This window comes from Esox lucius, chromosome 16 (assembly GCF_011004845.1).
Source record: "Esox lucius isolate fEsoLuc1 chromosome 16, fEsoLuc1.pri, whole genome shotgun sequence".
NCBI classification, from domain to species: domain Eukaryota; kingdom Metazoa; phylum Chordata; class Actinopteri; order Esociformes; family Esocidae; genus Esox; species Esox lucius.
Genome location: NC_047584.1, coordinates 26,169,265 through 26,240,921, shown reverse-complemented (window position 1 = coordinate 26,240,921; position 71,657 = coordinate 26,169,265). Strand labels below are relative to the sequence as shown.

General features: G+C 41.5%; 4 protein-coding genes and 1 long non-coding RNA gene across 6 annotated transcripts; 2 read left to right on the top strand and 3 right to left on the bottom strand.

The window, feature by feature from the left end:
- Positions 1-20,025: 20,025 nt before the first annotated feature.
- On the bottom strand, positions 20,026-30,013 carry LOC105030605 (immunoglobulin superfamily member 3). Its single transcript, XM_020054587.2, has 10 exons — positions 29,824-30,013; positions 27,699-28,073; positions 26,193-26,609; positions 23,986-24,393; positions 23,360-23,749; positions 22,505-22,876; positions 21,743-22,156; positions 21,259-21,648; positions 20,726-21,148; positions 20,026-20,633 (listed from the first exon to the last, which is right to left on the bottom strand). Exons 1-10 carry the CDS (start codon positions 29,891-29,893, stop codon positions 20,407-20,409), a joined length of 3,486 nt encoding a protein of 1,161 aa, XP_019910146.2. The 5' UTR covers positions 29,894-30,013; the 3' UTR covers positions 20,026-20,406.
- Positions 30,014-30,982: 969 nt separating this feature from the next.
- On the top strand, positions 30,983-35,139 carry klhl6 (kelch-like family member 6). Its single transcript, XM_010904560.4, has 8 exons — positions 30,983-31,432; positions 31,620-31,785; positions 32,298-32,549; positions 32,627-32,824; positions 32,921-33,158; positions 33,383-33,585; positions 33,737-33,950; positions 34,214-35,139. Exons 1-8 carry the CDS (start codon positions 31,155-31,157, stop codon positions 34,504-34,506), a joined length of 1,842 nt encoding a protein of 613 aa, XP_010902862.2. The 5' UTR covers positions 30,983-31,154; the 3' UTR covers positions 34,507-35,139.
- A 16-nt stretch (positions 35,140-35,155) lies between these two features.
- Positions 35,156-40,118, bottom strand: LOC105030606 (T-cell surface antigen CD2-like). Of its 2 annotated transcripts, XM_020054862.3 has the most exons (5): positions 39,426-40,118; positions 37,445-37,726; positions 37,091-37,336; positions 36,499-36,630; positions 35,160-35,823 (listed from the first exon to the last, which is right to left on the bottom strand). In XM_020054862.3, the coding sequence occupies exons 1-5, from the start codon at positions 39,676-39,678 to the stop codon at positions 35,600-35,602; spliced, it is 1,137 nt and encodes a 378-aa protein (XP_019910421.2). In that variant the 5' UTR covers positions 39,679-40,118; the 3' UTR covers positions 35,160-35,599. The 2 variants fall into 2 exon arrangements, with proteins under 2 accessions (XP_019910422.2, XP_019910421.2); XM_020054863.3 differs by lacking the exon at positions 36,499-36,630 and having other exon boundaries at positions 35,156-35,823.
- Positions 40,119-48,063: 7,945 nt separating this feature from the next.
- On the bottom strand, positions 48,064-54,783 carry LOC109616742. Its single transcript, XR_002197988.2, has 3 exons — positions 54,699-54,783; positions 49,856-49,972; positions 48,064-48,100 (listed from the first exon to the last, which is right to left on the bottom strand). It is a non-coding gene; the product is annotated as an uncharacterized LOC109616742 (long non-coding RNA).
- Positions 54,784-54,929: 146 nt separating this feature from the next.
- Positions 54,930-58,556, top strand: LOC105030603. Its single transcript, XM_034286976.1, has 5 exons — positions 54,930-56,226; positions 56,562-56,660; positions 56,965-56,979; positions 57,241-57,267; positions 57,550-58,556. The coding sequence occupies exons 1-5, from the start codon at positions 55,866-55,868 to the stop codon at positions 58,248-58,250; spliced, it is 1,203 nt and encodes a 400-aa protein (XP_034142867.1). The 5' UTR covers positions 54,930-55,865; the 3' UTR covers positions 58,251-58,556.
- The last annotated feature ends 13,101 nt before the right edge of the window (positions 58,557-71,657 follow it).

Genomic DNA, 71,657 nt, shown 5'->3' with positions numbered 1-71,657 from the left:
CACGACTAAACACTGTCATTTAGAAAGATCAATCCTCAATGACAATGAAAGGCATTTCTTCTCTCTTTTCCCCCTTCCAACACCCTGGTGACAACACGCATCTCTGGTGCTATCCAAGTGGAGATGTCAGCCACCACCTCAAGCTTAACCTTGAAAAGACTGAGCTGCTCTTCTTCTGGCATGTCCTCTCCAGGATATGTCCATCATGGTGGACATAACTGCACAGTGTAACACTCCCAGAGGGCTAAGGAGCTTGACGTGACCCGAAACGACATCCTAACACCCTTGATGCTAATATCAAAGCAGCTCCTGCACGTTAGTCCTCTACAAGATTCGTAGAGTACAACCTTACCTTCTCCTACAAGGCTATGGTGCCTACAGAGCAACAAGAGGAGCTTCTCCCATCTTCAGACAATGCACAAACCCAACATCCCTCCCTGGGCTCTTAATTCTACCACCTCTCAGAGACTTGTTCGCATTAACAACAGTTATCGGGATGACATTTCTATTTCAATTGCATGTAGATACACCTTTCCATTAACATTTGCAAGGGGAACTTTGGTGATTGGTACAACACGTGGGCAAGGAGCACCGTGACCTTGCCAGAATCTGATATAGATGCGGTAAAGAGGTTAATGGAATGCCACACAAACATTGAAAATGTCATAGAAATGCGCTGGGGAAAAATGCCATTATTACCTCAAAGCAAAGGAAGCCCTCATTTAGGCTACTGCTCGTGTTTGTTTTTACCATATGTTGATATAAAAATGGAAGTATGATGTTGACGCTTGCAAAGATGTCAATCCCCATGTAGCTACATGGCGACACTACAGTCCACAGTGTTACAGCTGGAAACTTTGTTTTCTTTATACCACCTACCTGCTCTCTCCCAGTTCTGCAAACTGTCATTTGCTTATCGGAGGTTTGGATGAGGAAGTCTTATCATAACATTCCACATCTAGCTATGAAAGGTGTTTATTATGCACCAATGAGCAGTATGTCTGATATTTTACAGTCACAAATAGCCTACCTGCATTACCTGTCCAACACAGCTAATTATCACTGGATAAGGCAGCTAACGTAGGGACTACACATTAGAATTATCTATCTTGCTAATTCTGGTGAAATAACAAAATGTGTAAAAATATCTAGAAGAGTTTTACAAAGATAAAACATGGGCAGAGCTTTGCTAGGCCTCCACTGACTTCACTTCATTTCTCTTACTGGTACGTGTGTGTGTGTGTGTGCGTGTGTGTGCATGTAAGTGCGTGCATGCCTGTGTGTATGTAAAGAGAGAGTGGAATCTTTTTTTTATTTTTTTTATTCTTTCTAAACTCCCCCTATAAAACTTGCTTCCTCAGTTTAAACCAAGCAAGGCTGTTGGCAAAACGTTTTTAATTGATTTAAGTAGCTGACGGAAATGCCGCTTCCCATTAAAACATGCTTGACACACAAAAATCTAAACAACCCATTTCCATTTCAAAGGCACAGCCTCTCTCTTGCCATGTGTATTAACTTAAAAGTCAGTTTTGATGACACTCGCCATTTCTTGATAAATGTAAATGTATGGTTTTTCTCTCATTGATGTTTGCCCATTGCATAGGAAGGTAATTTAAGAGGAATACATTTTGTGGGTTGGAGATAATATTCAATGGGGGAGGGGATATGAATGCATCTATATTAGTAGTTGTAAAAAACAGTTTTTCTGCATTTTAGTTCATGCTAATACTGTATCCTTTCACTGTATCATGTTAGTATTTAATATTAATTAGAATCCCCATTAGCCCCGGCCCAGGCAAAAATTACTCTTCCTGGGCTCCAAACACATTTACAACACAGGACATAGTATGTTGATATACATGATAATACAATCTAGTCTTATTGCGTTTTTATTATAAACCCAATAATAAAATACATAATAATAAAGTTCATAATGCATTCCAAAAAAAGATGTCACTTCATAATCCCCATTGTACAGCGAGGTGTCATTTATTTATAAATCTGCTTTTATTGCTAGCTTTAGTGATCAGGGGTGGCAAGCAGTTCCATGTGGTCATGGCTGAATTTATAGCTGACTACAGGGAACTCTTTTCCAACCCACTATCTCTCTTGCTACCAACACAAACAGCAGGCCATCATAAATACCACCACTCAGGAACCATATTACGACGTTGACGACATTCAATTGCTCCTTCATTAAGTTTATTCTCAACACGTTCTGTCATGCCGTCATGTCAGACATTTTCCGGCGCTGTGCGAGCTTGTACTCCATCTCCGCTCCCTGAATCACCAGCTGTTAGTCAGCATGCAGCTCAGTTACTGCACGTAGCTTCGTTAGGCGAGGCATGTCGGCTACGTTACGTCCACAACATTAGATATGACACACACTGTGGGTTCTAACAGTGACATATGACAACATGGATGCATGCATGTGGATTTCTTTACTGAGATTACTATCAGTGTTGAACTGCTGTGGGAGTAGCAGTGGCACAGAGTTCTGTAGGGGTTACGGTTTACACTATATTACGTTTTTCGGCAATGCGGACCAGGGCAGCGGACGGACGTGAACCACAAGCTCCGGCACCAACCATTATGGGTTTAATTCCAGTACTAGGTATTTTTTTTCTTTCCTTAAAGTGTCAAACTTAGTTCTGACATTAACTTATTATTATTATTTACTTATAAATGCAAATTCATTATTTAAAAATCATACAATGTGATTATCTGGATTTTCTTTTAGATTCCGTCTCACAGTTGAAGTGTACCTATGCTAAATGACAGACCTCTACTTGCTTTGTAAGTAGGAAAACCTGAAAAATCGGCAGTGTGGATTGACACACACACACACACACACACACACACACACACATATTCACACACATTCACACACACACACAGACACTCACATTCACACACATTCACACACACACACACACACTCAAGGTCACATACATTACAGCAAGACATGTCTGTGTGGTGAATCATAAAAAACATTATTACAATACGCAGCCTCTCTGTATCTTGCACTGTTTGTACCGGCATCTGTTTTTAGAAGCCTTGCCATCTCAATAGCTGCTGTTCACTACAGAAGAGACGAGAGTCCTACAGACATGAAGCAGATTGGACCAGGCTGCCTGTGTCCTGGTCCCCTCGCCTGCTTGGCCTTGCTGCTGAGCACCGCTGTGGGACAGTGATTCCGGGTGACAGGCCTTACTGCCTGAATGTCAACCGGCCGCCAGCCGTGGCAGACACAAGAACTGAGACCATACACACCAGCGGAGAGGGAGAGAGAGAGGGAGAGAGAGGGAGGAGAGGGAAAGAGATGGAGGGGGAGGGGGAGACGGAAAGAGAGAGAGAGAGAGAGAGAGAGAGAGAGAGAGAGAAAAGGAGGGAGGGGAAGAGAGATGAAGAGAGGCAGATAAAGGGGGATAATACACAGGGGCTGAAAGAGAGCGAGAGCAACAGAAGATGGCAGGTCCTGTCAATCTCGGAATGTATCATCTCTCCTCTGTGTGTATTTAAATCTACTGTGCTTGAGCTCCTAAACTGATACGACAGTTATGTTGAGAGGGTGACTCAGGAGTCCCTCTGAAAATTAGTGAGATTATAATAGATGGAAAATAGTCTGTTAGTAGGACTTAAGACAGTGCTAATAGTTATTTTTTTATTATTTCGATATCCGCAAGGAGGTGGTTGCTATGGCAACACAGCAACTACCCTTGACAAAATATGTATATTTAGAAAGTGTAAGACGAAAACCAATCCCTGCAAGATTCGGTACATAGAATATGCTTGGAATTTTGTAATGGATTGCGTGTGTATTCTGCTCTGTGGCTCAATTTGTGAAGCGTGGTGTCCGCAATGACAGGGTTTAACTAAACCTTTATTGTTAAGGCTGGGCTAGATTCTGAGCTGCCCTCCTGAATGGCTTAAATGTTCTGTGTTCTTGCTTTGGCAGAAGCTGGCCCAGCTGAGAGTGAATAGTTCCTTTTCTTAGGGGATTCCATGTTGTTTCATTACAGACGGATGCATCCTTTTTACAAAACAGAAAAGTCCTTTATGTTGCAATATCTGCAAAATATTATATTGTCTTTGAAAGAAAGAGATGCTATTTACAATTGGGAGAGCATGCAGTCTGATTAAAAATGTGTAATGCTCACAAGGATCATGACATTACTACGCTTCTTCTTTTAACAGGTCATAGGTTCATTCTTGAAAATGACCTTTGTAATAGCTCTTACCCCTAAACAAACATTTCTCCAATTCCAACAGTCCTTAAGCTCTTCGTAACAGGCAGCGACCATTGGGCTTCCCTCCTGCTCCCACGGCAGTGTTCTGGTCACAACTGTTCCCTTACAGAGATCTGCGAGAGAACTTTCCATGCAGTGTGTCTGGCATTGAGATCACAGTGAGCATCTGCAGCCCGTCTCATCATAGGTAGAATACAACTTTCCATGGCGTGATTCCATCTGCTGTGACGGATCTCGATGATCAAATAAAATTCACCACAGGAAAATGTATCGATGCAATCGTTCTGCGCGCGGCCCACTGCCACATTTCCACCACATTAACATGCATCTTGCTATACTAGAACAGTATGTGAACATAACAGCATTTCAGTCAATTTGCAGGTGATACGTGAGGCATAATAGACGCCGATTAATGTGGTGGCAGGTGGAAGTCTTGACTCGGGAGGGCATCTGTATCTAGGCTACATGGAAGAGCTGTTGAGGATGGGAGACCAATTGGTGAATGCATTTCCCAATGCTAAAGACACTTAAACTGTCCTAGCGCTCCGTTTACTTTAGCTTTAGGTTTTTGTTTTTACTAAGCGAACGATAAGGAAGCGAGCCAAAAATAATGAATGCTTGCATTCAACATGTCAAACTGTAGCACTGGAGCGCATTGAAGCTGTAGGTGTGACCAAACAATAATTACACAAGATCACCTAATTGTCAGTCTCAGAACATTTTTATTGGATTTTTGGGTTGACTCATTGTATTTCATACTTCAGCACTGTGTGTTTCCCACAGGCTTAAAAGTTCTGAAATGCGGTTCTGAATTCCAAATGTAGGATTGTTTTTACAAAATATTGATACATGAGGCTGGAGTGAGTTCAAGTTTCCTGTTTGGTATTAATCAACAGGTGATTGACAGGCCTGACTGAAAAGGATGAAGTATGTGTCCATGTGTGAGCTTCATATCAAGAGTAGTGACATCCAGTGTTTGTCAGCTCATTAGCAACAAGACATTGTGAGACAGCAATTTAGTGAGCATCTCTTTCACACACACACATACACACACACACACACACACACACAGCAAGGATGATGGGAGCTGATGAGTGTGTTGGAGCGTCTGTCCAGCTGAGCTGCCTGGTGACAGGGAGGAGGGGGTGACAGCAGCTAAACTGCTGTAATGAAGAAATCAGCTCACTGCCTGAATCGCAGGCAGCTGCCAACACTCACACATCACTGATGTGTGAACCAAGGCTGCAGACAACACAACTACTAGAAGGCTGAGACAGTGAACAGAATGTTTGCAGTGCTGGGGAATGCTGCTTGGCGAGATAGGATGTTAAACCGAACGCTTGCAGCGATTCTGAATGTAGCTTGGAGAGAGGCTGTTATGATTATAGATATAAAGCATAGATGGGAATTATAATTCTATCTTATGTCCCTGTGGTCCGCCATATTACCTGGGAACAGTTCCGAAGAATAAAGCCACTTAAACATTAGTCATGGTGGTGTTCTGTGCTGCAGCAACAAGATACAAGCGAGGACAGAATCACTTGTTGAAAATCAATATGATGAAATAGCTAATTGATATAGCATGTGTTTTAATCAATGAACAAGAAATCTAATCATAGCTGAGTGCGAAATCAGAATTCTGTTATTTTTTTTAAATTAACAGGCTAAGCTAGCTTGCTACAGTAAATTATGAATCAATGTTGCTTTTGTTATGTGCCATAACAAACGTTTTTGTGAAATAACGTTATTCATTATCAGATGGCCACAAAGAAACGTATCCTAGCTACTCATATTTCTGCCCTCAAATCACTGCGCTACTGTTAGTGTACCAAATTCAGTTAGCTAGCTAGCTCAGTTTATCGTACTGTAACTAAAAAGGTCATTTACTCTATTAAATTAAATTATAATTTTTGTATAAATAATCATAGGTAGCTGTTATCACAGGTAGTTGTAATTAAAGAAATACACATTTGCACTGTATTAAAAGCACTATTCTGTGTTTTTACTTTAGATACCATATACCAATTTAGTAAATTTAAATTTCAGAATGATTTATTGTAATATTTTCAGAAAATTACAGTCATTATATGCATAATGCTATGCATGACAGTGGTTATTTTTATAACATAAAGGAAATGTAACCATTATGGAAACAAAAAATGCCACTTCTGCCATGCACTTCTACTGTCGCTGGTTTAGAACAGGTCCCAGGTAAGATGGCTGCCAAATTGTTCCATTCTGATGTATAGGAGGTCTATGAAATCGGCCCATCTAGTGTTTTATTATCTATGGTTATGATGTTGAAGTGACTGGGTGTTGTGTCTCTTTTGCTTATTTGTTTCTTTGCTTATCTGTATTCTTATGGTGACTTAAGAACCCAGCAGTCAGGATCAGTGAGCCCAAGCACCTGGCAGAAAAAATCAGAAAAAATAGTTAATTGGGTATTACATCTCATCGCTGCTGTTTTCAAGTACTCTATCCATCATCAGTAACAATGGTAGGTCTGAGGGCTTTTAAAAAACATTTCTCTCTCTAGAACTTTACAGGAAATGGCAAAGGTCCCAAATACCCCTAGAACTACCCCTCACTACCTCAGGGTCCAACCTGACATCCCAAACAGCCCCCTCTACCCCCTCCTCCAGTCAACCCACCCCTACACTTTTCAGCTCCTTCCCAGCCCAGTCAAAGCTCTTCTCTGTTCGTCTACTCTAATGGTGAAACAAGCTTCCCCTTGATGACAGCAAAGTCCCTGTCCAGCGTAAAAAAAATCTTAAACCAGCTTCAAATCTGAAAGACAACTGAGTCATATTACTGCACTTTCTCTACCAGCATTGCTTTTGCTGATTACCTTCTCTATTGAGAACAAATGTGTTTAAAGTACATTGACTGTGATATGTGGTTGTCTCAGTCGTTCTAAGAACTCACTGCTTAATGACACTTGCTTGAGGAGAGATTTGGGGGAGAAGGCAGAAATCCACAAGAAAAAAAGGACGACACCGAGAAACACACACGAGTTGACATTGAGACAAAGCTGTGCATGAAGAGAATAGCAAATGTACAGGAGAAGCAAGCATATTGCACTATATTCAGTCACTTTACAGAGGGAGGCGAGACCAGACACTTGGAGATGTACTGTACAAGAGGAGTAGCACTGTTAAGAGCACACAAACATTTGGAAAGACGCAGAGACAAGACATTGAAAAACGTGTCTTACTCAAATGCAATGAGAAAAGAATGCAGTATAGATATTAGACAGCACTGTCAGTCTCCCCCTCTGCCTCTCTCTGCCTCTCTCTTCCTCTCCATCTCGGAATGGTGGGAGCAACAATAATGCAGTGTGGGTAATGTCACATCGACCGCAACCTTTCTTTGCCCTCCGTCTGTCTGCTCTTCTTGCAGGAGAGAATACATTTGTGGCCAAATAGATTGTGAGATTTAAGTTTAGGCTGTAAGGCGGGAGGTATTGGGTGATGAACTGATAGATTAGGGCCTGCCTTGACTGAGAGTGTGTTAATGGAATGGTGAGTGGGATACCGGTTGGACTGTATTAGCAATTGTGTTGGGAGGAAAACTTTCTTCTTCTAGTAACTTTTGTTTTTATGTAATGTTTTAGGTGAGATTTTCCATTACTCTGATCTTATAACTAAAAGGTGATGTAAGCCTTGTCAAAGCTAACATCAGATAAAACAAAATGGAAAGCAAACAAAGAACCAGTGAGCCATTATTAAATTGTTGTTATAGAAAATATAATGTAACCGTTTTGTGGATGGGACAATGACTCTAAAATACATTATATACTATGTGTTGCTTGTTTTGCCTGCAGGTCTGTCATTTGATTGTCATAACCATCATAAATCTCTTACCCTGACATTCTCTGCCTTATCTCATAGAAACCGAAGCGCAGGGAAGGTACATTCAGATTAAACAAAATCAGATGAAACAAAAGGTCAAGGAAGAGGAAAGTGCAAAGGCCAATGTGTTTGAAGATGGCTTGGAGCAAGGACATTTCTGTCCTCAAGACGTTCCTATTTGACCCAGAGCGGAAGGAGATTTTTGACCGTTTTTTGAAGTTAAGTCCAGGATCCTCCCCAAACCTCCACCACCCTGTGCTGACAGGGGTCTCCTACCAGAAGTGGAAGGACACCTGAACAAAATGCAAGGTAAAGGCTCCTGGAGAGAATCCCATTGACACTAGTCTGCTTCAAGAAGCCCCTCCGTCTTCCATCAGTCAAATCTCTCACCCTCAGCCTTCAAACAGGTCACTTTACCAAACCCTGGAAATCAGCCCTGCTTTCACAAATCCCCAAACCCAACACTAACACCCCCAACCAGAAAACTACTAGCCAATTACTTTGGACAAACACCTTGATAGAGTATTGATTGACAGGCTTCTGAAGCCACTCTAGCATGTGCAAGGCAGTGGTTTAAAAAAAACGTATCTACCGTGGACAGTGTCATGAGACTGGCAGCGGACACAGAAAGAGCTTTATCAAGAAACTCTTCACAGTTGCTGTTCTCTGACATAAAAAAAAGGCTTTTACAAGATGTGGCACAAGAGGTTGCAGGATGTCTACATGAAGCTCCCAAAGTGTGATGTGAACAGTTTTTTTTGGGGGGGGGGGTTCTGTCACAGCTTCTCCCCAAAGGGGTGCTTCCTTCCCTAAAGATTAACTAGCAGCAACTAACTTAGCGGCCATTGTTACTGTAGCTGGATTTGGTGAAAGATATTGTTGTGTGTTGCAACAGTTAGCAGCTTTCCTTAATATGAAGAAGCTATTTACATTCCAGGTTTTAAATTTAAGACGTTTCAGCGTGTGTTAGGCACTGGATATGATGGTCCATAAGATGGCACCACAACGCTGTATTGCTTTACTATTAATATGGATACTATTATCACTATTAATACTATTAATCCATTAATATTGCAAAAAAAGTAAATGTTTATATGTCCACAACCCTCCTAGTAGAAACTGTACTGTCCACCCACAACAACATCCTCTAAAAATGTTTCACTTCTCTATGATAAAACAACAAGCATTCCATTGGTTTTACTGCAACACCACAAAGCATTCAGGAAAAGCAGAGACATTCTCATCAACGCCAACCTCCCAGTCTTTGATGAGCCCACGAACATACAGTACTTCCATCGACCTCCACTGCTGACAAACTGAACTTCATCTTCTGCTCCAACGGTCTGGCTGACATCCTTCATCAGTCACCACACCAAAAGAGTTCCCTTCCTGCCGTGGTCTGCTGTTCCCCCCCAATGAGGATCCTCATTCACATGTCCTCCATCTAATCAAGGTAAAGAGAAATGTCAAGAGAGATTTGAGTGCAGCAAGCTAAACCTAAAAAAAATTATTACTAGAATTTAGAACTTGATAAAAAATAAATGACTTTGTCTTCCACAAACGGAAACAATGTCGTACTGAAAAAAGTCAAAAACATGAAGAGACAATGCTAGCCACATCGTGCGTTTCTTGAAGTCCCTAGGTCAACTCAGAAATGAACAAAAACAAAGAAAGACCATGTAGAAACCACCAACCAATGTTCACTCCTGCCCTAATGTTCAAAATGTTGCCCCAATGTTACCCCAATGATCCAGCAACATCTACCTCACATCTACCTAAATCCTGACAAATATACTATTCTCCCGAAGTATCTGAATTGAAGAAATAAGGATCCATCGAAAAAATACAAACCAAAACATCTGGGGAGATAACACTGACAGGGCACTCACCAAGAAAAACCTTGATGCAGAAATATCTACACCTCTGCCCCCACATTTCGTCTTACTCATGGCCTATTCTCTTTAGAAATCTCCAGTTACGATCCATAATACTGGTAAAGAGCTGTAGAATGTTATACAAGCTACAAACCTGTTAGTCACCTTAACCATTTGGAAAACTACTTGAGGGCACCCTTACCCAAAGACTGAACAGCCATACTGAAGAAAGGGGCCTTCTTCAAGTTCACCCGGTTGGCTTCAAAAAGAAATAGCAACCACAGATAGCACTGCGACTTTCTGAAGACCTTATGATCATCTTTCATTCAAAGAAAGTGTTAAGCTTGTCTTTGTTCTTTGACATAGAACAAGCAGTCATAAAATGGGGCAGAAGGGCTGTGACAAGTTCCAACTTAAAAAAAACATTTCCCACTGCCTGGTCTAAGACCTGAATGCTGATTGGCGGAAAACCATGGTATCAGATTATATACCAAGGATATGACAAAAACCATACCTTCTACCGTTCTATTTGTTGATACTTAAAACCAGCAATAAGGCATTTCAGATGCTTGTGGTATATGGCCAATGCATAAGTACATCAAAAAAGTAATACTACAGCATTTAAACCATAACATACTACAGTATTTTTCTCATATGGGTGGATTCCATATTGCCAAACAGTCCAAAACCCCAGTCCAAAAGCAGGCCCACTGACAACAGTCTGACGTGGAGTTGTGATGCCCTGGTGATGTTTCTGTCGACCCAGACTCCAGCAAGGTCGTCCGTTTCGCCCCCACAATTTGTCTCTCTGCATCAGCGGGTTCGGTGTGTTGGTGCTCCGTGCAGCGTCCATCGCCTTGGCCGTTGTTTGTTGTGTCTGGTGGGTGCATGTTGCTGTCACTGCTGTTTCAACGGTGATTGAGGCCTACCATTTTGTGTGTGCGTGCGTGCGGGTGTGCGTGCGTGCGGGTGTGCGTGCGTGCGCGCGCGCGCGTGTGTGTGTGTGGACTGCTCCACCCCAGAGTGCCCCCGTTGAAAGCTCCAACAGTCACATACAACTTACAAGCATCAACAGCATGTTGTTTATGCTGTGAAGCCTGTGAGACCGACTGAGTTAGTGCTGAATTCTGTGTCATGCATGTGTAGAATGGGGACAGCTCAAGGAGGCTCAAATGTTAAGCAGAGTGGCCTGTGGAGAATAGCACAACGCGCAAAGTGGAAAAAACTGTAGAAATGTGGCACTCCACTTCAAAGGGCGCAAACATTATAAAAATAATTTTGTCTTCATCCGTAGCGACTTCAGTGCGTTGCTCAATGGCACGAAAAACTGAATTTGTTTCTGGCCCAAAAGTCCAAGAAATGGGCCATCTGCCGCCATGTCATTATAAGCATTGTACAAACGAACATGTTAATACATAAATGCAGTCCGCTGACTGGCGAATGAAAGGGGATCAGAGAGAGGTGAGAAGAAGGTGCTTGGTTGGGGTTAACAGAAATGGGCAGGGCAGGCATTGCATACCCCATATCTTGTTTTTGTGAAGAGAGTCACCTTATCCAGTTTGTCTGGTTTCAGGTGTGTTGTTTTTATTCATGCAGCTGGCACAAACTGAAATGCCACAGATACAATCAAGATCAAGTCTTATTCCCTTCCCATGTATCAACACCAAGCTATATAAATCTGTCAAAAGGAATGTTGCATTTTTCAATAAAATCTCTTATTTGGTGTTTCTCTCTCAGAGACGACTGACAGCATCTTTCGAAAATGATTACAGAAGCGTCAGTAACAACAACAACACTATACAAAAAAAAGATTGCAGATAGGGAGGCAAACATGCATACAGAAACACACACACACACATGCACACACACACATACACACACACACACACACACATGTGTACACACCAGAGCCAAAATTACAGACCTTTGACAGCACACAATGTAAAGCTAGCCTTCCGGCAATGATGCAATCGTAAGGCTTAGGAACTCAATGTCAATTCAACTGTGGGTTCCCACAGACACGCAATAGCCAACGCAATGCATTAACTGTCTTTTACTCTGGCTTAATGACGATATGACATTTTTGTCACGTGCAGTACCAGTCCACTTTAGAAGTCAGTACAATAGCAATCCGTTACATTTTACTTGTCACTCCAAAACACTATATTCAGCCCCATTGATGAAAAGTGGGCAATAGAGTTGAAAGTTCCACGTTGCTAGTTCTTAAGATCTCCCCCGACACTGGAGAGAACAGACTATTACTCCATATTGCACCATTTAAGCTGTTCTTGTTTTGGGCTTTTCAGCTTTCTCTAGCAGCAGGCAGTGTATCGGGGGATCAACGTCGGGCCTGAGAGAGACAGCCAGACAGACCTTACAGTCCTGAGTGTATAGACTGTGTGTTAGATGGGATTAATAGTGTATAAAAGAGAGACGTCAGGAGGGAGAGAGAAGTTATGAGAGTAAGAGAGAGAGGGAGAGAGAAAGAGAGAGAGAGAGAGGTCAGAAGAGAGATACGGGGACCAGAAGAGAGGGAGAAAATATAACCCAGTCAAACAGTCAATATTTAATGCTATACACTATTGACACATTTCCTTGCGAGAGTGCTTCTCGTGCGTGTGTGTTTGTGTGTTTGTGTGTGTGTGTGTTTTTGTGTGTGTACCAATGTGTGTGTTTGTATCACAAAGTGAAAGATTAATGCTCATATGCCTATTATTTCCATTCCTGGAAAATATAGGATTTTCATAGTAACAGCTCACAAAAACTGAAGACCCAGACATTCAGACAGACAGCCAGAGACAGACAGAGCAAGCCTGTGACAGCCAGAACCAGACAACCAGCCAGAGCCAAACTGCACCAGAGAGTCAGCCAGAGCCAGCCACCCAGAGCCAGACAACCAGCCAGAACCAGCCACCCAGCCAGCCAGAGCCAGCCTGCCAGAGCCAGACAGCCAACCAGAGCCAGCCGGAGCAAGACGGAGACAAACAGCCAGCCAGAGCCAGACTGCACCAGACTGCCAGCCAGAGCCAGACTGCACCAGACAGCCAGCCAGAGCCAGACTGCACCAGACTGCCAGCCAGAGCCAGACTGCACCAGACAGCCAGCCAGGAGCCAGACTGCACCAGACAGCCAGCCAGGAGCCAGACTGCACCAGACAGCCAGCCAGAGCCAGACTCGGCAGAGGGGGATGAAACACATGGTAATACCTCATCCCAGCGTGACAGAAGACCGTGAGAAGAAAACAGAGAGAATGACAAAGAATGACAGAGAAATAGAAACAGAAGGGCGAAGGGAGACGGGCGGATGAGGGGAGAAATGGGGGTAGACAGAGACACACAAAAAGGGGCACAACGCTATTTCAGTCGTTCCCCCACTGCCACTGTCATCATGGGTAAGGATTCAGTCACTCCGAATGGCTTGACACAACACTGTTTTAGAGGACTCTGTGATCACAGCATGTCATGTGCTCAGGGGGATCACAGTGGCACACGCACTCAGTCACAGACACAAACACGTGCATTAAACAAACCCCAAAACCAAAACACACACATCAGCGCACCCAGAGTACTCAGATAGACTCACACACAAACACAGAAGCAACACAGTTCTTCATGTGTCGACGGATTGTAAAGGGAACCATTTAACCAGTTACCATCCTCAGAACCTCAAGGAGATTATAATATAATCGATGTTCTGACAAACAACCTGGAGTTGTAAGATGCTAGAATTGAGAAAGTCATTACAAACCTGGGCACTATACTTCAACTTTATGATATAGACTCATCCAGACTGATAGTTTAGAGCATATAACACTACTAGCTCTTACACTAAAAGTTGTTGAATCGAATCTCCAAGGCGGCGAGGTGAAAGAATCTGTAATTCTGTCTCTAATGTCATTTTTATGTTAGGAAACATTTTCCAAGACATATGGAAAGAGACTTGAAATGCAAGGTTATTTTGTTATGCAAACTAGCAGATGTCGTTAGCTTGAGATGCCACCTTCCCAGGTAGTGCGCGCCACGTTTACGATAGAGCCTCCCCCGGAGGTTTGCAAGTGTGAAGACAATCGTGTCGGCATTCAGTTTCTGTGTGGTGTTCACGCATATCGCTTGATTTTTTTCAGATTGATGTCTATACTACTTAAATTATACTACTGTGGAAATGATTATGCCAACTAAGATCTAAATGTAAGAACTAAGTCTATCTAGCTATTCTATAGTCTCTCTCGTAATGCAAATTAGCCCTAAGCAATGCAGTTAGCCCACATTGCTCCCAGGTCATGTTTGTAACTACCATTTGTTCCGTCAACTTGAAACTGCCCAAAATAATAATAATTGAGAATCAGTCATATCCATTCAGGCCACCACGATTGTCTTTTCATGATGAAGGGGATATTGAAAACATAACAAAGCTTATTGACAGAGAATATTTTTTTAACCAATGCTAAGCAATTCATAGCAGATTTCTTTAAACGTAACATTGGTTCTACAGACACAGTCATAGTACAGTATGGAACTTTATTGAGCGCTCATTACAATCCCCAAAACAATTAGGATCAGAGAAGAAACAACTTAACTGAGAAAAACAAACATTACGAATCACCTGTGCTGACAAGTCTTCCACAGATGCACTGACTATTGTATAAGCAAAGAACAATAGGTTGAGGGAATTATTCTGCAAGGATTAGGGTTCATATACCTGAAGAACAGTGATAATTGGGTGGAGAAAACTAAAACAAATCTACTCAATTCTTCCAAACCTGAAAGGGAGAACTGCATCAAATGTAATATTTAATGAAATGTTCTTGGTTCGTGATTTTCAAACGTAATCTTATGCCCCCACAAAAAAATGAAAACCTAATATCCCACAAGAGGAACTGCGGTATGTAAATTAGGTCTTAAAAACCCCTGGCCTCAATGGTCTTCCAATAGAGTTATATAAAAATGTTGTCTACTTATCTATAAACTAAAAACTGTCTGACCTACAGAGGGTCTAATTTCTTAATGAAATGTAAAGCAAGAGCATGTAAAGACCCTGCTTATGTATCTAAATGTATTTTTAAAAAATGTGGTTTAAATCCTTATTGCTGATTGGCTGATAGCTGTGGGATATGAGACTGTATCACATCACTTTTCACTACTCTAATTGCATTGGTAATAACAGCAATAAGGCATCTTGGGGGTTTGTGATATACATCCAATATAACATGGCTAAACGCTGGCACCATAACACACCTCCCCCCGGCTGTATATATAAACCATCAGCATTCAATGTTGCAATGCAAAGATATTGTCTAAATTTAGTTCACACAGAATCATAAAGATCATACTAGACATTATTGACAAAGAATCAATTAATAAGTGCCTGCTTCAGACTCATCTACAATATGCATTTATCTAGAATAGTAAGGAATGGCTATATCTCCCTTTGAAGTTTCAAACCAGGCAGTCCTTTAGCATATCTATTTATTTAAAAAAAAAAATACTTGACTGTTTGCCACCAATCAAAAGCCAGGCATGTCACAAAATGACTAATGTAAACCATCAAATGTACACTTTTCAATTTAAGGGCAATAGGTTTGACAGCTATGCCCTAAACAATTCAACTCTGTTGGAAACATATCTTTGATGTACCAGTGCCATGACAGCTGGTTTATAAAACATAAAATTACAACCGACACATCCATCCGTGCATTTCACTTTTGAATATATAAGAGTATTCTATATATAGAGAGTATTCGCTGCGATGAGAATGCTCTGCGTTCTGTGAAATGAACAGTATGGACTTTGCAGACTTCTAATCATTGGATCATCTGTTCTGATACAGTCCATCAGTAACTGGAAGGGTTAACCTGTTGGGGCGGGTTTGTTGCAGGTCGTGGGTTTTCATGGGGACAAGAAAAGAGAGCAAAGAAAAAGAGAGGTGATAGAAATCATGTTAGAAATGAATTGCAATTTTTAAGCAGATCTAGCCCCCGAACAATAAACAATAAAAGCAAAACCCTGTCGTGAGATTAGGATACAAGGGCTTTTTCAGACAAAGCAATCTGAACAGTAGAGCCCAGGATTGCAATGTATGAGACATTTTTGTAGTGCTCCAGTATTGCTGTTAACATTGATGATGATTATGAGTTCATGTGCTGCATGGAACATCAAAAGGGATATCCCCGATTTGCTCCCACCTTGTGGAAGTTGGCTGAATTACAGCAACAGTTGCTTTCAAAGGAAATCCCCTCCCATCAGCCAGTACCTATTTTGCCTTAAGGACTCCTTACACTGTTCATTGCTTGTTTTTTTATTTCACTTGAAAGGAAACTGAGTTAACTGTGTAGAGTTTTGGCAAACAGAAAATGGGGAGGAATTATGCTTGACTCTGACTGCCATCACAAGTTTGCGGATAGATTATAATTTGTCCTAGTGAGGCCAGTTTAAGAGAGAGAGAGGGTGCCACTTTTCCATTTTACAACAGAATACAGAGCACCTTTAGTTAAACAATAGTAATTCTGTATTTTGGGACGGGCCTTTGAATGTACCCAAAATAACTTCTGGGGAGTGAATGTTGTAAATGTAACTATAATAATAATCTTTATTTACAGAGCACTTTCGAAATCATGTTATAAAGTGCTTCACAATGCAAGGACAGTAAAATACACATAAAGCAAATTACAAGATACATGATAAAAGCAAGAACACTACTTAAGAAATTAAAATACAGTTAAAATAAAAATAAAATACACTGCGGATATATTTTTGGCATATGCATATGAAGACGTGTAGCCTATTGTTGTTTTGTATGTATTTCAGTCTCTTCCTGTAGACGAGTAACAGAGGCTGCTGCCTTGGCTCTACTTAGGTATTTTTTTTTACAATTGCTAACAAGCGTTAACCTGTAATTAAGATACCCTTTCTTAACTCTTAACACAGCAACACATCTACACCACCTCTGCATTTCTAAATACGAAAACAAATTCTTCATACATTAGCTCTGTCCAAACAGGGCAAACTCGACTCAGTATCTGATCATTCTGTCAAAACACTAGCACATGTTTTCTAAAAGGAACATTATAGTCAGTCAAAGAGCAACAACATTCAAAAAACTCAGTTGATAGCATTCCAAAAATGGCATTACTTTTTATGTTTCAGTTCTACCTGCATACAACAGACAATATGAAATCCATTGTAGTTTACAATGCAGTTTCCTTTTATTGTAAACCATCTTTAAAATGTTTTGGTTCAGGGTCAAAAGTGTTTTTTTTTGGCAACATACTATCTAAAAGTGAATGTGTTGCCTTTACTTTATAAAATGTACAGTAGAAAAACATTTGTAAATGGCAGCATAGCTGTTATAAAAGCTATATTAGAAACATGAAGTTGCTGTCAGTGATCAACAAAAAATCCTACATACATGACCTTTGGTTCCAAATGTGTTAAAATAAAACATAACTTAACAGTAAATCAGCTATTTTTTCAATGTTGTAATGCTCTGTTCGTTTATAAATGCTTACCAGCTGTTTCAATATAGCTTTTGAGCTGCTGTTGTTGTAGAGCCTAGTAGAGCCTTTATACTATATTTACGGTTTTGAACATTAAGTTTTCATTTCTGGTATGTTGTGTGCAAGCATTTGTAAATTAGACAAATCCATAATTTTGGTATTGGGTAAGCTTATAATGGTCATATGAGTATGTACAGAAAATGTTAGCATTTTAGGAACATGTTAAATGACTGTATATTCTGTGAAAACAACATGAATTAGTATGGTCCGCAACAAACGGATGTTGTGCTAATTGTGTTCAGAGTTCTGAGAATGCGACTACAGATTGGTCAAAAGGATGTTAGTGATTGTAAAAAAAAAACGGTCATGAGGATCCTGATGATATTCTACAGCGTGTAAAACACCTCGTTCAGTGTTTTTAAGAAACCTAACCAAATGCTGCCGACAACGTTATTCAAAATGCAGAGACAATCCAATTATATTTATGAATTCATCTGACTTTGGCCACTTAGGAAGAAAATAAATATCTCAAAATAAAAAGTGTTCTGTTCTGTTTCACTACCTCCCCTTTCCCTGAGACCCACTGCTTGTAGCATTTGCAACTATAGCATTGTAGCATGTAAGCGCTCGATTCATTTAGAAATGTTTGCCCTTGGGCCTCTTAAATTACATGGTGTTTTAAGACACCATTTCTTGAACGGCCTTGACCACCCCAGTCTATGGTCAAGCTGCCAAGAGATGGGGTAGCCCAACACATGAGGTCGATTGTCTGGCATCGCTCCAGGAGCCAGGAGGCCATGTCAGCAGGTATTTCCTTCAAAGTAACCTGCGGTCGTCCGGTGAGTGACTGAGCGCTCGGACGCGTTTTCCCACCATGAGTTCGTGGTTGTAAGGGCCGTGTGGGAAAAAAGCAGACTGGCTCGGAGCAGGTCCACCTTTCCCCCTTACACTCTTACTCTGTTTTCACAGCTTGTATGCAACCAGTACACACTTCATTTATTCGCCAAGAACATCTCCAGTAACATCTCCCCTGTCCGAGTCATTTTCCTCAAAAGTGAGGGAGCAGGAGGCGATAGGGTCTCTTCTCATCTCTCCTACACTCCCACACAGATGGGTTGTGTTAAACATTGATAGGCTAAATTCAGAGAGGAGAGAGGGAGATGGCAGGAGAGAGATGTGGAAGCAGTCCCACGCCGATACGTTTCCTCTCCAGGTAATGTTCTCATCACCTTACCTACAGCGTTCCACCGTGCAGGAGCAGCATCTGCTGGAAGACTCCATAAATACTGAAACATGCACGCTAGCTTGCACGGGGACACACACAAACACACTCTGTGACAATCTTTTATTGACGTGCTCAGGTCAGTTTTTCAATGTGATTGGTATTGTTAAGTGCCTGGCGTACAATACGTCATGATAGTTGCAAAACCTGAGAATTTAATGAACTAAAGGGCTGCTTTGCTATTGGTGGCACTGCTCAAAGTCTCCACCAGGGGGAGTTGTTTTCCTGTGTGTGTGGTTACACTTATGCAAGTTTGAATATTTCCATTCTCTTTGTAGCGTGACTGCTGTGACCTACATAGATGACAGTCAGACCGCAGACCAGAGATTCCTCTGACACATCAGATCGATGAAGTTGGTAGGGGTGAACAAAGTCATTATGTTGCAGAACTTAGAATGAGTTTAGCAATGACTGAGGCTTCCAGAGGTTGAAATATTTTAGAGTGTACTTCGCCATTGAGGGTTTATGCCATTTTAATTGTAATCAATTGGCTGGATGGAAACATTTGTTGTTTATGCAAATCTAATACAGAGAGAGTTGATTAAACAAACCACATTTGCACCTGCGATTGAGAGATTAATTTTCACATAGACTAATGCTGACAAAGTTTTTCAATCTTATCAGCATTAGTGAAATATGAAGGAAGTCAGACAACGATGATTACAAACTACATAACACTCACAGTGTCACGATTTGAGAATCAATACTTTTTGGATCTTAACTGTCCAGACAAAATGTTCTGATATCATGAAATAGTTCTGATAGTTATTTCGCAGCCCCAACTCAAAGAAATAAACTATTCTGGTCTCGTGGCCAAATGTTGACACAAGTCAGTACAGAACATGGTGGAATATCTTTCAACAATTCATAAATATAATATTTGTGAACAACGCATTCATACAAACTTAATGATCCGTCTTATCATCAACGGTTTCAATGCATCTGCAAGCAGGTGTCACTGTGGCTCGTCACTGAACACTGACTCATCGTTTTAGGGAAACATTTAAAACCACATTTAATAACTGCATCCAAAACCCTATTTTCCATTTTTCCTTAGCCCAAGCCCCGGACAGTTCCATTCCAAATCAAATGTAATTTCTTTCTTCAAAATGTGTCCAAACCTGTCTCAAAGTTACAGAATTGTTGGTTCAAGTTCAAATTCTGAGTGGACCTAAGGGAAGATAATGTGTGCAGCTGTAATTCGCTTGTGTATACAAAGATAATGTGTGCTATGGTTAGAATAGAAAATGGGATATTACTACAAAATATTACATTATCATATTTTATACATTGCTATCCCATTCCCTTTCCTGTTCTCTCACATATCAATAAAAAAATACAAATGTATTAATTAATTTACTAAAGCCATTTTCAAAACAGCAGTTGTCGCAAAAGTCTCTATGAAGACACCAAGTCTTAACTCAAAAGAGCAAGCAGTAAGAAATTGACGCACAGTGGCTGGAAATAGTCTCTTGAAATGCAGAAAATCGTCCCTATCTCATCATCCCTCCCTGACCTACATCGCCCACTACTCATCCTGTCACCCCTCTGTCTACACATTCTCTCCATCTCTCTGTACACATCCTCTCTACTCATCCTCTAGCCCTGTCGCTACTTATCCTATAGCCTTGTCGCTACTCATCCCCTAGCCCTGTCACTACTCATCCTCTCCGCCACTACTTATCTTCTCCTTAAACTCATTCCCTCTCAACTCAACCTCAACATCTTTTACCTCTGCCCAGAGAGAGGTGGTTTGTTTCTTTTTTCCTGCTGAGCCCCGCCCTTTCAACTTAATTGACAACGCAATAATGAGAATTGCTAGGAAACAGACAAGAAGCATAAGAAATCCTAGAACAGGCATACATCTGTCTTCATGAGATGACTCTGGAAAAGGAGAGAACAAAAGAAGATGAGAAAACCTTCACATTGTGATGAACTAGTCTCATATCATGGGCTCACACGTTATGACTTAATACCTGTAAGTCCTTGTACAGTGAGGTCAGTTGTGCCTGATTGGGCTGAAGCAGTTTGTTCCCAGTTGCCATCATCACTGAGTTTGTACTGGTCCACTTGGCATTGGTAGGCTCCACTGTCACCCTGATGAGCTCTCTGCAGGCCCAGCTGAAAGGTTCTTTGAGTAGGCCTGGAGAAGATCAGCCTCCCTCGCAGGCCCTGTTGCCTGTGGTTTTCCTGGTCCTCCGGGTAATTTAGGATGCCGTCATGGCTCAGAATCACCAGGGGAACTCTGGGAGAGGAGGAGGAGCCAGGTTTCGTGTAGAACCAGGTGAGGCCATAGAGAGAGGCGGGGTCATCTGAGTTTAAAGAACAGTTCAACTGTACTTCCTTCCCCTCTTGGCCCTCAATCACCAAATCTGTCATGTTAACACTAAGGTCACTTACTGGGGAGAGATTGACAGAGAATGTACGAATTAGCACAAGATACTTTATAGAGTTGATGAATTTCCTCCTACCGCTGGTGTTGTTCTGCCTTATCATCAGGAGAACCCACCTGTATCTTTTAGACTGAGTTTAATGGCTGCAGAAGACGACATGAGCTTGTACCAATGGCCAAGAGGATGCTGTAGCCACTCCTCTACCACGCAGAAATACATCCCACTATCGCTGATACGGGCTTGTCGGATGGTCAGCTCGAAGCTCTGCCCTTTAAGTCTTCTTATACTGATTCTCTGATCTGTGCTTAGTCCCGCCCTTGGAGTTACCACAGCATCAGAGTCTGAGCTGAGAATTGTCTCATTACGCTCCCCTTTCTGGGACAACCAGGTGACAGCAAAGCGGGAGGATTCAGATGTTGCCCTGACGATTGAGCATTCCATTTGTATGTCTGTGTTGAGGCTCTGATCCAGGAGGGAGGGGCTTGAGGACAGGGTGAGTAGACTCTCTGGGGAAGGACAGAGGGAGACACTCTGTACAATCAAACAACTTTGGACTGGCAAGCTTAGTACAATATATGGTCACACGGACAGCAGGGATACCTCTGGGCTTCACAGTGAGGTCAGTTGTGCCTGATTGGGCTGAAGCAGTTCGTTCCCAATTGCCACCATTACTGAGTTTGTACTGGTCCACTTGGCATTGGTAGGCTCCACTGTCACCCTGATGAGCTCTCTGCAGGCCCAGCTGAAAGGTTCTTTGAGTAGGCCTGGAGAAGATCAGCCTCCCTCGCAGGCCCTGGTTTTCCTGGTCCTCTGGGTACTTTAAGATGCCATCATGGCCCAGAATCACCAGGGGAACTCTGGGAGAGGAGGAGGAGCTAGGCTTTGTGTAGAACCAGGTGAGGGCGTAGACAGAGGCGGGGTCAGCAACAGTGGTCAATGTGCAGGTCAGCTCCACCTCATTCCCCTCTTTGACCACCAGCTTCTTATCTATGTTATCCACACTAAAGTCACTGACTGAGAGAGACAGATAGATACAGAGAGAAGGTTAGAGATATAGAAAGAGAGAGAGGCAGTGTGGAGAGAAGGAAACAGCTTTAGGAAAAGGGAGAAAGTGGGGAAGAAGGGGTGAGTAAAGAAAAGGGAGCCTGAAAGGTAGAGAGAGTGGGAGGAGTAGCAGAGGGCGTTAGAGAGGGGGTGTAGGGGAGAGAGAGAGGGTTAGAAGGAGAGAGTGAGGGAGAGGCATGCAGAGTGGGAGGAAACCATAATAAGTTGGTACTCTCTGGAGCAGAAAGAGATAACGAACATGTGATCGGGGCTGAGACCCTAAACTCAGGTGTACCTGTAACCTTTGACCAGTCTTACCTGGAGTCTGGATGGACACAGCCAGCTGGTTGGAACTCTGTGGCTTCCTGTATCTTCCCTGCATGAACGCTGAGATCTCACATCTGTATTGACCCGCTTCCCTGCGGCTCGCTTTGACGACACGCAGTTTGTGAAGCACCTGGTTTGGACTGGTTGTCACGCTCAACTGGTAGTTGCCCGGGTCGCCACGCCAGGTGATGTCCCCGGTGTTCGACAGCGCCAGGATGTCCTCTGGAGCCGACTCCCCCTCACGCTTCAGACTCCACCTCACATTGACCGGAATGGGCCCCCGCACACGACACACCAGCTCGGCCTCACCCCCCTCCACCACCTGGGCATCACGGCTCCTCAGGTCCACCGTCACCAGAGACTCTGCCAGGCCGGGGCAATGATTAGGCATCACACATGATACAATATGGGCCTCGAGGAAAACCCAAAACAAATTGTTTCTTTTTCCATTCTTTTTTTTTTTAGTACATTTTCATAAGATGTTCTGCTTTTGATAGAAGGACTACTGATCCACAAGGCTAGATTTTGCAGGTGAAAAGGTAATGTTGTCAACAGCCGATTTAGTTAGCCAATAGCTACTATAGTATTTGAAGAAACAAAGATGCACATCTGAAATCTGAGAGATCAGTGGTCAAGACCTTTACCTTTTCATAGATTATGTAGGAACTGAAAGTCTGCCTCATGCTACTTGTCTCAGTTGATATTTACAACTTTGAAGAATAAGTCTTTGTGTAGGGTTAAAGGAAACGAAATAAATGAATGACAAACCGCTAGTTTGTCTTCACTTCTCTGTTTTGTCTGCCCAGGCTGACTTCCCTCTCTCAACCTCACAGCAAGTGCTCTTACCCACAGGAAGGATCTCCACGTGGCCGGCCTGTGATTGGCTGTGCTCTTTCTTGGCGTTGCCGTCCGTTTCTGTGGTCCACTCAGAGACGATGCACTGATACGTTCCTGCGTCCGAAGACGTGACATCACTCAGCGCCAGGATGAACGTGTCCACCGCGGGCCGCAGGGCACCAACCTTACGCTGCTTAAACTCCGCCCCCACTTCCAGCACGCCCACCCGGCTCAGGCCGATGACATCAGTGAAGGGGCTCGTTGCCGTGGAGACAGCTCTGTGTTGCCAGGTGACGGACAGCTGACCCATGACCCCACTCACTTTACAGGTGAGTCGTAGCTCACCTCCCTCGCTGATGTTTACCATTACAGTCTCCATGGCAACAGCCAAACCACTTTCTGAGAAAAGACAAGGTGCCCGAGGCATGTGATTGGTGTGATGACTATATCAATGTCATTACGGAAGTCAGACCTGAACTTTACAAACTGAACTTTGGTGTTGTTAGGCTTTGCAGCAAATAGAAACTGGTGAAACTCCTACAGGTCTCATCTGGAGCTCTGATTTGGAATGGCTTTCTACTTGATTGCTCATCTGTAGCATTAATTTCCCGATTTGCTCTGGTCTGATCGCTCACCTGTAGCTTTGATGGTGATAGGCTCAGTTGGGGAGTCCTGACTGGGTCCCTGTGTGAACACCCCATTCCCGCCACTCTCATGTGACCAGGCCCTGCAGTGGAACACTCCCTGGTCCTGGATTCGGATGGGCTTCAGGGTAAGCAGGTGGGTCTTCTCCTCATCCAGTCGGACAGCTCGTAGCTCACCTCTTCTCTGTTGCCCCTCGTACTCAGGCCCCACAGACAGGACCCCTGTGGGCCCAATCTTGGCCAGCTCCTGGTTGTCCTTAATCCAGGCAACCGAGAAGAACTGCCCCGCCATGCCTCGGGCATCCACAGTGCACCTCACGGACAGCTCCTCCCCCTCCTGGAGCTGTGCTTTGTCCACTGTCATGTGCACCCTCATAGAACCTGTGTCTGGAGCCACCTCTGAGAGAGATAAAGATGGGGAATCAGTCAGAATCTCCTATCAGACAGACAGGAAACAAATTGCTCAGAATCTCTCGCAATCAATCTCAGCGTTCACTTACAGTAAATCAGGCAAAGCGTGACGGGATATTTGCACAAAACGAAATACAATTTGAATATCATCAAAAAGTTGATTTATTTCAGTAATTCCATTCAAAAAGTGAAACTTGTTTAATGTATACATTCATTCCACACAGACTGATATATTTCAAGTGTTTATTTATTTTCAATTTTGATGATTATAACTGACAACTAATGAAAACCCCAAATTCAGTATCTCAGGAAATTTGAATATTGTGAAAAGGTTCAATATTGAAGACACCTGGTGCCACACTCTAATCAGCTAATTAACCCAAAACACCTGCAAAGGCCTTTAAATGGTCTCTCAGTCTAGTTCTGTAGGCAACACAATCATGGGGAAGACTGCTGACTTGACAGCTGTCCAAAAGACAACCATTGACACCTTGCACAAGGAGGGCAAGACACAAAAGGTCATTGCTAAGGAGGCTCTGTGTCACAGGGCTCTGTGTCCAAGCACATTATTAGAGAGGCAAAGGGAAGGAAAAGATGTGGTAGAAAAAAGTGTACAAGCAATAGGGATAACCCTATTGCACCCTGGAGAGGATTGTGACACAAAAGCCATTCAAAAATGTGGGGGAGATTCACAAAGAGTGGACTGCAGCTGGAGTCAGTGCTTCAAGAACCACCACGCACAGACGTATGCAAGACATAGGTTTCAGCTGTCGCATTCCTTGTGTCAAGCCACTCTTGAACAAGACACAGCGTCAGAAGTGTCTCGCCGGGACTAAAAGGACTGGACTGCTGCTGAGTTATGTTCTCTGATTAAAGTAAATTTAGCATTTCCTTTGTAAATCAAGGTCCCAGAGTCTGGAGGAAGAGAGGAGAGGCACAGAATCCACGTTGCTTGAAGTCCAGTGTAAAGTTTCCACAGTCAGTGATGGTTTGGGGTGCCATGCCATCTGCTGGTGTTGGTCCACTGTGTTTTCTGAGGTCCAAGGTCAACGCAGCCATCTACCAGGAATTTTTAGAGCACTTCATGCTTCCTGCTGCTGACCAACTTTATGGAGATGCAGATTTCATTTTCCAACAGGACTTGGCACCTGCACACACTGCCAAAGCTACCAGTACCTGGTTTAAGGACCATGGTATCCCTGTTCTTAATTGGCCAGCAAACTCGCCTGACCTTAACCCTATAGAAAATCTATGGGGTATTGTGAAGAGGAAGATGCGATACACCAGACCCAACAATGCAGAAGAGCTGAAGGCCACTATCAGAGCAACCTGGACTCTCATAACACCTGAGCAGAACCACAGACTGATCGACTCCATGCCACGCCGCATTGCTGCTGTAATTCAGGCAAAAGGAGCCCCAACTAAGTATTGAGTACTGTGCATGCTCATACTTTTCCTGTTTATACTTTTCAGTTGGCCAACATTTTTAAAAATCCTTTTTTTGTATTGGTCTTAAGTAAAATTCAAATTTTCTGAGATACTGAATTTGGGATTTTCATTAGTTGTCAGTTATAATCATCACAATTAAAAGAAATAAACTTTTGAAGTATATCAGTCTGTGTGTAATGAATGAATATAATATACAAGTTTAACTTTTTGAATGGAATTACTGAAATAAATCAACTTTTTGATGATATTCTAATTTCATGACCAGCACCTGTATTGGCATGTACAGTGTGTGTAAACCCGTCTGGACCAAGGCAAAACCTGGACCAAGGTGTTCTCACCAATGGCTTTGATCTTTAAAGTAGTTGCCGGTGCGTTTTTCTGGTTGATTGCATACCAGCTCCTGTCTGGGTCTTGGATCCATTCCTGGGCCTGACAGTAGATCCGTCCCACATCGGACATCTCAATCCTGGACATCCTCAGCCTGTAGGTGACATCTTCCACCTTATCCAGACCAATTAATCCTGCCTGGTACCGATGCTCAAACCCCAGACCCGGAGTCACAATCAAATATTGGTTAAGAACGATTATTGGGTGGGGTGAGGCCTCTCCATCTCCATGGAAATACCAAGTGACGGACAGGTGGGTGTGCTGATAAGTGTTGCTGGAGGCGAGGCATTGCAGAGTTATGGTGTCGCCCTCTGATAGGCTTAAGGAGGGAGGGTCATTTGAGGTCGCAGTCAGGGTGTCCTCAATCACTGTGGAAACATGTTTGATGGATGGGCATTGTAGCATGGTTCTGTACTGGTTGACTGATACATTGTGGACTTGACTGTGTCACCAAGAAAATAGGGGTTATTTTAGTTTTTTATCTGAATGCCCTGAATTTGAATTGCCTCAAACTCTGGAACACAATGTACGGTAACTCAGAGTCGGTAAAAACTACTATCAGAAGTTTTGTCACTGGCTAACCGGACTATAAGGCTGAACGTTAAAATAGCAAGTGTCAAAATTCTTTACCATGGAATATTTCAAAAGGCAAAATGTCACAAGACAAACTACCTGCCTAGAAATATTTCCTTCCCTGCGTGGGGATGATAGATATGCGACAGCCACAGAAGGCATTGTCCTCTAGGCCAACTTTTCTCACATCCAGGTCTGGAGACCACCGCGTCCATGATATAGTGCTTTTTTTTTTTTACTTCTACCAATTTGACTCAATGTTTTGAATCTTTTAAGCTATTGGCTACTATGACCCTTTTAATTAATGACTCTCGGTAACATGGATGTTGTCAGCTTCCCTCTATTATGCTAAGAATGTGTATGAAAGTTTAAAAGGGACTGTGGAATAATCTCAATTCAAATCAATTGACATCTTCTTTTCTTGAGTCGGTTATCACTTGATGATCTCTGACATTTCTTGAACTTCAAAAACATTCCAATACACGGCAGTCATTCTAAACCATAGACCTAAATTCTTTATATTTTTATGTGGTTTAACTATTTGAAATACAAATATATATTTACAATAGGTGTATTTTTAACATTATAGGAATAGGCTAAAGGCCAAATATGAAATGTTTTATCACGTAATTGTTTCCAATAGCCCCAGTGTGTCCTGAACTAGAAAATAAAATTGCTTAATGGACCATGTTTTAGAATTGTTAAAACAATTCATTGTGTTTTTAGGACAGTAGAAATGGAAACAAAAACATGTGTTTTTCATAAACAGTTAATGGTCAATATTTATTTCTACACAAACTACGGGCAAAATCCTCGGTGCAAATTTCTTTGAGAAAGGCTGACTAAAGCAAACATTATATGAGAGGATGATTTAAAGACATTACCGTTCACGGTGGTCCTGGCATGGTATGTCCCAAGATAGATTGTTTCTGAGTTTGGGGTGTGACACTCGTACTCGCCCTCATCCCCCTCCTCCAGACTCATCACTTTGAAGAGGACGGAGGTCACCGACAGGCGCTCCACACTTATCTCCCCCGCCCTGACGCGTCTGCCGTATCCACCCATCGAAAAGTCTTTGTCAATTGTGCTGATGATCTGGATTTCAAGGCCAGGCTTGTTTGGCTTGTAGATGGACAGCTGGAAGTCCTGCTGGGCCAACGGGTTAGAGAAGCCACTCACATTGCAGGAGATGGAGAGAGGGTGGCCAATCACACGATACAGAGGGCCAGACTGGAACTCCACAAGGACTATGGCACCTCCTAGATAGGGCGCATAAGAAAACACAGGAAGTATCTTATTAAAATACAGGATGTATACAGGGATTATTTTAAAACACAGGAAGCATGTTAAAAAGCAATAGGTACACCAGAAATGTTCTAAAATGCAGGAAGATATCATTCAGAATGAGAAATGTCCTGTTGGTCCAGCTGCCTACATAGCCTCACTGAAGCATGGGTTGGAATCCAGCCCACCACACTTTAAGCAAAAACTCTGTCTATTAACTTTTCCCACAATTTCTGTCATAAATAAAGCAAAATTCTGCCCAAAAACCAGTTACATGTGAGTTGTTAATCTCCAAGTGCTATGTCTGTTTGTCTTGTGTGTAGAGTTTTGACATAATAAGCAAAAAGTGTGTAAGCAATAGTCAAAAACTGTAATTAGAGGAAATTACTTTTGTCAATGCAGAAATACCTAAATGTAGAATTTTTTTTACAGTGACAGGCTTTGTTATTTGGCTCTGTTAAGCATTTGAACTTGAAAGGATACAATAACGATCGGTTTGAAATGCTGAATGAAATGCAGAATTATTTGAACATATTTTCATTAATATATACAGTATAATTAAGATATAACAGCTGGTTTTGTAAACAGTCCCCCCTGTTTACCTGTACTTTGGACAATAGTCTTCACATCGGTTTCTTACTAAGCAGGCTTGCATGTGTACATTTATGTATATATTTTGAATCCATGCAGAAGAAAACCGTCCGTGTCCATTCAAATGATGGGCTTCAGAATCAACACTTCTGACAGTGTTGTTGGGGTCCGACAACAGGAGGACCAAATCATATCAATGCAAATTAAGATGGTATAGTTTTAGTGGGCCGACCCTCTGAGATTCTGAATAAATCCATCTGAGACTTAGCCAAATCATTTAGCGTGCCAGAGTTGACTGGTGCAATAAGAACTACTGAGCTCAGCAATGGCAAATGTCATGGTAGACCAAGAAAGACATCTACAGTGGGAGATCATAGAATACCTTCAACGCTAGAGAGGACAATACCCTAACCACAGTGCTGTAGATCCAGGGCACTGCTTTCAGCGTCGTTTTTGTCATAGATTTCATATGCAGAAGAGTACAAAACTTCAGAGGACACATCGCAATATGCAAACCACTAGTTAGCCCATACAACAGAAGGCCAAGGTTACTTAAAATCACCTAACCGAAGTGGCTCGAGTAGACAATGCAGGAATTGTTTAATCAACCAGGTTTCCAAAGCGTAACAATGTGCACTTATTTCATAGTGTGAAACACATCAGTGCATTCTGTCGTTACATTGCAAACGATTGTAAATAGTTTTCCAGTGCCGGGTTATGTCAGATGAAGTGTTTTCACTGTGCCTGTTGCAACGAATGCAGAAACATTCCCAGTAGACATGGGTATTTCGTAAAGTTTCATCAGTGGACCAACCATGGAGAGAGAAGCTTTAGAAACACTGATGAAGAACTCCAATCTTATTGATAGTCCACTGCCACCATCTGACAAAAGGACACTAAAATGCAACTCAGTGATTCACACTTCGTTGATTTCAAAGTCAGAAAGAAGTGGGGCTCTGACCAACACTTTGTTTGTTTACGCAGAGAACTCTAGTCCTACACTTACTGTAAAACTACAGTGCTCTTCAATGTGCTCTAATCTTTTAAAGTAGTTTACTGTAGTTCCTTTTGCCAGCTAACCGGTACCCCTTGGCAGGGATGGAGATGTGGGCGGTAAACGGATGAAGCACGTACCCCATTGGATGAGTCCACCCAGGAGGAACAGAACACCAGGGACCCACAGGTTGTGCTGGACACCTCCCATCCTTCCCTCCTAATTGAACAAAACGCCAGTGGAAATGACTGTACAAATACAGTTATCACCTTGCTGTCTGCCCGATGTTGTCTGTCTGCTCTGCTAAGCGTTAATATATGGGGTTGTCTACTTCCTGCATACAGACTGAGAAGTGATAGATTGTGGTTTCCTGTTAACTCAGACAGACGCTATGGAGATCGACACATGGGTTTATATGGGCAGTTTGTGTATGTATGTGTGTGTGTGCCAGTGTAGGTGTGTATAACTTACAACTGGTGTTAGGGTAAGGCATTAGAGCTAGGTTAAGTTTAGTCATAAATGTTAGGTTATGGGAGTTAAGGATAGGTTAGGTCGAAGTTAAGGTTAGGATAAAGGTTAAGGTTAGGGATTTGTTTGAATTAGTAAAATGATTTTTGTAATGGCAGTCAACTTTGAATAGCTAAATAAATGTGTGTGTTTGTGTGAGAGTGAGAGAGTGACTTTACAGTGAAAATATCTCAAATCAGCCTCATTCTAAGTCATAATTTTTATTACACTTGTCTCAGCATAAAATTATACTTTTTTTCCACCAGGGATGGAAACCTAAATACCGTTAACGGTTAACCGACACTGCCACCTAGTGGACAATGAGAAACATAATGGTGACGAGGGGATGACGAATATCTTTCCCTCAACAGAGCAGCTCAACTTCAACAGAGCAGCACAGCGGGTCTTAACCTATAACTGCAACAACTAAGACAACCTGGTAATTTGTCACAAGAGTCCTGGAAGCAAAAGACAGGCCCCCGAAGAAATATAAAATACTACATAAGATTCACTGAGGGAATATGTCTTTTATACCATGAATAAGTGATGTCCGTAGCCAGGGCATGAAGTTAGAGAAAAGAGAATCTGCTTACTGCTTGCCCTGGCTGACCATTGATGAGTACAAATGATCAAACCTGTATGTGTATGTGTGTGTGTGTGTGTGCCTGTACATAGGGTAGAAGAGGTGGGAGGTTTCCAACAGTCAAGTCCCAGTGATTGACAGCCGAGAGAAAAGACTAGAAAAGTAGTGTTGCTTCATCAAGTGCCACATGAAATCCACCAATCACAGGGCTCCAGGAACGGGAAGTAGAGGGTCTGCAGGAAGAGCAGATGAACACTCTCTACTAAACTCTACACTTTGTTGAATGTGCGTTCAACGGCTGGTGTGTATATTGTCTCGAGTCTGGATGAGGTGTGTCCAGCAGTAGGAGTGTGTGCTGTTGATGGGGCTTTCAGCGTGAGGATGAGCGACTCGTTAGAGAGGACCACAGACTCCCCCCTGTCTCGCCCCTTGGAAAAAGCCCCGGGCGAGACCTCCGACCCTGGGCAGGAGGAGGGCGAGGAGGAGGGGGGCGATGGAGACGGGATGCGCTGGGAGGACGGAGGTCTGTCCGTGGAGCTGCAGAGGGGGATGGAGACACTTCGTGTGAGTGGAGAGCTGACCGATGTGACTCTGAGAGTCCAGGAACAAGACTTTCCCTGCCACAGAGCTGTGTTGGCTGCCGCCAGCTATTACTACAGGTACACACACGCATAATTTTTAACATTTTGGTACTGTCCCCTCGTGGGAATCAAACCGACAACCCCGGCATTCTGTCCAACACACTCTTACCAGCTGTGCTGCACAGGAGCCACAGAATGACCTCAGAATTATTTTTATAGCTTTGAAAAGTTACAAAGCTTAGAATGAAGACGTGTGTGTGTCCAGGGCGATGTTCTGCAGTGGTCTGAAAGAGAGCCGTGAGGACCTGGTGGAGATTAAGGGTGTGGACAGTGAGACCATGAAGACCCTGCTGGACTACACATACACCAGCCGAGCCCACATCACCCACACCAACGTCCAGAGAACACTTGAGGCCGCCAGCTTGTTCCAAGTAAAACGGTCTATTGACGCTACAGTTACACTTTGGAAACAGTATGAAGGTTGTTTTAAAGTCCAGGCACACCTCATCCCCTATGATCTGCCTGTTAGAGTTTCATCCTTCTTTCTGTTTCACAACACAACCTTAGGGAAATATTCTTTAAATAGACAGGTGTTGTGTATGGAAACCGGGTCTTCTTCCTTATAGAAACAGCCTACACAGTCATATGTTTCCTATTCATTTCTCATCAATGATACACACAGAATTTGTCTCTGAGTCAGGTGACAGTTGAGACAGAGAAGTGAAAGCAAATTTTGTTGTTTACTCTCAGGATTGGTTTTCCACTCAGGCCTGAATTAGCCTCACAGCTGGCTAACTGTGCTTATGTGTCTGTGTATCCGTGTGTGTGCGTGTGTGTGTGTGTGTGTGTGTGCGTGTGTGTGTGTGTGTGTGTGTGCGTGTGAAGTCAGATGATATTTCTAAAGAAGCTAACTGCCTGTCCTTCCTCTCGCTGCACTCAACAGTTTCCCCGTGTAGTGGAAGTCTGTGCAGAGTTCCTGGCTGACTGTCTCCAGCCGGAGAGCTGTGTGGGTGTGCTTCTCCTGGCAGAGGCCCACTCCCTGCCTGCTCTGAGGGACAGGGTCCTGGGTTACTTGGTCAGAGAGTTCTCCAGTGTGGTCCAGCAGGAGGAGTTTGTGGAGCTGCCAGTGAGGGCGCTGGAGAGCGCCCTGATGAGCGACAACCTGGGAGTCACACAGGAGGAAATTGTGTTTGAGGTGCGGAAGGGATTTTCGTTACGGCTTCATTTTAAATGAGTAGAAAAACTCCAGTATCTTTCCCTTCCGTACAATAGGCCCTGATGCGCTGGGTGCGGGCGCGGAAGGACGAGCGCAGCCACTTCCTGGCGGGCCTCCTGTCACACGTGCGCCTGCCACTGCTGGAGCCGGCTTTCTTCCTGGAAAAAGTGGAGGCCGACAAGCTGATTCGCCGCTGCGACAAGGCCTTCCCCCTGCTACAGGAGGCCCGCTCCTACCACCTGTCGGGCAACGAGGTGTGTTTCCCGCTGCGTTTCTGTGCCTCCGTGTACGGCCGTGCCCCGGTGAGTGTGCCGGTGATGAATGACGCGGCCTGCTCTGCGTGTGCTCAGGTGGTCTCGGAGCGAACCAAGCCCCGTTTGCAGCACTTCCTGTCCGAGGTGTTCATGATCATCGGAGGCTGCACTAAAGAGGAGCGGTTCGTTGCCACGGTGACCTGCTTTGACCCCCTGCGCCGCAGCAGGTTAGAGGTCGCCAAGCTGCCGTTCACGGAGATGGAGGAGGAGTCTCACAACCGGAAGTGGGTGGAGTTTGCATGTGTGACCTTCAGGAATGAGGTGTTCATTTCTGGTGAGAGACGCCGCCGGTGCCGACACAGAATGTGGCCAAAAGCTGTGTTCTTGCTCTCAATAAATATTGTAGGTTACAATATCCCTTTTGATCCTCATTATTAGTGACTCCTAATAATAACATTTACATTCTAACAATGACTTGTAAAGGACGAGCACTCACCAGGCTCATTTAGTTTGTTCAGAAACTGTAGTTTTTTTACTTTGGTTATCTTTGTGCTTCAGGAGGGAAAGAGACGCAGCATGAGGCGTGGAAGTACAACGGTGCCCTGGATAGGTGGATCCCCATTGAGCCCTTGGCAACTGGACGCTGGAGACACAAGATGGCAGTTCATGGGGGAAAAGTGTACGCACTGGGCGGGTTCGGAGGGACTCAGAGACTCACTAGTGTGGAGGCCTACGAACCCTTTCACAACCGCTGGACACAGGTTTGTCTGCCTGTCTGTCTGCCTGTCGGCCTGTCTATCTGCCTGCCTGTCTGTCTTCTCTAACAGGGCATCCTACTGTATTATATGGGGTGATTTTTCCAGTCAAAATGCAGTGGAGCTGCTTTATGATCAGCTCCTACTTGTGTTCCAGGCCCCACCCCTCCTGTTAGGTGTGAGCTCATTCTCTGCAGCAAGTTTCGACAAGTGGATCTTTGTGATTGGAGGCGGGCCAAATGGGAAGGTGGCCACTGATAGGCTGCAGTGCTGGGAGCCGGGGACCAAGAGCTGGAGCATGAGGTCTCCCATGCCCGTCGAGGCCAAGTGTACCAATGCAGTCACGTTCAGAGAACACATTTACATAGTTGGTGAGTGGAATACACCTTTAAAATGAGTCTGTATTATCAGTCACCTTTATTATCAGTCCCCATGAGAAAATAGGTAATAAATGGCTCATGGGTCAGATTTCATGTTAAGGGTTGGGTTAGTAGTTGGGTTAATGGTTAGAAGTTAGTGTTAAGGTTAGGTTTCCGTTTGGGAGAAATAAGATGTACCACAATGATAGTAAAACGTGTGTGTGTCGGTGTGTGTGTGTGTGTGTCTAACAGCTCTGCCGTGTCTATTTCCACAGGGGGGGCCATGCAGGCCCTGTACTGTTACGCCCCCCAGACAGACACCTGGTCTTTGGTGACCCAGCTGGGCGACAGGGCGAGCTGTGCCATCGCCTCCTGCAACAACAAACTCTTTATCACCGGTGGTCGTGACGACAAGAACCAGGTCATCTCCACGGTGATGTGCTGGGATCCCGTCACATCAACGATGACCGAAGAGTGTGTGTTACCACTCGGAGTATCTCACCATGGGAGCGTCACACTCCACAAGTCCTACACACACATACGAAGGATAGCAACTGGGCCGGTGTGAGGGGGGGGGGGCTGTTGATGTGAGAAGTCACATGTGGTGAAACGATATGGGTGGGAGGAGCCTGGACTGTGTGTGTGTGTGCGTGTGTGTGTGTGTGTGTGGTTGTCAGCATTTATACTTGATTGCACTTATTCTTAGTTGCCGGATATAAAAACATCTGCCAAATGAGTAAATGTAATGCTGAGATTTCTACCATACAGAGTCAGTAACACATTCGAACGGTTAGCAAACCACTAAATGGATTTTAATGTACACTCACATTAAATGTCTTTTCACGCCCCAATGCAGGAGTGTTTAATTACAAAGCCAGTTTGATCCCATCGCTCCACTGTACGTCTGTTTGAGGTTCCCACTCAAACCAGTGTGTTCACACTGGTTCACTCCCTCACATACCTCTGTCATTCACACATGTACAGTCATGTGGTTACTATGAAGAAACACCTGTAGTCTGGGTACCAGTCTCTCTAGCAACCATTCCACTCCCTTGGGTCCATGGGTCAAGTATTTTATCAATCAAATGTGGCTCATTACACAGAGTTCCAAGAGTGATATTTCAGCTAAAGATACTGGTCTACCCATTATTCTGATGTTATCTCACTCACACACACACGTGAGCACTCTCTCTTTCACTCACTCACTCACTCACTCACTCACACACACACACACACCCATGCATACACACGCACACACACACAGACAGACAATAATCTTACCACACTGTTAAAGCCCATTGTGGTCTCTTCTCCACATTTAAAGTGCATTATTGCAGAGCATGACATTTATTCATATTGCAGGTGTTGTAAAGATCTTTAACCCAATGGGGGCAATTCAATCCCTTGAGTGCAGCAGAGAGGCAGGATGTTGATTCTGACAGGCAGTTACCGAACATTCGGTTTGCACAGGAAGACCCCAGAACTGCCAGAGACCACAGAACATGTGTATAAGATACACAATGAGCAGACTCACAAGAATCTGTAGGGACCACATTACCCAAGGCAACAAATTGGAGCAACAAGCACTTTAATTTACAGGGTATGAAAGCTATTCTAGAAGGGTTGTTGTGGTTGACGATAATTCACAGGAACACACGTGTCTAGCTTTTGTGTCTCCTGGGTCCTGTCCTTCTGGGCATTGGGATGGGCTCAGCATTGTCTGGTGCTGGCTGATGAGGCCTGGGTTGAGCCTGGGGTCTGGAGTTTGGTGTTGCCCGAGGCGGAGCTCTGTTCTTGGGCCGGGTTTTGGTCTTTTCATGGTGGTGGTGTAGGGAGCCTTGGCGTGTTGGCTGAGTGAGGGGGGTCAGTCTCATCTCGTCCTCATCTACAGGGGAAACATACAAGCGGATGAGACATCTGGGTTCACTTTCACATTCAAGTTTTTAGCTCCTTGTAAAGAGCGACAGTAGAAAGTGTATAGATTTTTATCAATCAATCAAATGTATTTATAAAGCCCTTTTTACATCAGCAGTTGTCACAAGGTGCTTTTACCAAAAACCCACCTGAAACACCAAGGAATAGTCTTGGAGCACACTGGCTAGGAAAAACTCCCTAAAAGAGGCCAACATTTAGGAAGAACCCTAGAGAGGAACCTGGCTCAAAGTGTTGACCAGTCCTATTCTGTCTGTCCCAGGTGAACAGGACCACCGTATGAAACTGAACCCACAACCCCGGTGAGCCACAGAGGACCTAATCTGTACTTATTTAACCTTGGTTGAACCAGGTAAAGTAAATCATCATCCAATAAGGACCTCAAAATAAGTAATGGTTAATAGATTTCACAGCCCCACGGGACGATATGGAGGAGTGGCTGACCTTGAAGCACATTGTCATTTAACGAGTCTATGAAGCCTACTGACCAATGACTGTTTTCAGATCAATAATGTGATGTCAACATTTGGGTTGGCAAGGAGGTTTTGGAATCCGTGGTCTCACAAGGCCATAACCACTGACATAGGTAACCAGCAAATAAGGTACGGATCATATGTCTGTTCAGTACCAGCTAGCCGTCTCTTTCGTTGCCTGCATCTCCTGCAGACAATCACCAAGATGACGATGAGGATAAGTAGCAGACCACCTCCACCCGCCAGAATCGCCACCATCAGCCACAGCTCCATTTGAATCCCGGGTCCTGTAGACAAGAATCATCAGCAGAAGAATCAGAGCCAGCCGTGATTAACGGCATCGTGATCAGAAGTGCTTGTTTTCACCAACTCTGTCACACACACTAAGGGTTAACGTCGTCACTCTTCTCCTGGCTGACTGGATTACCCGCTGTACATTCGTAGTGGTCTTCAGGTTTGAGCGTTGCTATGGCTACCCTCCGAGTGGTGTCTGAGCTTCCTGCCAGTGTTTTTTCCGTTGAGGCTCCACACCCCGTTGACCCCCCACATTGTCCCCCCCCACGTCTCACCTCAGAGTGACCTCGGCATCGCTGCAGTTGTGTCTCAGACGCGAAGGTTCCGAGAACACGATACACAACCACGGATAGGATCTCACATCGGCTGCACCGTGTGTGTCTGTCTGTGTGTGTTTAACTGCATTACTAGTTGCGGGGAGTGTGTGTGTTTGCATCTGTCTGTCACACACACCTGGGCATTTAGGGTTAACGTCATCGCTCTTCTCCTGGCTAGCTTGATTTCTCGCCGTACAAGCGTAGCTGTCTTCAGGTTTGAGGGCTGCCTTGGTTACGTTCAGGATTGTGTTTGTGAGCCCAGGCTTTGTGTCCCCGTTGACACTCCACGTGACCCTCACGTCCTTGGTGTTTCCCACATCGCACTCCAGAATTACCCACGTGCCATTACAGTTGTGTGTCAGGCGGGGTTTAGACACAGGCACTGAGAACACAGAACATTAACACTGAGAAGAGCACATACTCCCCCTTATCAGTCTGTGTGTTAGTGTTTGTTGTCTCTGCTCTTTGTGTGTTCTGTGCGAATACTTACAGAGCACACACAGGTCAGTTTCTGTAGACATTATGAGTTCTCCCAAGGCGTTGAAGACGGTGGCTTTGTAGATTCCTCTGCTATCCAGTTGCAGATTCTCCAGTATCAGTGAACCATTGGATGTGATTGGGCGGTTCCGCTCAGCGCTCTTCTTGCTGTTGTAAACAATCTGGTTGTCATGGGTCCAGCGTATGTGTAATGCCTCGTCAAGAACCTCCATGTATTCAAGGTTAATGACTTTGGTGGTCCCCACAGCAGCGTAGACACACTTCCCATCGGCTCCTAAACGTAAAGTGAAATGTAAATCAGCGGACACTGTTGAATATTACTTCAATTGTTAAAAGATCAGTCAGGAGAACTGAGAAATGTCCATTTGACTTGCTAACGAAAAAGATTTTTACTATGTAGGGAAACTTGGGGGGAAAACACCCCCCTTAAGGGGAATCTGTATTTTCTGACTCAAAAAAGCAATGTTTGGTCAGATTTTTATATTAATATATTGACTATAGTCAGACAAATACATTTTGGGGAAAAAAAGTATTGGGCATAATGATTCTGTTTTATTGCAACTTAATCAATTGCCAAACTATGTAAATGGGGCATTTTACCACACTATCGAGGCAAAATGCCTTAAATCATTCTATCAATGGAATATGAAAAGAAAATAATTCTATCAACACTATTGAAAATAACTGAATCTTGATAGCAGTTTTTGTGAGTTAACAAAACCAATTTTAACCATGATATTGCACATTCCAATATCAAAAGGCAAAAAGCTATATATATATTTAACAATTTCAAATAACTTTTGAAGAAAATATGTTTTGCTAACCGTGTGAAAATATTAAGTTAAAAAACATGAAATCAATAATATTGAGCAATTCATTCAATATCAGTGCCAATTGATAGGCATATTATATTATATATTAATATATGCTCAGTAAACTGGCTATTAAACTAAAAACTACTCATAATCTTGAACAGTTGTTGTATTTCAGCACATTTTTTGTTAGAATTTTGTTCTTATTTACCAATATATTCTCAGGGGAAAATACCCCCTGGGGCATTTTGACCCAAAGGAGAGGGGGTGTTTAGCCCCAAACATGATCAAAAACAGGATTGCTGTAAAAAACAGTTTTCTCTGAACATGGATTTCTAAGCCTAAGGCCTTCCTGTTAACACTTCAAAAATCAGTTTAGAGGTCTAACTTCATCACATCACATGACGATATTTTCTAAATGACAACAAATAAGATCAACTTATGTCAAAATCATTGCTCAGATGAGATAATTCTAAAACATTTTCCACATGAAAAAGAATAGTGGCAACCAAGGAATGTGTGGAAATAAAATTTGCCCTCAGTTGGTGGTTTGGCGGAGAATTATGGGAGGGGGCATTTAACCCAGGTAGGTGTTTAACCTCAAGCTACCTTACACAGTAAAATGCAGTTTGCATACCCGCAAGAAATATAAATATTTCTTATATAATATAATATATAATTCAACATTCACCTCACTGATGATGATGACGATGATGATGATAAAGAGATGTGTCAGTGAGACATTGTCAATCTAGGTTAGACGTAGGTGGAGACCAACAGCAAAAACTGCAGTTTCCGTGAAGAGACATTCATGACGAACAGGATTTGATGATTTTATTCTAATAGTCTAATTTAATAGTGTTGAGAAGTAGGCTAAACTGAAGGCAATAAAATAAACCATCACTTTCTTGGGTTCTGGCTTGCTCTACATTTTTTTTACAGATCTTCATGAACAAATGTAATGTGTTATGGATTTCAACATTTAATAGGTGGGTCTCAGTTTTTAGTTATAGATGGCAAATGAAACATTTAAAAAATGTTGATATGCATATCCGATTAGAACTTTTATATACCCTATTAATCAACGAAGACAGACTTAATTACACACAGGTTATCTTTAAAACACGACAACAATATTCAAAATATATTTTTGTAACTCACCTGAAAACCCCAGTGTGAGGAGGATGAGAGATAGAAGTATCACCAAGGCCATTCTGAAGGAGTGACTGGTAGAAGTCTGCACCTGCTGCAGGCTGACTGAGTGGCTGGGAACAACTGTCTCATAGGGGACATTGTGTGGGTGGGTGGGTGTGTTTGATCCTGGTATTACTATAATTGTTTGCGCGTATAAGTTTGTCATAGTTGTCTTCTGGCTTCCGTTTTCTTTACCACTAGTGTTAATTGTTGAAACCATAAATAGGATGACAAGATATTTGTCGAATCGTTTTTTTAATGTTATTTATTTTATGACGAATCATCATCAGTTATCATTCTGGTATAAAAATGGGCATGCACTTTATTGCACTCATTCTTTTTTTATAGATGTTATAAAAAAACACTTTCACATTCAATATTCACCATCACATGATCAATCTAATGCAGGGATGAGTTGTAACGTTACTTCCAGTATGTTGCTTACTTTTCTAGGTCAACTTTGTGAGCTGTGCTCTGGGGTATAATACAAAATTCTGGGCCCTCTTTATTCAAGATTCAAACATTTCTCAGGGCCCCTCTACATGTTAGGGCCCTATATACTTAGTGCCCCTTTTCCCCCTGGTCCGACGCCACACTGTGAGCTGTGCAGTGCCGGCTCTATCCTTTTGGGGGCCCTAAGCAAAATGTTATTTGGGGACCCCTCTCCCGTTCGTCAAGAGCTCCCTAGCAGTCAGAGGACCAATAGCAGTTGGGGGCCCTAAGTGACCGCTTATGTCGCTTATGCCTGGAGCCGGCCTTGGAGGTGTGGTTGTATTTTTCAAGGTCAACACTTTGAGCTGTAGTTGTACTTTTCTTGTTTAACTCTCCATGAATTGTCGTTGTATATTTGTATTCCAGTCATTTAAGTCCATGAAATACCTTGGTTTGTCTTTGGTTATTTAAAAGTTTAAGGGGATTGGATGCTTTTTACAGCATGTACATTTACATTGTGTTTGCATAAAGGAAACCTCTATATCACTCGACAAAATAAAGCAAATTTAAAAAATCTTCTCTGAGCTGAGGCAAGACTTAAATAATCTGCAGTCTTTTTGTTGTTTGAATTGGAGGGTATATTGTTAACACTGGTAACATACTGGATGTAACGTTACAACCCATCCCTGCATAAGATTGATCATATAATGATTCATATTTCTTAAGTGTTTCTTAATAAAAACAAACATAGTGCAATAAAGTGCATGCCCATTTTTAAACCAGAAATAGGCTATGACATCATGATAATTGATGAGGACCATGATTATGTCAATGATGATGACACATCATTACATACATAACATAATATATACTCATCCTACTCGTGGTTTCAATAATTAACCCTAGTGTAAAGGTTATAAATAAAGTCTTGTCAGGTTATTTACAAGTAAAGTCTTGTCAGATTATGTATGTATCCATAACATGTTATTTTTGTTCATGAAGATCTCTTAAAAAGGATGAGCAAGCCAGAACCCAACAGAGTAATGGTTTATTTTATTGCCTTCAGTTTAACCTACTTCTCAACACTGTATTAACATGTGCAGCACTCTGAAGTGCGATGTGGAGCCTCAACAGAGACACAAAGCCTGGACACGCAAACTCAAACCTGTATGTAACCACAAAACTGAAACTGCTACGCTTGTACGGTGTGAAATCAAGCCAGCCAGGAGAAGAGTGAAGACGTTAACCCTAAATGCCCAGGTGTGTGTGTGTGTGTGTGTGACAGACAGATGCAAACACACACACACTCCCTTCAACTAGTAATGCAGTTAAACACACACAGACAAGCAAACACACATTACATCCGAAGTGAGATCTTATCAATGGTTGTGTATTGTGTTCTCAGAATCTTTGCGTCTGAGACACAACTGTAGCGATGCTTGGCAACACTCAAACCTGAAGACCGCTACGAATTTACAGTAATCCACTCAGCCAGGAGAAGAGTGAAGACGTTAACCCTAAATGCGTAGGCTTCATAGACATTAGTTAAATCACAGTGTGTCTCTGGGTTAGCCAGTTCTCCATTTCGGCCTTAAGGACTGTGAATTCTATTAACCATTTATTATTTTTAGCTCCTTATTGTTGGAGAACTGGTTCTAAGTATATAGGGATAAGTACATATTAGGTGTCCCCGCAACCCGATACCGGATAAGCGGATGAAGATGAGATGAGTTAGGTGCCCTGTGGATCGCCAGTGTCGTGGGTTCAGTTTCATATGGTGGTTCTGTACAAAGGAGTATGAAAATCTACTGTTGCTCTTTACAAGGAGCTAAGAAGCTTGAATGTGAAAGTGAACCTAGATATCTCATCCCTTGCTTCTCTTGTAGATGAGGACGAGATGAGACTGACCCCGCCCACTCAGCTGACACGCCAAGGCTCCCTACACCACCCTGAAAAGACCAAAACCCTGCCCCAAAACAGAGCTCCACCCCGGGAAACACCAAACTCCAGACCCCAGGCTCGACCCAGGCCTCATCAGCCAGCACCAGACAATGCTGAGCCCATCCCAATGCCCAGAAGGACAGGACCCAGGAGACACAAAAGCTAGACACGTGTGTTCCTGTGAATTATCGTCAACCACAACAACCCTTCTAGAATAGCTTTCATACCCTGTAAATTAAAGTGCTTGTTGCTCCAATTTGTTGCCTTGGGTAATGTGATCCCTACAGAATTGTGTGAGTCTACTCATTGTTTATCTTATACACATGTTCTGTGGTCTCTGGCAGTTCCTGGGGTCTTCCTGTGCAAACTGAACATTCAGTAACTGCCTTTCAGAATCAATATCCTGCATCTCTGCAGCACTCAAGGGTTTGAATTGCCCCCATTGGGTTAAAGATCTTTACAACACCTGCAATATGAATAAATGTCATGCTCTGCAATAATGCACTTTAAATGTGGAGAAGAGACCACAGTGTGGTAAGATTATTGTCTGTCTGTGTGTGTGTGTGTGTGTGCTTGTGTGTGCGAGTGCTCACGTGTGAGTGAGAAAGAAATAACGTCAGAATAATGGGTAGACCAGTATCTTTAGCTGAAATATCACTCCTGGAACTCTGTGTAATGAGCCACATTTGATTGATAAAATACTTGACCCATGGACCCAAGGGAGTGGAATGGTTGCTAGAGAGACTGGTACCCAGACTACAGGTGTTTCGTCATAGTAACCACATGACTGTACTGGTGTGAATGACAGAGGTATGTGAGGGAGTGAACCAGTGTGAACACACTGGTTTGAGTGGGAACTTCAAACAGACGTACAGTGGAGCGATGGGATCAAACTGGCTTTGTAATTAAACACTCCTGCATTGGGGCGTGAAAAGACATTTAATGTGAGTGTACATTAAAATCCATTTAGTGGTTTGCTAACCGTTCGAATGTGTTACTGACTTTGTATGGTAGAAATCTCAGCCTTACATTTACTCATTTGGCAGATGTTTTTATATTTGGCAACTAAGAATAAGTGCAATCAAGTAAAAATGCTGACAACCACACATACACACACACACACAAGATATCAGATAGTATGGCTTTAGGACCATATAGACTTTCTTATCATTAGCTGTAAAGATGTCATTCATAACAGAATGGGCGGTTAGAGATACAGTAGGATGCTAGGCTGAGCTCAGGCATTTAGTGTTTTTGAATGAAGCTACTACTTTGGCGGTTACCAAATTGTTTCAAATCTTAATCAAGGTTCAGAGCAATAGCATTTCTCCAGTAACTTACTAGAAACATCATACATTAGTTTAAAGTTTGTAATATTGCAAGGTTCTTCTTTCAGCTGTCAATGTAATTGTGTTTTAAACAACCACCACTGTGTGTTTTCCTCATGAACACGCTATGAGCATCCCAGTCAATACAGCACATGGTAGGCGGTTTGAGGTGCCCATAGCAACAGGTGCAAATGCATTCTGCAGAGCTGAAAACTCTCGTAGCCACAGTAGTGCGAGAGGCCCTGTAAGGGTGAGACCTAAGGGCCAGTGGTGATAAGAGCACGGACAGGCGGCTTAAGGAAACGGTTAAAAACAAGGAAACCACAAGAAATGGGTGGAGGCCCCAATCTGGGTGACATAACACACATTCAGGATTTGTGAAAATATGAAATAGGGAGTTGATGAGCAGAATACTTCACAGACTTTTCAATGGCAACCTTGGAAGACTATCCAAAAAATGGATTTGGTCAGGGGACCATCAGGACGTTATCACTGCACACGAGAGGTAAGATTATGTCTTTTCACACATATCCTGTATTGCTGACAAGACTTATTTCCTTACATATGAAAATGTTTGATGAAATTCAAACATATATCCCAAATATGATTCTCATATATTCACCTACTGTATTTGTATTATGTAAGAATGCTTGGTTTTGGGTGGATTACAAATAACGTTAACTGCCAGCTCACAAAGTGGTGTAAGGAGGATGTTATGAAACTGCCCAGACAAACTCTGGGACCGGAATTAAAATGTTTCTTAAAACTCAAGACAAGTCTCTCAACATGGGTTATGGGAAGAATGATATCCACATGATCCACAGTCACATGCAACAAGGTGATGATAGCAAATATGTTACATTTCTGAAATTATATTTGGGTTTCATGATCATGTCACAGTTGTAGACTTCTGTGGTTGTGTGTCAGGTGAAGTGGAAGAGGTGTTGCTTGGAATAGAAAGTTTCTTGTCTCTGATCCAATAGTTCAACCATCTCCTACCATTGTGCTCTTGATCAAGGCACCAAATAAAATAACAGCTATTTTAGGATTCTGTGTGAAACATAATGTCAGCTGAAGTGGAAGAGGTGTCAGGTCAAGTGGAATATTTAAGCATTTCTAATTTGATAACATTTGGTTAGTTTAGAATAAACTTTATTGTCATTGAGTACAAGTACAGTATAGCAAATTGCAGTTGGAACCTAACCAGAAGTGCAAATACAAGATTGCAGAATAGTCACAAGTGAAACAATTAAGACCAATGTATGTTATAGGTATGATGTATGCATGTGCAATGAAGGCAAATGCAAGTACAAATGGCAATTCTAAATGTGCAACAAAGGCAAATGAAGGTGCAAGGTTCATGTGCATCTGAAATTCAGATACAGCAGTAATGAGGCTCCTGGGGTGGACATGTTCAGTGGGGAGAACAAGTATTTGATACACCACAGGTTTTGCAGGTTTTCCTACTTACAAAGCTTGTAGAGGTCTGTAATTCTTATTATAGGTACACTTCAACTGTGAGAGACGGAATCTAAAACAAAAATCCAGAACATCACATTGTATGATTATTTTATTATTAATTTGCATTTTATTGCATGACATATAAGTACCAACCAGTAAGAATTCCAGCTCTCATAGACCTGTTGGTTTTTCTTTAAGAAGCCCTCCTGTTCTCCACTCATTACCTGTATTAACTACACCTGTTTGAACTTGTCACTTGTATAAAAGACACCTGTCCACACACTCAATCAAACAGACTCCAACCTCTCCACAATGGCCAAGACCAGAGAGCTGTGTAAGGACATCAGGGATAAAATTGTAGACCTGCACAAGGCTGGGATGGGCTACAGGACAATAGGCAAGCAGCTTGGTGAGAAGGCAACAACTGTTGGCGCAATTATTACAAAATGGAAGAAATTCAAGATGACGGTCTATCTCCCTCGGTCTGGGGCTCCATGCAAGATCTCACCTCGTAGTGTATCAATGATCATGAGGAAGGTGAGGGATCAGCCCAGAACTACACGGAAGGACCTGGTCATTGACCTGAAGAGAGCTGGGACCACAGTTAAAAGAAAACCATTAGTAACACACTACACCGTCATGGATTAAAATCCTGCAGCGCACGCAAGGTCCCCCTGCTCAAGCCAGCGCATGTCCAGGCCTGTCTGAAGTTTGCCAATGACCATCTGGATGATCCAGAGGAGGAATGGGAGAAGGTCATGTGGTCTGATGAGACAAAAATAGAGCTTTTTGGTCTAAACTCCGCTCGCCGTGTTTTGATGAAGAAGAAGGATGAGTACAACCCCAAGAACACCATCCCAACCGTGAAGCATGGAGGTGGAAACATCATTCTTTGGGGATGCTTTTCTGCAAATGGGACAAGATGACTGCACCGTATTGAGGGGAGGATGGATGGGGCCATGTATCGCGAGATCTTGGCCAACAACCTCCTTCTCTCAGTAAGAGCATTGAAGATGGGTCGTGGCTGGGTCTTCCAGCATGACAACGACCCGAAACACACAGCCAGGGCAACTAAGGAGTGGCTCCGTAAGAAGCATATCAAGGTGCTGGAGTGGCCTAGCCCGTCTCCAAACCTGAACCCAATAGAAAATCTTTGGAGGGAGCTTAAAGTCTGTATTGCCCAGCAACAGCCCCGAAACCTGACGGATCTGGAGAAGGTCTGTATGGAGGAGTGGGCTAAAATCCCTGCTGCAGTGTGTCAAACCTGCTCAAGAACTACAGGAAACGTATGATCTCTGTAATTGCAAACAAAGGTTCTGTACCAAATATTAAGTTCTGCTTTTCGGATGTATCAAATACTTATGTCATGCAATAAAATGCAAATTAATTACTTAAAAATCATACAATGTGATTTTCTGGATTTTTTTCTCTCACAGTTGAAATGTACCTATGATAAAGATTACAGACTTCTACATGCTTTGTGAGTGGGAAAATCGCCAGTGTATCAAATACTTGTTCTCCCCACTGTACGTGTAACAACTGAAAACGAAAAGCAATAGCACAGTCAAGTAGTACAAAGAGAGTAGTGCAACAAGGTCTTTGCTAGTCCATCTTCATATACTAAAGTTTCCCACAAATGCTAAAATACAGACTTTACCAATGTATTTCTGAGTAGTAAATGGTGAACGTTCCAATTAAAGGACAAAAGAAAAACATGTGATGTATTTTGATTGTTTCTTTATAGCAAAAGTGGTTAACTTAACAAAAACAATGTTTCATGATTTGTGGCACCCCCATTAGCAGCAAGAGTAAACATCTGTTATAGCCACTAATCAGTCTCTGACAGTCTCTGAATTTTACCACTTCTCTTTTCAGAACTCAACCTACTGATGAGGTTTGAGGGGTGCCTGGCATGTAGTGCCCGCTTCAGGTCCTGCCAGAGCATCTCAATTGGATTAAGGTAAGGACATAGACTTCAAAACACATATCTTCTTTGTCCTGAGCCATTCTTGGGTAGATTCGCTAGAGTGCTTCGGGTGATTTTCTTGATGGAAGTCCCATTTTTCGAATAGCTTTAGTGCGCTTGTTCTCTTTGCATTTTACCATTCTTTTATCCCAATAAAAAAATGTATTGCTTTAAAAGTGTTCATTTAGGCTTACCCAGTCTGGCATCTTAATAACAATGGCAATCAAAATTGGGCAACGTGACATTTGGCAAAACATTTTCTTAATTTAACCCGAACAAAAATATATTTGCTTACGTTTTGTCAATAAGTGGGCTTGTTCTAGATAATTGAACTGTTATCAATATGGCGGGGTGGTGTAAGACGACACAAACCACAGACTTGATTTGAAGTTGCAAGTATCCCCATGGAAGAAATGAATGGTACAACAACGCAAAAATACACTTTTCCAGGTTGCTGCAAGGTTTTATAGGGATTGTCATGTCCAATACATATTTATTCACATCAAAACAAAATCATGCATTAGCATACAGTTTTGGGTCATACAAGGTAAATAAGAGTTAAAACTAGTGCTGTCAAACGATTAAAAGAATTATTGGTGATTAATCAACATTTTTGAATGTGTTCAAATTTGGGTAAATAAACACATTTCTGTTTAAAAAGCAGTGCATTATGTTAAAGACATGTTATGTTTTATTGTAAACTATGGACATGCTTGATTTCAACTGCAGTAGCTGTCTTTTTCCAAGTTGGTCAATTAGAACAGGGTATGTCTTGGCCCTAAAATGTCTCCCCTCAAATTAGCATGACTGGCAGAATTTGTAGCCCACGTAAATTTAAATAGAAAGTTGCTTTGTCTCTGACCCAATAGTTCTACAATCTCCTACCATTGTGCTCCGGGCACCAAGTAAAATAACAGCAATTTTAGGATTCTGTATGAAACACATTTCCGCCCCCCTTATCTGGAAAGCTGCTGACATTGAATCACACCTGTGTTTTTCATGGGTTTTGGCCTTAGATTTTTAGGCTAAAATGTGATTAGAACAGGTTTCAGGTTAGGGCCTGGAAACAATTACCTTTCCTTATAGGTGTTTGGCCACAACCAAAAAGGTGTGGTTTACTTAATGATTCTCCAATTCAACCAAATGCAATTAGGTAGGTTACTTAAATAGGCAAAGGCATAAGGGCGGTAAGGTCGCTAGAGATGTTTATTCACAAATACTGAACAGGAGATATCTGTAATGTATTTACAGTGGATATAAAAAGTCTACACACCCCTGGTAAAATGGCAGGTTCTTGCGATGTAAAAGAATGGGACAAAGATAAATCATGTCAGAACATTTTCCACTTTTAATGTGACCTATATTGTGAACAATTCAAATGAAAAACAAACTGAAATCTTCAAGGGGGAAAAAGAAAAACCTCACTTTTTCTTAGTTGCATCTCAGAGCAAAAGCCATGGTCCGCAGAGAGCTTCCAAAGCATCAGAGGGATCTCATTGTTGAAAGATATCAGTCTGGAGAAGGGTACAAAATAATTTCCAAAGCATTAGATATACCATGGAACACAGTGAAGACAGTCATCATCAAGTGGAGAAAATATGGCAAAAAATTGATGAAAAGACGAGAAGAAAACTGGTCAGGGAGGCTTCCAACAGGCCTACAGCAACATTAAAGTAACTGCAGGAATTTTGGCAAATACTGGCTGTGTGTTACATGTGAGAACAATCTCCCGTATTCTTCATATGAATGGGCTATGGGGTAGGGCGGCAAGACGGAAGCCTTTTCTTACAAAGAAAAACATCCAAGCCCGGCTGAAGTTTTTAGAAACAATCATCAAATCCCCCGAAAGCACATAGGAGACACATAGGTGCTGATAACTGACTTTTTCGTCAAGTGAAAAGACGAGAGAATCGTGTAGTCAGCAAAGCGTTTCCCTATCCTGAACAAATCCTTATATCCACCAGAACTGTTTTACTTCAGGCTTCCTATTATGTAGCTACTGAAGGTTGTAGCTAGCAAAGCCTTTGTCTGTTCTGAACAGATCCTAAGGCATAATGTTTTAAGTGTCGAACGCGGGATCCACTACGCTATTGTTAGAAATCGGCCGTTTCGTATAGTGGTTGAAATTATTATTGAATACCCGGTTGTCTAGGGAGAGAGTAATTAATTTATGTATTGCAGCATTTGATAGTCTATTAGCTCATGATGTTACAGGCTCAATCTCTTCTCTTCTCACTGTAATGCCAGTTACAAGATGATATATACATTGAAGGTTGTGTCTACTTAGCAAAGATCCGGTTTCACAAGACAGTAACCCCCATGCCAAATGGTCAATGTAAACATTCCTGTGGTTATCAGAGCGCAAACCTACAGAGAGATAATCTAAACAGAGAGGTTTCTGTTGTTCTCATTATCTAGGCACATTCACTTCCAATGAAACACACATTCATATTGTAATTGTTAATACTCAGATTCCACACTATTTAACTAGGGGTACTCAGTCAGTAAGACACATTTGCTCTTCTAGGCCGGCTCCTCTTATGCGGTCTGGCAAAAAGTGCTAGATGTATGTCTGGGGCATCCATAAAGGGTACGGCTGTTCATTATGTTTGAAAGAGATGGAACATAATAAACATTACTATAGAATGACATTACAGAAGAATGACAAACTGAGTCTTGATTAATCAGTGCCATCAGGTTCATCTATCCATAAAAGTACAATTGTCATACTGATCAACTGTTCTCCCAACATACAGGCAGATTGAGATTTCTTATGAATTCATAAGAAAAATTGCATATACTAATAAATATACTGTGTAGTATGTATGACAGATTGAATAACACATAACCATGAATTTAGATAACAAGAGACAGAACATTTTGAAGTGTGAGTGATGAGAAATGGACAAATATGTAAATCAAATCAATTACAGCCTCATGAACATATATATTTGTCAGATTATTGAACAGAAATATGAATGTTTATAGCTAGATACCCATCTAGACAGCTGTAGCTTTAGCTATTCTAGTTATGATCATGTTACTGAGCTAGCTAGCGTCCAGTTTACCTAGTTTACCTTAACTGGGCAACACAACAGAGCAGTCAACCACTTTTTCTGAGGTAACATAGAGATACATTTTAACTGGGAGGAAATTGCGTATGTATTGGGCATAGTCTGGTATCATTTTCAAGGTATTGCCTTTAGAGAATGGCGTTATCACGCAGCGCAAATAAGGATAAAAAACACTGAAATTAGGCAGTCAGTTACCGTAAGCATAGGTCAGGAAAGGTTGTGGTTAAAGGTGGAGGAGATTCAGAAGCTTTGGTAATTCAATTGTGATGGATGTTTAAGGATTCCGTTAGTGAACCACCACCATCAGCGCACCTGTAAGGCAAAATCGTAAGTTGGGTTTGTTTAATAAGTTCAGTTACAGTGATATAATGTATATTGATTCAACTGTATATTCTGGGTCATGACAGAACTAGATTTGCGAGTAAAAGCGGCTGAAATGGGTTTTCTCAGAAGGGTCGCTGGCTTCTCCCTTAGAGATAGGGTAAGAAGCTCAGTCATCCGTGAGGAACTCGGGAGTAGAGCCGCTGTTCCTTTCCATCAAATGAGCCATGGTCAGGATGCCCCCAGGACGTCTCCCTAGGGAGGTGTTCCAGGCGCGTCCAACTGGGAGGAGACCTCGGGGTAGGCCCAGGACTAGGTGGAAAGACTATATTTCGACACTGGCCTGGGAACACCTCGGGATCCCCCAGTCAGAGCTGGCAAATGTGGCTAAGGAAAGGAAAGTTTGGGGTCCCCTGCTGGATCCGATACCGGATAAGCGGATGAAGATGAGATGGGATGTATTCTTGTACAGTGGTAAAGATTATCCAATGTACATTTTTATTCTTTGTATTGTTTATAGAAAGTGCCACTACCGCCTATTTGTACAGTTTTATTTTAAATGTTATTATTATAGTTTATTTCAATCGTCAGACACTATTAGAGCTGTGCGTAATCTAGTGGATATTATTCCGATTTGAACGTTTTCCTATTCACTATTCAAATAAAAGGACCCACATTTTAATTTGTTGCCTGAGCATTCTTTCGGGCCTACAATATCATCACGTTTCTTTCATTCAATAAAAATCGAATCATTAGGAGGTTTAGAACATGAAATACGATTAAAAAAACTCTTACAACAACTTTCACCGTCACTTGCAACCAATGTTTAAAGAGGCGTCACGTCAATACACTTCCGTTTTTTCCAGATTATCTCAGCATCCTAGTGGATATAATTGTCATTACACACTCTATTCAATGAGGGGAATAAGGGCAGGCAAAAGAAAATGTAGGCCAGTTTTAATTACAGCAATTTGATCGTGAAAAAGGTCAACCTTGCGGTTACAATGCACGTTAAAGGATTAAAGGTGCTCACTTTTACGACATTGAGGTTCTTTGTGTTTAGAATAAGATACAGCGGTATCACACATGTTGGCTTAGAATTTGTAATTTGACAAAATTAACAATACATTTCAGAAATGACTCATAGAACATAAAATGGGTGGTTATCCACTACAAAACGAATTAAACAGCCAATAGGCTAACCCAAAATAAAAGTTACAGGCTATTGCTATGCAGCACTAAACGAAAAATGCATTAAAATAGAACAATAATTTAAAATCAAAGTCCTCCAAGAGTCATTGACTTTCCGTAAAACATCTGAAAAGTTTTTAATTTCTTGGGCACATTCTCTTGGCCACTATTTCTTTTAACAGATCTTGCGTTTGCAAGACATCCTCGTTTGTACCTCTAAAACCCGGTACAGTCCTCACTCAAAACTATACGGAACGCTGCCAAAGCAGAGCCCCGCAACCCCACTCCGGTATGCCGCTGCAGATACTTGTTCTGTAGCGAAAATAACAGCTAAGTCCTAGGCTCACATGACTTGAACTGGGCTTGACCAATTCTCTTTGATGTTATGTCTGTACTGATATGTTTCTTGAGAGTGAAGTTGAAATGTTATGATTAGCCTAATGACAAATGATGACTTGCAACCCTCCCACGTACAGCGAGATGTTGGTACTGAGGTGAAATCCGTTTTCTATTAGAGATTCAACAGGCATTCACATTCGTTCCTTCGCTCAAAGGCCCCCTTCCACATTTATGGACCGAGGTAAAAGAGTAAACCAGGTAATCGCCGAAATGACAATAATATATTATCATTATGGACTATCATCAACATCAATCCACATGGTTAATTCAACACCACACTTCATATTGTCAAAAATATCTTTATTGATTTATCACTAGATGAATAAATCAATGGAAGCTTGTTTAAATCTGTATTTCTTCAATACCTTTTTCATTGATTGTCATAGGAACTATATTCGTCTTCTGACATTTCGGCAATTACCTGGTTCACTCTTTTACCTCGGTCCCTAAATGTGGAAGGGCGCTTGAACGGAGGAGCGAATGTGAATGTCTATTGAACATTTATTTTCTTATAATTTTTTTCTGATCGGTCTCCACCTTGCTTCGTGCATCGATTGTAAATACATAGTTAATCGGGCTAATTTGGATACCTTATGTGGGTAATTGTAGGTGTTCTTTGGGCGGAGATTGTAAGCTCGTCCACGTACGCAGAAGTATAGTATGGGTCTAAATTAATCAACTTTACGAAATATACGAATTTAATGTGTAAAAAGTTTGGTTGATATATTTGAAGATGCCACATTACTGACAAAAGGTGGTACATAGAAAAACGATCCGTAAAGAAATACATGGAGACAGAAAGTAAGAATCTATAAAAGGTCGTAAAAGGCTGTTTGTACGTTCACAGATTAACGCTTCATGCTTACGTTACATATTTGACGTATGACTTTTTACGATCGTTACAATACGTACGGTTGCCCTTGGCGTACTTTTCGTACTTTCACTATCATGCTGTTTCCTAGCTAGCCTAACAGCATTGCTAACAACGTTTGTAAAACTTGGTTAAAAGGAAATGTCGGTCCACAATTTTTTGAAAGTTATCCTAGCGTTTGGAGTTTATTGTCTTGGTGAGTAACACTTATTTCTTAATGTATTTTACTCGGAATGACCATCTCTGACCATCACGACCAGAGAATCCGAGTCATTTCAGTAAGCCGGTTCTTCGGAATCGTCTCATTCTGTTCCCTTAGAATTCTTAAAAAGAACCCAAGAACAATTAAAACAGTGCACATGAGAATGTCCTTTTGTCTAAAGATAATCTACTGGAACAATCCACGTGGATAGCTAAGAAAAATAAGGACATTTATGTGCCAAATTAATGGTTCATTAACCAATACGGTTCGGTTCACGACTTTCATAAAACAGAGTCGTTCGTTCGCAAACGAACAGTCACCGTGACCGAACTGAGCCTGTTGTAATAAAAACCATCGTTGTCAATACCTTTGCTCATATGAGAGACGTAGAGTGCTTAAATATTATGCACATGCCTTTAATGATTTTTAATGGCCCGACAACGTCTCAGTTCTAGTTTTAACAACACTCGGTTATTACTAAAGGGCGAGGACTACGAACCGATGGACCGTCTTCCGTGTTCGGTACGACTGGAAGTGAACAATAGGAGTACAGAATAACATAACCATCGTAGTGAAATACAAACACCATCTGGACTTTAGCAAACGAATAAATGAACATTTAACTACGTTGATTCTGTAAGTTCGGCGTTGAATACAAATTTCTTAGTTCTGGGCGAAGCTGCAGACAGACATACTAACAGAGTTTCAGTAAAGCTAGGTGAATGCTTCTGCGTTGTTAATGTCATATGCGTCTGTACGCAGACGTGTTCAGCATTTATAGTTGTGCGGCCTTGTTGTGTAGATGGCCATTAAACTTCTTAGCAATAGGCGGAGATGTCGCGCAAAACGTTGGTTTGTTCGCTTGTAGAACGTCAAAAATAAATATCTGTATAGTTGGTGAACAATAATCAGCCTTAAAGTGTTCGGCCACCACTAACTATGCTTTAGAGATTACTACTTTATAGCTTTGACTGACTTTTCTGTAGTCTCTGAATCACGCTGGACACACTTTTGATGTCAAATTCCGCTTTTAATTAATTAACTTAATTATGTCCCCCCTTATGGTTACAAAATACATGAACCTTTGGAAAACCAAAGAAAAACCTAATCAGTGGACCAGAGAACCTTTTTCCATGGACCTCCTCACTCTGGCCCCTCTTCCACCCTTTTCAGCTGTGTGTTTGTTCCTGGCTTTACTACAAGGTTACAATAAAACCTGACAATCTGGTCACCAGAATGTTTTTAGCTAGTAGCCAAAGGTTTTCAGGCTGTGGAAAAAATATTCTTCTCAAGTTAGTTTGTCTGTAGTCTTAGTTCTGCTTAATTGATAGAGCAATTGCTTTCAGTGATGTTCCTATAAGCAGATATCTCTTTAGAGTAAATGTGCAAGGTGTTTTTCCTCTTTCTAAAAGACTTCAACTCTGTTCACAAACTCACTTGAAAGAAACAACATTTTCAACAGCCAGAAACTGAGAGATTAGCTCAAATCATAGTGGGGACCAAATTGTCAGGTTGTACTCTCATCCTGGTAGTAAGATCATGGAGTATAGTTCCTAATTTAGTAGTAATATTGGAGTTACTAATGAAAAAGTTTTAGTTCCTGCTTGCCGTCTTTCTAGTCTAACAGCAACAATATAGATGATGCAATCAGCATCAAAATAGTTTTTAGGCTGCAACAGGTTTTGATTTTCAACCGTTGTCGGCAGGACGCATCACTTTTGTGCAAATTCCTCTTCGTTAAATGTGCATATTAAGTCAATATGAAACTGGACTGGAGGAAATCAAACGCTTATTATGGTGCAATGCAATCAACAGTCATCACAGGACATACAATAGTATTAACATACCCGCTCAAAGGCTGCCAGACCGCATGAGTTTGCATTAGGCTACAGCCAAACTTATGTTATAATAAATAAAGAATGAATAATATTTTAATAACCGTGATAATTATGGACAAAAGTTCATTTTGAACAAAAAACTGTCTGAATTAACTGGAACAAACTGTCTGGAGAATAAATGTTAGGGCAATATTTAAGAATAGCCCCAGAAGTTACTGTTTCCAGCTGATCCTCTTGGTTCTGTACCCAGGGGAGAAGACGGCTGCACAGGAATATGGGAGCCAGGGAGGAGAGATCATCCTCACCCCCAGTATCTCAGGACAGCTGGATGGAATCTTGTGGAAACACCATGGAAACAAGGTGGTGGAGTTTGACGGGGACGAACAACATGAGTATGACACATATAAAGGCAGGATTCTTCTGAACTGGCACAATGGAGAACTAACTATAAAAGGTCTCACTGATGCAGACAGTGGAACCTATCAGTTAGAGGCTGCCATCAATAAAAAGCTGCAGTACTCAAACCATGAAGTACATGTTATAGGTAAGTACAGTACTGTGTGTGTGTAATCTTACATTTTGTAGTACCGCATGTCATGTTTGAGTGTATACAGGACGGACGGCTGAGGTCACAGGGCAGCTCAAGAGGAATAATAGCCATTGTCCCCTCTAGTCCTCCAGCCTCCTGTATCAGTGAGGACATTTTAAAAAATGTCAATGACTGCAGGTCCTGATTATGCAGGAAAGTGTCTTTGACTTTAAATATCCCAAAACTTGCGCGCCTGTGGGGATCACATTACTGAGGTGTTTATTGTCTAAATATCTCTGTTTTGAGTGTACAGGACAAATAGGAAGTCTGTGACGTCTAATTTGAACTACAATACTTGTTGCCTAGTTAAGTAACGTGACAGTGTCTCCTCGATGTGAGGACTTGCAGAATGGTAAAAACACTCAGGTTGGTGCATTTGATTATCGATCATTCTCCGGCTTTTCTACTGAATGTTGCCACCCGGTATGTTTTGTGCAAGAAGATGCAAAACATAACATACAGTGTACACAGATGAGCTGTCGAAAGATTGTAATGTGATTCTAGTTGTAGTTAATGTCCTGTCAAAGACCCCTCCACCGAGTTTGACCAATCCGTGGTGTCAGCATCCCAGACTGAAGATGACATTGTTGTGACACTGGTCAACAACCTCCTAAGGTTTCCCATGTCACCCATACTAGAGACGTACATTAACACTCCCACTCTGCCCAGTAGAAGCTTATCTGTGGTAGAACCTGTGTTCCTTAAGACTAGGGCCGTGCCCAGAAGGGCCTGTCAGAAAACATTAGTGCAAAAACATTTGCTTAGGGTGTAAACTCACCCAGCTCTCCTTCAGTATGACAGTTTCACATCATTTGAGCTTCACATTACTGCTATGTTTTCTGTGTGTGCGTGTGTGTGTGTGCGTGTGTATGTGTGTGCATGTGCGCACCCGTACGTCTCCCCTCATGACTGTAGATGTCGTAGCACAGCCGTATATAACCTGTGAGGCCAGCGACAGTGGCACCACCCTGCTGTGTTCAGCTGACCTCCATCCTCTGACCCAGTTCCTCTGGAAGGGTCCTGGTGGGTCAGAGACTCCTGGGTCAGAACTGTTCATACCTGGGTCTGAGAACCAGGAGTCTGTCTACACATGTGTGGTGAAAAACCCTGTTGGTAACAAAACAGCAGAGCTCAGCCTGAAGGAGTGTCACACAGGTGAGACAACACTGCTAGTCATGTTACTGTACACTCAACTGTCACTTTCACTATCACAATGTGTTGGAGTAGGACTCACAATTTGGTTTCATTATTGATTTCCACTAACACATTTGTATGACAGTTGTTTTCAGTTATTTCCAATTAAACCCAGTTCATGGTATCCATGTCCTAATGACAAAACCCTGATATACATATACCTTAGTTATACTTGTGAGACTTGAATTCGGGATGCCTAGTCTTAATTAAGGTTCTGAGTTCAATTACAGTAATGAATTGGGTTATTACAGGATAATATATGTCTTACATCTTGTTTCACTGGTGTTTCTGTGCAGAGGAAGTCTCATCTGTCCGAGTGATGTTCTGGCTCATTCCATTGATTCTCGTTCTCATCCTCTGCATCTTACTGGCAGTCTGGTTGTGGTGCAGGAAAAGTAAGAGCATCTTATCTTCAAATATCCTATAGCATTCTGGGAGGGAAAACAGCAGAGACAGCTGCCTTCCTGCAAGGCGGTTGGCCTTTAATCTGAGATGGAAAAGAGAAGAAAAACACCCGGGAGAGAAAAGACTGAAACAAAGAACGATAAAACCCACATTTATCCTTATTATAAACCATTGCTTAAGTTCTGTCTGTTATAGATATTGTTGAAAGTATATTGGCCATCTCTCTGTCTAACTATGATGTCCTTTATTCTTTTTCTACTGTGGATGAATGGCATTTGACTAAATCTAATGTAGAGAGGCAAAAAGAAGGTACAGTAAGAATCAGCCATTTACATTGACAGATCACATGATTATACAGCATATTTGTTTCTGAATACCTTTACTAAACATAATAGATTATTTACAGTTTTGTTTCCTTTTGATTGCCACAGTAATTCCATTGACAATGTTGTCCGGATGAGAGAAATGTTTACCTGCAATCATTTTAAAATTACTTATGCAAAAAAGTTAAATGCATTTGCATGCCATAAAGTAATTAAACCAATATTTTTTGTTTTAATTTCAATGCAGATAGAAACGCCAAACATGCTCCATCAGGTCAGTAAAGTGTCACTTACATTGAGTAATAATATACAAAGTGTTCAGTTACAGTCCTGGGTATTGTCATTGTCCTGATTTATATAGGAACTATGAAGAAAATTGTTGAGCAACTTGAGAATATTGCCGAAACTAAAGGGAAGCATTGACGCACATTTTCAGACAGTCATCAAAACTCCATCCTAACACTGAGAGGGGTCATTTTCATTTAGGCTATATATCCCAACATAATCCTTAATGTGTGCTGAATATCTAACCAACGTATCTCCTTCTGTGTTTCAGGGTCAGAGTCTAAGGATGAGGAAAACACAGTACTTCTGATCTCCTCTAACACCACTCCTCCAAATAAAGAAAACACACATGCTTCTTTGGACCAAAATGTGATGGGACTAAATAGCAATGGATCTCAGGTCCCCAAAACAGCAGGGGAGGTGGAGGAAGAACTTGGGTCAGAGTTAAAAAGTGCTGTTGGAGAAGAAGAACATGTAACAGGAGCCAAAATGGACAGCTCTGTGGTTCATAGAGTTCAGGAGAACATTCAACCACTAGCCCACAAAGATCAACCAAGCAACACGAAAGTGGAGTTAGATCTACAGACATCATCCGCCCCAGGGCAGGCTCAGACACTAACACCGCCCCAAGACCTAGGCCAAACACATTCTAAACCGGAGAACCAACCAGACCCTAATGCAGAAGATACAAAAGGGGACACTCAGTCAAGCATCCAGACTAAGGAACCCATCCAGGAAACCACGTCAGGCTACCAGACACAAGAACCCAACCAGGCAGCTCCTGAAATGGGACATGGAAAGGAGGATCTGTCCAGAAGCAACTCTAACAGTTCTATTCCCTGTGCTAATGAAGACAATAGTGATTATGATGTTGAGGATAAGAAGGAGCCTGTCCAAGCAAAGGTCCAGAAGAAGCAACAACCATCTTCAGAGTCCAACACAACCCAAACAGATCCAGTCAAACTAGACTGAACAAGGCCAAGTCACAACAGTTCTTTAAAAATCTAATGGACAACTGAACACAGCTCAGTTACTAAATGTATTGTTATTGATATTTCACTACAAGGAGATGTTTGTGCTTGCCAAAAAAAAACAACCTGTAACCAGAATACTACTGTAAAAGGTTCTCAAGGGTTCTCCCTCTCCTCCACACACTAGATCAAAACAGTACCATAGACAACATTCTCACAATTTCATTTGCACAATTTTAAAATATATTTAGCATATATATATATATATATATGCAGAATATTCACTTACCTAAAGGAGTATTAGGAACACCTGTTCAATTTCTCATTAATGCAATTATCTAATCAACCAATCACATGGCAGTTGCTTCAATGCATTTAGGGGTGTGGTCAGAATGGGAAAGAAAGGTGATTTTAGCAATTTTGAGCGTGGCATGGTTGTTGGTGCCAGACGGGCCGGTCTGAGTATTTCACAATCTGCTCAGTTACTGGGATTTTCACGCACAACCATTTCTAGGGTTAACAAAGAATGGTGTGAAAAGGGAAAAACAACCAGTATGCGGCAGTCCTGTGGGCGAAAATGCCTTGTTGATGCTAGAGGTCAGAGGAGAATGGGCCGACTGATTCAAGCTGATAGAAGAGCAACTTTGACTGAAATAACCACTCGTTACAACCGAGGTATGCAGCAAAGCATTTGTGATGCCACAACACGCACAACCTTAAGGCGGATGGGCTACAACAGCAGAAGAACCCACCGGGTACCACTCATCTCCACTACAAATAGGAAAAAGAGGCTACAATTTGCACGGGCTCACCAAAATTAGTCAGTTGAAGACTAAGTTGGCTACTTCCAGCAGGATAATGCACCATGTCACAAAGCTCGAATCATTTCAAATTGGTTTCTTGAACATGACAATGAGTTCACTGTACTGAAATGGCCCCCACAGTCACCAGATCTCAACCCAATAGAGCATCTTTGGGATGTGGTGGAACGGGAGCTCCGTGCCCTGGATGTGCATCCCACAAATCTCCATCAACTGCAAGATGCTATCCTATCAATATGGGCCAACATTTCTAAAGGATGCTTTCAGCACCTTGTTGAATAAATGCCACATAGAATTAAGGCAGTTCTGAAGGTGAAAGGGGGTCAAACACAGTATTAGTATGGTGTTCCTAATAATCCTTTAGGTGAGTATATATATAGTCTGTGTATGTATTGTCACAGATGTGTATAAATGTTTGGACACTAAGAAATTGTTGTGTAGAATGGATTGCAAGCATGGTTTATCCACAGATGTGTGGACATACATCAATGTAAATATGTTAATATTTTTGTGTTCTAACACTAAATAAAATATGTGAATCATCTTTCAAGGGTTTTAATATCGCAGTTTTTCTAAACAAATATAGTCTACAGTAACTTAATGATAATTTAGTTTTAATTTACAGCTCTGGAAAAAATTAAGAGACCACTAATATTTTCTTAAATCAGCTTCTCTACATATATGGCAGCCATTCCATTTCAGTGTCTGTTAAATTCTAACACAGGCATACCTAATTTTACTTAATGAGGTACTGATTAGGTGATTACCTGAACCAAATCTAATTTCATATGGAAAAGTATAAAAACCACTGCTGTGGTCATCACTATCCTCTTGCAACATGACCAGCTGTATAGCAAAAACAGTGAAAGTAATTTGAATTTGAATGCAAAAAGAATTATTGAGCATGACAAAAGAGTTGAAAAGAAAGGCTTTGAGTGAGGATTTATTTTTTTCAATTCTGACTTTACGGGCAGAGAGATACAGTGAGCGTCAGGTTGCTTCCATCCTGAAAATTTCAAAGACTGCGGTTCATAAGAACAAGGTCAAGCAACAGACATTGAAGACAGCAAAGCTACAGACTGGCAGACGGTGAAAACGACCGAGATGACGTCAACTCATTTGAATGCCACTCGACAAACGTTGGATGACATCAAGTGACCTGCAAAAGGAATTGCAAACAGCAGCTGGGGTGAAGTGCATGGTGAGGATGGTTCGAAAGAGGCTCCTAGGGGCAGGGCAAAGCTAGTAAAAACCCCTTCATCAATGAGAAGCAAAGAAGAGCCAGGCTGAAATTTGCAAAAGACCATAAGGATTGGACCGTAGAGGAATGGAGTAAGGTCATCTTCTCTGACAAGTTAAATGTTCAGCTTTGCCCATCACCTGGTCATCTAATGGAATTAAGGGAACATGTAATCATCACAGTATAACAGCAAGTCAATTAAACATCAGGGACCACAATCTGTCCAGTTAAGAAGCATAAGCGATTGTGAATCGATGTCACCTGTTTTGGTGCAAATTAAGGTGCACTGGAGAGGCAACAGCAAGACAACCCCCAAAAAGGAATGGTTTTGCAGGTGGTGGCTTCAGGCATTTGCTCTCACCTTATCCTCACTGACTTGTCTGATTCTTCTTTAGTTTGGGATTTGATGGTCTGGGGAGGCAGTGGGTCAATGATTGTCGAGGCATATCCTGAAGTGTTGCACAGACCTCCATGTTCTAGCCAACTGTACCCTGAGTGCTGTTGAGTACCGGGATGAAATCCTTAGACCCATCGTCAGACCTTACGATGGTGCAGTGGGCCCTGGGTTTCTCCTAATGCAGGACACTGCCCAGCCTCATGTGGCCAGAGTGTGGAGGCAGTTCCTGAATGACAAAGGCATTGATGCCATTGACTGGCCCTCACGTCAGACCTGAATACAATTGAGAACCTCTGGGACATTATGTATTGGTGCATCCGACGTCGCCAAGTAGCGCCACAGACTGTCCAGGAGCTCACTGACCCCCTGATCCAGGTAGATCCTGCAGGATACCTATTTCCGGTTTCCCTTATTTCCTGTTGTTCACTATGCTAGTTGCGTTACTCCTACCGGATAGTTTTGGAAACGTTTTTGGGGAGGATGAGATGAAACTGCCAAAACTCCAGATCCTGACGCTGTACTTTGGAATTGTAAAACTACATTTGTACAAGCAAAAGATATTAGTCCACCGTTGTGTTTGTACGTTCCCAGATCCAGTTTAATGTATTACATATGACTTTTTCTCTGATTATACCAATTTACATATGGATTTTCTTGTGATCCCAACAATAGACATGGTTTGGATGTCATGGTAACATCATTGAAGTTGGTGGTGGCAGAAAACTACAGGAACAAGTGTAGGGAAACAGGCCACATCCTTGGACAAAATGAAAACAATTATTGTTGTGCCGTTGGATGTAAAAAAATATATTTTTTTATAGAATACCGTTGTTGATGCCACCCTTTGAAGTTAAATGCAGACGTTTATGATTGCAAGCATTTAAACACAGACTGGACTGATGAAATCATCCAGAATGATTGTTAGTTCAGTGCTCATTTCAGGCCAAGTTTTATCCACTGTTAATCACACAGGCAAAATCAATGATGTAGTTATAATAATAACAATAAATTAGTAACACAAAGCTGACATTCTCAGTAGGATATTTCACAAAGGTAAACACCATTGACCAATGTTAGCAACATTAGCTAGCGTGTAAGCAGAATTACCATGCAAACAAACCAAAATGCTCATACTTAGACAGTTCAGCATACATCACTCAGTATTGATGCAAGGATTTAATTAATTCATGGGATATACAGTGATATTATATTTGGGACATGACAATTTCTTTACAAAATAATTGGAGAAGGCGTACGGATGATCTGTATTGCTAAATGTGTATAGAGCACATAAGTAAAGAGCTGGATTCTCGGGCACTTAAAACCAGGGATCAAGTGCGTAATCTTGGTGATCTGATAAACTCAGGCCACATTTAACATCTAACATCATGACAGCATTCTAACATCTAATAAATATAGCCAGAATCAAAAGCTTGGTGTCCCAAAAAGACCAAGAGAAGCTCATCCATGCTTTTATCTCTAGTAGGGTTGACTACTGTAATGGCCCCTTAACTGGACTCCCGAAAAAAAACAACTGCAGCTCAGTCAGAATGCTACTGCTAGAATGTTAACCAGAACCAAAAGAACAGAGCACATCACTCCGGTTCTTAAATCTTTGCATTGGCTTCCAGTCAGTTACAGAATAGATTTCAAAGTGGTGCTTTTAGTTTGTAAATCTCTGAATGGTTTAGGACCCAAATACATTTCTGACAAGTTTGAAGAATATAAACCGAGCAGGGCTCTTAGATCCATGAAGACAAGTCAGCTAGTAGAGCCCAGAGTCCAAACTAAACATGGAGAAGCTGCGTTTAGCACTTAGCTGTACCCAACTGGAATGAACTACCAGAAGATCTTAGACGTGCCCCAAACGTACATCAATTTTTAAAGCCAGATTAAAAACGCTTCTCTTTTCACGTGCCTATGACTGAGAACTTAAACTTAACCACACTGTTTAGCCTTATAGCTTCCTATGTTTATATTGGGGTTTATAAGGGGTTTATTGTTTTGTTAAGTAACACTTTTTTAAACACACGGTTATTACACAAAGGCGGGGACTACGATTAAACGATTGACCGACTTCCGCTTTCGGTATGACTGGAAGGGAATAATAGCGTAAAAAAATATATATATAACTATCGTAGTGAAATACAAACACTATCTGGACTTCAACGAATGCATGAACATTTAAATACATTGATTCTATAAGTTTGGCGTTCAATACAAATTCCATAGTTCCGGTCGAAGCTACAGGCAGACGGCAGTAAGCAACCGAGGTAAAGTTGCTTTGATATTCGATATTGGACATTCAACGGATATTCAAACTCCGACATCAGGCCCTTTTCCCCCCGGACTCAGCCACACTATAACCCAATGTATCGAACGACGTATACAGCCGTCTGCTTATAGTTAGGGACCGTCAATAAATTACATTATTCAATAATACATTTATGTATTCAATAGCTTTTTAACCATGTGGCTTAGAAACACCAAACCACATTCACATTTTTCAGAGAGCAAACCCACATGATGCACAGCCTGTGAATTTGACCAAAACGTTTTTATTTTTATTTATAAACAATTGAAAATGTGAAAATTCAATAGCTTTTTTGTTGAATGACTTAGACACCTCAAACAACTTTCAAATTGTTCAAAGAGGACATCCACATGTCGCACAGCCATTGGAATTTCCCAAAAAAGTTTGATATTTTTTTTATAAACATTTGCACATTTTAAATTTCAATAGATTTTTGTTAAATGAATTAGAAACCTCAAACCACTTTCAAATTATTCAGAGAGGACACCCACATATTGCGCAGCCTTTACATTTTCCCCAAAACTGTTGAGTTTTTTAAGACACATTTGAAAATTGCAAAATTCTTTTTTAATGAATGACTTTTTCCCTGTTGCACAGCCTTTGAAATTTACCAGAAAATGTTTTGATTTTTTAAGAAACATTTGAATGTTGACAATTTCAAGTTATTTTTTTGTTGAATGACCTAGAAACCTGAAACTGTTGTTCAAAGAGGAAGCCAACAAAGCCTTTGGATTTAACAAAAAAACATTTTGAACTTTTTTTAATAAACATTTGAAAAAAATTTACATTTTTGGGGGGGGGAATCCAAAAGCTGTGCAACATGTGGGCGTCTGTATGTGTGTGTGTGTGTGCTTGTGTGTGTGTTTGCGCACCCGTATATGGCAGGTGAAAAGGGACTTTAATAAGCTATTGAAACGACCTAATGTGCATACCACCGCGTATGCGACCGTGTATACCTCTATACGCGTATGCAACCGTGTATTCGTGTATACGTGTATGCACCCATGTGTACGCGTTCCTATACCCGTATACACGACGCGTCAGTATACACGTTCAGTCGACTGTCATAGACGTCCTACCCAGACGACTGAACGCACGTGTATACGCGTGTAGATATTATCCCGTACAGTAGAGGGCGCAGAAACCCGGGGATCTGTACGAACAGGAAGTTGTTAAACACCTCCGAAGAAATGAGGCATATGTTCGTTTTTCTACAGGTGAGTGAAGGTAGTCATTCATCTAGCGAAAACCACCAGGCATGTTGAGGTGCTTGGTTATGCAATATAGCTAGTTACAATTGGGTTTTGTTGCCTCGGTTTGCTAGCGACATTGTCATTATTCTTTCACTCTCGAACATTCCGTCAATGTGGCCGTAAACCATCGGCCTTTGGCTGTTAGCTATAGCCTGTACGTCCTCCCTTCCCAAACCGAAGTTCATGTCCATTGCTCAATCAAGCATGTTGTTGCTTAATGTTGTGTAGCTATATAACCGCAACATCTTTTTTTAGGCTACATTTTTGGTTTACCATTATGCTGTTTTCTCTGTATGAGTTTTAACACAAGCGAGACTGGGTGGCTAGTTAAAACCACAGACAACAAATTCAAATCGCAGACATTAACATGTTTTTATCAGTATATTTACGATTTTGCATCTCTCTTACAGGTTTCCCATGAAGAATCTATTTTATTTCACCTTGTAAACGGGATATCTTTCTCTTACATTTTTCTTCACAGAAAACTGACGGGCCTGCCTGTACTTTGTAGCCTATATAGTTTATTTTTCAGTATTGTAGATCATTTAAATGTACATTCTAAATATGGAAATAAATGCTTTAACGACTACTGCTTATTATTCAATAATTGTACTATATACATATTTTAATATTTTAGTTCTGTCGTGTCTTTTGAGTTTTCATGGAATCCTTAACATGTGCATTGCAGTTTTACATTGTGATTACACAGTGCAGATCGGGAATGTCATATTTCCCTAGAGAGTAGTACAAATAATTTTGTACTCTCTACATTGTTTTATTAATTTTTTATTCTGACCATTTTCAGTTTTATAAAATCAATAACATTATTTAAATAACAACAGTAGAATTATAGTCAGCTATGACCATGTAGTCTTACCAACACCCGCGTCAATCGAATGAATCATGTAAAGGCTACTTCGTTTAAGAAGGTACTGAAAAAAAACATAAATATGCCATAGCGCAAAAAAATTAAATGCAAAGCATGTTAATTGTTTGTGTAAAATCAGACATATAGCAAGTCGTAATTTTTTCATGCCCTGGCTAAAGAAATATTATTATTATTTGGGATTGTGACTGGCTGTATAAAATAAGTCTCAAAATTGTGCTGATATAGGCCTACTGTCAAAGTTAATTGCGGCTCCAGTCATCCTTCATGTCAGTATAGGTTTCTGGCCACAATAAACTACAAAACTGTTTTGTGAAATAGCCTATAAGTAATATTTGTACGGTAAAATATATGCTGGTAAATAAATAGTTTTGTTGCATTACCGTGCCACACCACTTTGCGACAAAGCATATAGAAATATATTTAAATAAATATTCTTACGCTATTAGCTATGTCTTATGCCATTCCTAAATGAATGTCGAGTCGCAACGTGGTTTAATTGTGTTTATGGCTATCTCAAATCGATTTAACAGACTAACAGTATGATAGGATACTCTGTCAAACATTACTCCGAATTGCTTAGGTCTTGGTTTAAAAATCTAGCCTAACTTTGTGCTAGAATAATCACGGCTCCACAAATAGTAATTCCAAAGCCATTTGGTAACTATTAACACCCTCCCTATTCTTTTATAAGTGTTAAATATGCATTCTGGTATGGAAAAAATTATTTGAACATTAAATGAAATAAAAAATACATGCTAGCCTATATAACACAATTTTGAAGTATATTTTCTTCAAATAAAATCATGTTTTAGTTTAGCTTATATCACATCTCCTGCTCGACCAAATTCAGCAACATATTTTACTGTCAGAATTTGTCTAAATAGAACGGGAAACTATTTTTAGCCATCAAGTGGTTATTTGATCCAGAGTTCTTGTAGCAAGCGAATCGCTGAGCGATTTTTGACAAGTCAGCAGTCATCACCTGCATATATATTTCTCTGCCCTAGTCAACACAGGATTGTTCCCTTGAAGTATATTAAAACAGACAAAAACTGATTCAAATTCAATTATTCAAAACACAGATTTTCCTTAACTGTTGGCTTCACTGAATAAAATACTGTATAAAAACGCACTAAACTTGCAAAAAGCACCTTCCGGTGTACGGTTCAGCCTTCTTTAGAATAAAAATCCACGAGAGACCATCGCCCTCTACAGGATTAGTGAATAAATACATACACGTATACATGTGCGTTCAGTCGTCTATGTCAGTCGACTGAAGCAGTCGTCTGAGTGCGTATACTGACACTACGCATATAGGTGACTGAACAGTGCGACTGTGTTGGACGACTGAAAGTGTATACCACCGCGTATGCGATACAACCGTGTATACATGTATACGTCAGTATACGCGCTCAGACGACTGCTTCAGTCGACTGACATAGACGACTGAACACACGTGTATACGGGTATGTAATTATTGACTTATCCGGTAGAGAGCACTGGTCTTTCAAAAATCTTTTTGCATGAACAGGAAGTACAAATAAGTATCTGACTGTCTGAGGTTCATTAGCACTAGATCCGTCAAATGCCTATGTCAGGTGTGTCCAGACAGTTCCATGGAGGGCCGAGTGTCTGCAGGGTTTTGGTTTTTCCTATAAATTGGTTCCCAGTTCACCTAAACAACCAGGTGAGGGTAGAATCTAACCAATTAGTAACCTAATTAGTAAATCTAGTACAAGGTGAGAGCGAAAACCTGCAGACACTTGGCCCTCCTTGGAATTGTTTGGACACCCCTGGCTTAACAGGCGGTTCGAATGTTATCATTGGATTGAATGGGCGTTATCAGTGGTTATCAGCCTCATAGATATGGGCCAGAAGGGGCCTGCTAGCTTACTAGTAGGCTCAGAAGGCTGTTATCATCCATTCTACTGTAAAATAAGTGCTGGTAAATAAGTTTGTTGCATTACCATGACACACAACTTGGTGACAAACTAAAGGACTACTACAACTAGGCCTATATTTAAATAGTCTTAGTCACGACTCCACAAACAATAATCCAACTATAAACACCCTCCCTACGCTTTTATATTACATTTACTTTTAACAGTTAAATATGCATTCACTTTGGTAACGAATGGGAAAATATAATTTGAAGTCAGCGTATACACTCCCTACTAAGCACAGTATAACTGAAATAAAATGTGCTATGTAATACTCTTTTGAAATAAATGTTCTTAATATAATGTTTTTTTTTTAGTACTTAAACCAAGTATAAATTATTTATTATATGGCGGGTGTTATAAGACTACCCGTTCATGGCTGGCTGTTGTTATTTAAATAAAGCTATGGATTTTATTACTGAAAATGGCCAAAATAAGAAACATTTAAATAAGGTAGGGAGTACATTTTCTTAATACCACTTTTAGAGAAATATGACATTCCTGATCTGCACTGTGTAATCACAATGTAAAACTGCAATTTACATGTTAGGGATTCCATGAAAATTCAAAAGATGCAACAAAACTGAAACATTTGAATATGTATATAATACATTTATTGAATAATTACCAGATCGTCAAAGCATTTATTTCCATATTTACAATGTACATTTACATGATATCTACAATACTGGAAAAAAAAGTATATATGCTACACATAACAGGAAAGCCTATCAGTTTTCTGTGAAGAAAAATATAAGAGAAAGAAGTCCTGTTTACAGAGAAGGGTAAAATAAAATAGATTCTTCATGGGAAACCTGTAGGAGAGATGCAAAATGAAAAACATGTTAATGCCTGCGATTTGAATTCGTTGTCTGTGGTTTTAACTAGCCACCCAGTCTCGCTTGTTAATACTCATACAGATAAAGCAGCATAGCAAAGACAGTAATAAATATGGTCAAATAAAAATTTGTTGCGGTTATAGGGCTACAATGGTTTGATTGAGCAATGGACATTAACTTTGATTTGGGAAGGGAGGACGTATAGGCTAAAGCCAGTGGCCGACACAGTTTACATTGATGAAATGTTCCAGAGTGAAAAAAATAATGACAATGTCGCTAGCAAACCGAGGCAACAAAACTCACAGGTAACTAGCTGTATTGCATAACCAAGCACCCAGGTGAAAAGACTATCTTAACTCACCTGTATTTAGCCGAAAAACGCGTTCCTCCTCTCTTCGTCGGAGGTGTTTAACAACTTCCTGTTCGTACAGATCCCCGGGTTTCTGCGCCCTCTACTGTACGGGATAATATCTACACGCGTATACACGTGCGTTCAGTCGTCTGGGTAGGACGTCTATGACAGTCGACTGAACGTGTCGTGTATACGGGTATAGGAACGCGTACATATGGGTGCATACACGTATACACGAATACACGGTTGCATAAGGGTATAGAGGTAATAGCTTATTAAAGTCCCTTTTCACCTGCCATACCCGTACGTCTCCCCTCATGACTGTAGATGTCATAGCACAGCCGTCTGTAACCTGTGAGACCAGTGACAATGGCACCACCCTGCTGTGTTCAGCTGACCTCCATCCTCTGACCCAGTTCTGGAAGGGTCCCGGTGGGTCAGAGACTCCTGGGTCAGAACTGTTCATACCTGGGTCTGAGAACCAGGAGTCCGTCTACACATGTGTGGTGAAAAACCCTGTTGGTAACAAAACAGCAGAGTTCAGCCTGAAGGAGTGTCACACAGGTGAGACAACACTGCTAGTCATGTTACTGTACACTCAACTGTCACTTTCACTATCACAATGTGTTGGAGTAGGACTCACAATTTGGTTTCATTATTGATTTCTGCTAACACATTTGTATGGCAGTTGTTTTCAGTTACTGCCAATGAAACCCAGTTCATGGTATCCCTGTCCTAATGACAAAACCCTGATATACATTTATTATCCTTGTGAGACTTGAATTCAGGATGCCTAGTCTTCTTAAAGGCTCTGAGTTCCACTACAGTAATGTAATGTTTTTTAATATCCTGGTTTTGCTGAACAAATCTAGTCTAGATATACATACTATTTTGTTTTAATTTATAATAGTGCTACCAGTCAGAAAATTGGCCAGTAAGCCCAGTTCCATATTACCCCATAGGCTTCCATTGCCTGTCTGAGCTATCTCTCCCTGTGATAACCCAGTGGTTAAGTGACAAGCCAGCAAGTTATTTACCTTAAATTAGCATTTATGTGTCATTGTATTTGGTCATTCATTTGTGTTTTTGTCCCCATAGTCGTTGTATCATTTCAAATGCAAAGAGTGGAAATACAGACCAAACAAATGTAGTCCCTGTCCAAACACTTAAAGAGTTGTATATAATGAATACAATACCAAAATATCATCCATTCCCATGAGAATAATTATCTGACTAGATCTTACCATGTTAACAGTTCTCTCAGTCAGTCTGACTTGGCCCGGTTTCCTGATAACGTAGCACTTACGATGGTTTAACGACAGCAGTCCAGGCCCTCTCCCAATTACAATTGGATTTTAATATGCTTCAACAGAACATTTATGATCTAAAACTTGTTTTAAATGCTGAAAAAACAAAAGTCATGCTTTTTTCAAATTCTAAATCCAAATTAAATCTTCCTTCGATCATCACTTCTCAGGGTAAGAAGATTGAATGTGTTTCTAAATACAGATATCTCAGTATTTTAATAGATTCATCTCTTTCTTTTACTTCTCATATTCAGCAGCTGGCAAATATATTAAAACTTAAACTAGGGGTTTATTTTAGAATCCTGTCTCTCATTCGAATCTAAAAAGAACTTAGTTGCTGGTACTTTTATGTCTATTCTTGACTATGGTGATGTTTTATATATGCATGTTTCGTCTCAAAGTTTACATGCACTGGACACTGTATACCATGGAGCTCTGAGGTTCATCACTGGTCTTAAAGTTCTCACTCACCACTGTGAACTTTATGAATGTGTTGGATGGTCTTCTCTATCAACACGGAGACTTCAACACTGGTATGTTTTTATATATAAGGCTATTTTAGGTCTTCTTCCATCCTACCTTCTGACCTACATCAGTGCAAATAATATTGGGACTTACAATCTTCGTTCCCAGGATCTTTTTCTTCTGTCTGTACCAAATGTTAGAACTGAGCTGGGAAAAAAGGCGTTTAGGTTTTCTGCTCCCTCTGCATGGAACAAGTTACAGAAACATTTGAAACTTAATAAGCTTGTCCCATTGGTTGCTTTTAAGAGGATATTAATTGACTTGGAAGAAGCCACATCTGGCTGTAGTTGTTCTGCATGATATTTTAAGGATTTGTGGTTGATGGATTTGCTAATTTAGTTGTTTTATGTTCTTGTGTATTCTGTGTTGTATGTATGGTTTTACTGCTGCCTGTCTTGGCCAGGACACTCTTGAAAAAGAGATTTTGAATCTCAACAGGTATTTTCCTGGTTAAATAAAGGTTAAAAAATAAAAATATGCGTAGCCTTAAGAGGGACTTTGTTAGGACGGACCTACGCCTGTTTCCCAAACCACCACGTAGGTCGCTCTTTATTAAGTGCATCTTAAGTACTACGTTACGGCCGTTTGGAATGGAATTGGGCAATCATTGGGGCTTGGAATGGAATTATGACATGAATACGTTTTGAAATAGCCTATTGCATTTCGATAGAGCTTGCTTACTTATCAGCAGTGGCGTCGTTAGGCCTGTCTTATATGAATAGCCCCGGATATCAAATTGACCAAAAAATAATAATAATACAAAAATATCCTGTGATCTATTCATCTATAAATCCGCTCGGACATTATGACAATGTGGACGTGTAGCCCGCTAGCGTGTGAATCGAATATTTCTGCATGTACATTCAAAACGCTGTACTTTCTGTCCAGGGCGGGTCGGGTGGGTGGCCTAAGTCCCGAATGTATTGTGATCCTAGCGACGCCTCTGCTTATCATAACTATATAATATCGCTCGCGATGTATTCAACTACTACTCAGCATCAAGAAGAAAATGTAAAACTCAAAGTAGTGAAATTTATGGTGGACGAGACTGTTATTTGCAACCAATGGGGTGGACTTCAGCCAATCAAAATCATATCTCCGGAAGTCGATCACGTGACATCCAATTATCAGTTCCTCTGGTAGCTATATAGAATATATGTTACTTCAATCACATAGCAATCAACACATGATTAGTTTACTGAGAATATAAATCATTGTTAGAAAAATATATTAAATTTTTTGGGAATTCACAATGAAACAATATCTCATGCACATACACATTCAGACCCCTTTGCCATGACACTCCAAATTGAGCTCAGATGCATGCTGAGTCCTTTGATCATTCTTGAGATGTCTCTAGAACTTGATCGGAGTCCAACTGTGTCAAATTCAGGTGATTTTACCTGATTTAAAAGGAACAGATCTGTTTCATAGTCCCACACTATAGTGCATGTTAGAAGCAAAAACTTAGCAATGAAATCCTAGGAACTCTAGGTAGACCTCTGAGGTTGTGTCAAGCCATAGATCTGGA

What these genes read in the sequence shown, in the direction of transcription:
- LOC105030603 (XM_034286976.1), top strand. Translation starts at nt 55,866, where the DNA reads ATGACAGTTTCACATCATTTGAGCTTCACATTACTGCTATGTTTTCTG. An exon ending in CCTGAAGGAGTGTCACACAG is followed by an intron (nt 56,227 to 56,561) that starts GTGAGACAACAC and finishes GTTTCTGTGCAG; the next exon opens with AGGAAGTCTCATCTGTCCGA. An exon ending in CGCCAAACATGCTCCATCAG is followed by an intron (nt 57,268 to 57,549) that starts GTCAGTAAAGTG and finishes TCTGTGTTTCAG; the next exon opens with GGTCAGAGTCTAAGGATGAG.
- klhl6 (XM_010904560.4), top strand. Translation starts at nt 31,155, where the DNA reads ATGAGCGACTCGTTAGAGAGGACCACAGACTCCCCCCTGTCTCGCCCC. An exon ending in AGGCCGCCAGCTTGTTCCAA is followed by an intron (nt 31,786 to 32,297) that starts GTAAAACGGTCT and finishes TGCACTCAACAG; the next exon opens with TTTCCCCGTGTAGTGGAAGT. An exon ending in ACCACCTGTCGGGCAACGAG is followed by an intron (nt 32,825 to 32,920) that starts GTGTGTTTCCCG and finishes GCGTGTGCTCAG; the next exon opens with GTGGTCTCGGAGCGAACCAA.
- LOC105030606 (XM_020054862.3), bottom strand. Translation starts at nt 39,678, where the DNA reads ATGGTTTCAACAATTAACACTAGTGGTAAAGAAAACGGAAGCCAGAAG. An exon ending in AACTGACCTGTGTGTGCTCT is followed by an intron (nt 37,337 to 37,444) that starts GTAAGTATTCGC and finishes CTGTGTTCTCAG; the next exon opens with TGCCTGTGTCTAAACCCCGC. An exon ending in CGTTAACCCTAAATGCCCAG is followed by an intron (nt 36,631 to 37,090) that starts GTGTGTGTGACA and finishes TCTTGTCTACAG; the next exon opens with GACCCGGGATTCAAATGGAG.
- LOC105030605 (XM_020054587.2), bottom strand. Translation starts at nt 29,893, where the DNA reads ATGGGAGGTGTCCAGCACAACCTGTGGGTCCCTGGTGTTCTGTTCCTC. An exon ending in TGCCAGGACCACCGTGAACG is followed by an intron (nt 26,610 to 27,698) that starts GTAATGTCTTTA and finishes ATGTTTCCACAG; the next exon opens with TGATTGAGGACACCCTGACT. An exon ending in CGTGGAGATCCTTCCTGTGG is followed by an intron (nt 22,877 to 23,359) that starts GTAAGAGCACTT and finishes CCGGCCTGGCAG; the next exon opens with AGTCTCTGGTGACGGTGGAC.